At 42.1% G+C, this 72089-nt stretch overlaps 1 long non-coding RNA gene across 1 annotated transcript; it reads left to right on the top strand.

The window, feature by feature from the left end:
* The first annotated feature begins 11859 nt into the window (after window positions 1–11859).
* Window positions 11860–49241, top strand: LOC120097741 (uncharacterized). Its single transcript, XR_015641336.1, has 2 exons — window positions 11860–12021; window positions 47991–49241. It is a non-coding gene; the product is annotated as an uncharacterized LOC120097741 (long non-coding RNA).
* The last annotated feature ends 22848 nt before the right edge of the window (window positions 49242–72089 follow it).

Below are 72089 nucleotides of genomic sequence, written 5' to 3' on the forward strand. Positions count from 1 at the left end.
AGCTTCATGGCTGCTGCTGGGTCTTACCCCTCCCCTCCCCCTCATACTAATGTATATTCATTTCCTCATCACTAAGACTAAATACCACTGACAGAAACTACTTAGGAGAAAAGATTCACTTGGGAGTCACTGTTTCAGGGAATACAGTTCATCACAGAGGGGAAGGCAGGACAGCTACAGTGGCTTGGTTTGTAGGTGCAGAGGCTGATTCTGACTGCAGAAGACCAGGAAGAGGAGAGCTCAGATCAGCACCAGTATCAAGTGTAACCTTTAAGGCCCATCCCCAGTGACTTATGTTCCCCAGCTAGGCTACACATCCCAGACAGTTCCGACACTTGAGGTCAAGCATTCAAACATAGGAGCTTTATAGGAGCACTACAGCCACACACAGTTTCAAACCACAACACCAGGGATTCTCAGGTGAAGGTCTGCTCACATCCTGCTTCTCTACAGCTTCTTTCTAGGCTTGTGGAGGCTTTTCTTTCTCTCCCATCCAGGTATGAAGCATCACAAAATTCTCCTCTATCTCTTTTATAAAAACCTCTGCATTTTGTCACCTGAATTTTCTCCAAGACTTTGGTAGCTGTATTTTTAAAGCTAAATATCTCCCCCTCTCTGTCTTTCTTTCTCTCTGTCTCTCTGTCTCTGTCTCTCTGTCTGTCTGTCTCTGTCTCTGTGTGTGTGTGTCTGTCTGTCTCTCTAAATTTTAGGCACAGAGATTGTATGGCAGTATTTACTGAACACATACATCACAAAGAAAGTTTTAAACACCTCTTAATACCTGTCCGACTAAGTCACGTTTGCAGAGCCATGCTCTCGCCCCGCCCCTTCTGGTTCCCATTGGTCTCTCTCTTACCCCGAGTACACTACCCAGTCTCTAGTGCCGGGATACAGGAAGCTGATGTCATCCTCTATTTTTCAGTAACCAGCCTCACCGTCAGATTCCTCCTCACTTCCTTCAAACTCACACGTCTTGCCTTCCTCATGTACACTGTGGACACTTGTCCTGATGACTCTAATAAAATTCTATTTTTCCCCTTTTTATCTAAGGCAGAACTCTAATCTTCCAGTTGTTACTTTGATCCTGGATTCTCATGACGTAGAGACACATTTCTCAAGTGTAGTCTCTGCTGGCCCTAATATGTTAATGTTCTACTTAATTCAACTTCAAATGTCACTTTTTTAAGAGCCCGTATCACTTTGATCATGAATCGGAGCCTTACTAGCTCTGGACAATGATGACTTCCAGTCAGATTGCCTGTACTACCCTGCAGGCATCTGGCCGGCTGCCGGTTTACAAATCACTTTCTTCACATTGTTCTTATTTGTGACATTGGATTGATTCCAATTAAGAGTTTAATAATGAACTCACTAATGATTTAAACAAGTTTATAAGATTAATGTGGAACAAGTGAGTTAAAGGAAATCCCTCTGAATTATTAATCTATGCTATTTGTTACAGAGTGTATTAAAAAATAACATTGAAGGGCCAACAAGATGGCTTCACTGGGTAAAGATGCTCACTGCCCAGCCAGATGGTTTGAATTTCATCCCCAGAACACAGTGGAAGGAGAGATCAGACTCCCACGAGTTGTCCTCTGATCTCCACCTGCACACGTTGGCACAATAGCCGATCCTACATCAGGCACGGGCATCCAAACAAAGTCAATACATGTAAAAAACATAATCCAAGTAGGAGGATTATGAAAAGGATGGAAGTTAGAAGACCTAGAGTCAAGTCATGTCTCTATTTGTTCATTGACTGGACATTCCAGTCGTTTCGCATTCACCATGTGTCAACTGGAAACAGGAGAGCTCATTGAGACCTATGTAGTAATGTGGAAACAGGCTCACCAAATAGCTATAAATTTGAAGGGATGGAGAGATAGATAGCTCAACCATTTTGAGCACTGGCTGCTCTTGCAGAGGACCCAGGAACAATTCCCAGCACCACATGGTGGTTCACAACTGTAACTCCAGTTCTAGAGGATCTAATGTTTGGGCGTCCTCAGGCATGGGATACATTTGGTGTATAGATTACTGTATAGACATACATTCAGGTAAAACACCTATGCATAAAATGCTTTTTCAAAATGTCTAGATGTATTAGAGTTCTTAAGAGCTAAGTAGCTTTAATCCATTGCTATAGAAAGTTCATTGGGTCCAGGAATAGAGAGCTGTCTCCAAATCAAAAAGTCATTTCTTAAGCTAAACATACACAGCTGTAATCTCAGCACCAAGGAGACTGAAGCAGGAGGATGGCAGCCTGAAAAGCATCCTGACTTACTTAGTGACTTCAAAGCCATCTAGAGCTACCAAGTGAGACCCTGCTCCAAAGAAAAATGAACAAATGAAAAGTCAATTTTGTTTAATTTGAGGATATATTAACAGATTATTTTCTCCAAATTTAATTTGCCGTTCAAACCCTGGGTTCTTTGGGAAATTGTAAAATTAATTATTTTTCTGATGCACTGGTGACAGAATGGTAAAGCTGGAAGTTTTACTTGACTTCAAAAATTTATAACCTGCAAAAATGGAAAGATAGACAATTAATTATCGATGCTATGAGGTGATAGCAAATTTTCTAAAAGTCCGTGTGAATGCAGAAACAGATCTATGCTGTAGAAGGCACTTCATGTTTCTAAAGCAGAGAACTCTGATGCAACTAGGCAGTTTCAGAAAGTAGTTTGTGTGTAGGTGTTTTGCCTACATGTGTGTCTGTACACCAAATGGTGAATCATGGTGATACCTTGTTGTCAGGAAGAGAATGAGATTTGTCCTCAGCCTAGAAACATATTCTTTATTTCCTACCATGACATCTGCTCCATGGCTGACTAAACAAAGAATAAATCAGTCATGAAAGTGGGTTCACGTGTTGGGTATATAGTTAGAAGGCTCTTTATAACAAACTACCTTGTACATTTGGCCATTTTTGTTCACAGAAGCCTTCTAATATGAACAAAGACCAAAGTTCAGCTAAATCAAATTGGAATCTCTGCTGTGTTGACTATATCTGGTAATACCACTGGCTTTCATTTTATTTTTGCTGATTATTGACTTTTTTTTCTGATACCCACAGCCCAGCTGAAGTGTGTGTGCACACATGCATTTGCACTGTATATATGTGCTTCTCTGTGCTCTTGTGGAAGCAAGAGGACAACCCTAGGTGTCATTCCTCTTAAAGGACTACCCAGCTTGCTTTTGTTGTTGTTTGACACAGGTTTCCTTTGTGTAGCTTTGACTGTCCCAGAGCCTGCACTGTAGACCAGACTGGCCTCGAACTCAGAGGTCCACCTGCCTCTGTCTCCCCAGTGCTGGGATTAAATGAGTGTGCCACCATTCTCTGGCTTCATCTCGCTTATTGAGACAGGATCTATGGCGGTTTGAATGAGAAGGATCCATACAGACTCCTATGTTCGAATGCTTGGTGGAACCAATTGGAAAGGATTATGATGTGTGATCTTGTTGGAGAGGATGTGGCCTTATGGGGAGGTGTGTCACTGAGGATGGGCTTTAAGGTTTCAAAAGCCCACACCATTCTCTCATTCATTCTCCCCCCCCCTCTCTCTCTCTCTCTGTGTGTGTGTGTCTCTCTCTCTCTCTCTCCTTCCCTCCCTCTCTCTCTCTGCCTCCTACTTGTGGATCAGATACAAGCTCTTAGCTATTTCTCTAGCGACATGCCTGCCTGTTGTTGTGCTTTCTGCCTGGAATACGGTACCTTCTGAAATGACAAGCAAGCCCATACTTGTTTTTTTTTATAAGTTGCCTTGGTCATGGTGTTTCTTCAAGGCAATAGGAAAGTAATCAAGACATAGTCTCTCAGCCAGACTGAGTAACCACTGATACCTAGGGATTGCCCTGTCTACTCCTCCAAATTAGAAATTAGGACAGGTGTCACCTATTCTCATGTGGGTGTGGAGATTGAACTCATCTGCTCCTGTTTGTGCTATTGCAAGCATTTGCCAGTAAAGCCATCTCCCCGGCACCCAGCATCCAGCATTTAAGATGATCAGCTTGCCTTTTAACCAGGATGACACCAAATGCAAAGAAGGAACCCCCTGCCCCTCCCAAGTAAAGGCCTTGAAAGCCAAGAAAATGGCGCTGCAAAAGAATGGTTTTCGCCTCTGGCAGCCCAATACCCTCTCAAGAACACCCAGGAGAAGCCAGCTTAAACATCATCAAACTCCCCCTGACCACTGGGTCAGCCAGGAAGAAGACCAAAAGCAACACATCTCTATTTACTGTGGATGCCAAGGCCAAGAAGGCTCAGTTCAAAGAGGCTGTGAAGAAACTCTATGACATCTGTGGCATCATCGATATGGCGAAGTCAATACCCTGATAAGGCTTGAAGGAGAGAATAAGATGTATGTTTGACTGGCTTCTGATTAGGACGCTCTCTAGATGTTGCCAACAAAATTGGGATCATCTAAGCTGACTTCAGCTGGTGAGTTATAAATACATATTGCTTTCGCTGTAAAATGAAGTCAGTAACTGCATGGTTCTGGGGGTAGAGTTGATGATAAGATGCATAGCTTTCTACTTGTGGTCAAATGCCAATTCTACCCCAGCCACGGGCCAGGTTCTAAGAACCAGACTGAGAAGCAGCATTTGCTCCTATAACTGACAGTGGACATCGCTATGAAGGACTTAAGAGATTTCAACTGGATCAACTCTCTCCTTTTACCATCACGTGAGTGAAGAAGCCACAAGGAATGAGAGCACTCCAATTGAGCTACAGAATTTCCCTTGTTTCTACTACAAATAATAAAATTTATTTACATAACACTTTGCCTTTCATGTTTTCTGGAGAATAACACAGGAATAAAAGTTTCATTGTTGCTTGGCTGTTACCATATAATTCAAATGAATTACCCAAACTTCTGAAATTAGAACTTTAATTAATGTTAAAGGTAATATGAGATACCAAGAACTGGAACTTCCAGTGTGAGAAACATGACTATTCTCATAACTTATCACCCCTGAACCTGCAAACTATTATGATGTATGTCTTACAGATAATTACACTGAATGTCAGAGAGAGTAAAGCAAGATTTTACACCACTAAGCTAATCAGTGGGGGAACTGGTCATTATGTCAGGCCAATTTGATAATAAATCATGTGTTTTATGTTATGCTATAGGTATTGATTTTTAATAAAGTAATATGCTTATTCCACTTCTCATGAATTATCTCTTGATCATCATAAACTTAGTGCCATTTAAAGCAACAGCAATTACAGGCAAGGATACTGTGTCTCTAGGAGGAAGTCTTCGTTCAACCTGATTGTTCTAGGGAACATGTATAACCTATGGAGGGGCAAGAAGGCCAAGGCCACTTTGCAAACTGACAACCACACACATTAGAGAACCGTTTCCCTAGGTCATAGTCAACAAGTCTGCAGTAGCCTCTCAGTAGCATGATCCTAAAACTGCCAGGGAGAGCCTGGAGAAATGGGTTAACATGTAACAGCCCTTACTAGATAAGCATGAGGACCAGAGCTGAAGTCCCCAGGGGCCACATAAGAGTTGAGCGTATTGGTGTGCATGTAACCCCAGCACTAAGGAACGTTGACAAATGGATCATAAGAGTTCACTGACCAACCAGGTTAGCCAAGCTGGTGACTTTGAGTTCGGTGATAGACATAGTATTAAGGGAATAAGGCTGACAGCAGCAGAGGACGTCTAACAACCTTTTCTGGCCATTCACACATTCATATGCATACACTCAACTCACCCCCATAAGACCAAACACATCACACAAAACCAAACAAATAAAGCCGGAAATGAAAGGAAGGCAAGCCTGTGGATACTTGGACACTCAGATTTAATCTTTACCTGAAAGGAGCTTGAAGACTTGGAACAGCATCAGGGAAAATTTATGCAGAAATGAGGAGGAGTCAAGGGACAGGGAGAGAGCAGGAATCTGGAGTTCATGTGTATTTTGAGAAAAGTAAAGCCATTCCACCTGTCAGAGGGCAGGAAAACCCAGCTCCCTGATAGCAATGGAGCTGTTTGGTTGCGTGTTAAATAGAGGTATTTTTTTCCCTATAAATGTGTCATGATTTGGTTACTTCCTTTACAATTTAATTATTGAGACAGGGACTTGCTACATCACCAAACTACCCTCGAATTCACAATTTTCCTGCCTCTACCTCTGTTGTTTGGGCTACAGGCATGCAATACCTCGCTGTCACACACTGATATATTTTTCCATCCGGGAAGGATTCAGTGCAAAAGCCTTGGTAAGGATATGGCTAGAATATTCTACCCAAATGGTATTATACAAGGGCAAAAACTCATTCAGATTCATAATACTTAAAAGACAAATTCCTATGCCAATTAAAGGCAAGATTTCTATCAGCTTGTTCAGGTAGACACTGCCTGGTAAGCAGAGATTATGGACAAATGCACTGGAAAACTGTACGACACCATTTAAGTCATCTACTTTTGATCGTGCCTCCATGTTTTGCTCAGTAGAGAAGACCAGACAATCTAACTCAAGAAAATAAGAAGTGGTTGAAGTAAAAAACAGGACACAGATCGTTTTCCTCTACTTATGTGTTTCACAAGAAAACAGAGCTCAGAGAACAAGATTCATGCCTTTTACCCATTTTTAAGTTAGGATGACACTGGTCAGCCTCATACTATCAAGTCCTCCATTGCACTCAATACATACTTACCCAGGTAGCATCAGATCCTAGGGAAGGCAATATAGTCAGTCTCTAGCTAAAAAGGAAAAGGTCAAAAGGAACGTCTAAGTCTTTAGATGAATCAATTCTAGATATAAGTAAGAGAAATTAGAAATTTACCTTCACTAGCCAGGTAAGGTCATATTTCTTTAATTGAGAAGTTGAAATCACAAATAGATTAATAAGGTAACGCTACATAAAATGTATCCTTTATAAAAAGAAAACACACCACTCTCAGATGTAGAGAAGAATAGCTATCTATCAGGAAGATATACAACGCATGAGAAATTCACCAGCCTGGAGCCACAAATCATGGGCAGGGAACTTGCTGGAGGATAAATGGAGAATGAAACAGAATTGGAGTAGCTTTAGAACTGAAGTTATGGATGACGCTTGCTCAGGAAGCAGACCTAGCAACACAGACCTGACAGAGAAATAAATAAGATCGAGGGGTAGCAAGGCATTTCAACTCCTGACAGGCTAGAAGGTTCATTCTGCTGATAAACTCATGGCCTGTCCTATTGGCGCTCTAAAATCTCAGAATACTGAGGAAGCCATGAGGTAAAATTCAATTCTTGAATGAGTAGTAGAGATGTCGAAAGGTTTTAAAATTAAAAAAAAAATCTGTGTAGACAGCATATGTGTGTGCATATAAGTGATCAAAGTGAGCAAAGGGTGAACACACACCTGATTGTATGTGTCTTGAACATGTATGGGGGGGGGTGCGTGCACCAGGGGAGGCTGGAATTTAATGAAAAGTATCTTTATTGCTTTCCACCTTGTCATTTGAAATGGGGTCTCACAATGTCTTGTTTTTAAAAGTAGAGATTTTTTGCGGTGTAATCCACAGACCAGTGGGCATGCAGAGGGTTGAAATTTTTCTCTAAAATATTATGTTATTACTTAGCACCTTCCTCATACTAACACTGGGACCATTTGTGACAAAACAAGCATATAAAACGGAAGGCCCTAGCACAGACTCAAGAAGTGTCATAGACTCAGGAAGGTAATCAAACGCACGCTGAAAGTAAATGGGTGGCATTGTAGTTGTAGGCTGCCTTAATGAAGCAGAGCAATGATTGACGTTGTGATGTGAGCTTTGGTGGTATAACATTGGCTTTTAACCTCGAGGAATTTTCTTTATTTCACATGAAGTGAACATTCATTAGACACTTTGCTGATACTGCAAAAGAGAAGATTTGAAACTCTGCAAGGCAAATTAACCTCCTTGAGCCCATTGTCATTAGCAGTTCCTCCACAGACAGGTGAAGCTTCCAGCTGGTTAATTAAGACACATCTATGTTCCTAAAGAATTACCAAACCACCCTTAATGTAACTTTTACATGCACATATACATACCCCAACACACACACACACACACACACACACACACACACACACACACACACACACAGCTTGTAAATTAATGGTCATAAAGCAATGGGTTTATCAGTATTAAACTAAGAGAATCTAAGAGTGTAGACACAGTATCACCAGTTGACTGATAAAATCTTTTTAAAAAAATTTTTAAAAGTACTTTAAAATTTGTTTACATATATGCCTATGTGTCTTATCGTGTGTGGTGGGGGAGGTGCCTACACAGTCAAGAAGAGGGTGCTGAATTTCCTGAAGTTCCAGTTAGAGGAGGTTGTGAACCACCCAGTTTGGGTGCTGAGAACTGAAATTGAGTCCTCTGTAAGAGCAGCAATATTCTTTTTGTTTTGTTTTGTTTTGTTTTTTCTTGTGTTTTTTATTTTTTCTTTTATTTGATTTTTTAAATTTACATGTCAGATGTTAACCCCCTTTCCTGGTTTCTCTTCCAAAAACCCACTATCCCATCCCTCTTCCCCCTGCTTCTATGAAGGTGCTCCTTCACCCACCTACCCACTCCCTCACACTCCCCTGCCCTGTCATTCCCCTACACTGGGGCATTGAGCCTGCACAGGACCAAGGGCCTCTCCTTCCACTGATGCCCAACAAGGCCATCCTCCGCGACATATGTGGCTGGAATCATGGGCCCACCCCTGTGTACCCTTTGGTTGGTGGTTTAGGTCCTGGAGCTCTGGGGGCTGTGGTTGGTTGATGTTGTTGTTCTTCTTATGGGGTTGCAAACCCCTTCAGCTCCTTCAGTCCTTTCTCTAACTCCTCCATTGGGGACCCCATTCTCAGTTCAGTGGTTGGCGAGCAGCAATATTCTTAAATGCTGCCACCTCTCCAACTCCCGCATAACTCTCAATTTCAAAGGCTACAAAAGATACACAAAAGAATTAAAGCAATGCCATGCAGTTGAAATAAAAGACAGTCAGGAAGCAGTGCAATAGACATTTGGCCAATGGACTTTGGTGCTCAGTGAAGAAATGTTAGCCCTCTCAGTGAATGATGTCAGAATGGTTGTTTGCCCACATGAAGAAAGACAAAGGAAAAAGAGGGGGAAAAGATACTAAAATGTACCTCAGACAGTGTATTCATATGAACGTGAGATGAGTTGACTCCATCTAAAACACAGGTATATAAAGCCTTGGGAAGTAAATACTGAGACATTCATTGGCAAGTTTGTCTTGGGACATAGAAAAAAATTCAGAAAAGGAATAATAGATCTATTGGACTCCATAAAATAAACTCCTGCCCTTTGAGGTTTATTATTATTACAAGGGATATAAGCTACCACCTAGGAGAATATTTTTCTTCTTCTTGCAGAATTGTAATAGAAGCTTGCATCCAGAATATGACTATAAAGAAGTTGTCCGATGCAATAGAAAGGTAATGGTCTAGGTTTAAAATTGACCACAAAATTTACATAAACATTCCACTAAAGAAGATATATGAATGGCAAGAGAGATAATCAGTGCGGTTGTCAAGAAAATGGAAATTTAAATGACAATGACGTATAGCCATGTACTTATTAGAATTGCTCATGCTAAAAAGCCCCAGAGCGCAAACATTGAGGAGCTGTCGAGTCCAAACTTTTAGAGCCAAATTAATCCTGTTACCCAGCAACCCTATCCCTAGGTGTTTGTCCAAAATGAATGAAATCTGTGCTCAGATAAAGACCCATGTGAAGGTATTTGTGTCAGCTTTGATGACAGCCTGAAACAGAAAATGACCCAAAAGATCATCAGCAGATGAATAAATAGTCCCCAAACGGAGCGACACATAAGTGACCAATTGGTTTTGGGAAAGTGGTATCATTCAGTGGAGACAAGACAGCCCTCTTAACAAGTGACGCCAGGAAAACTAATCACCCGTATAATAGACAAATCAATTACAGTCCATCTACACAGTAAAGCACAATTAGCAGTCAAAAGGACTGAACCTTGTTACTTGCACATTGGACAAATCTCAAATGCACTTCGATGAACAGCTACATGAAAGAAGTCAGATTGAAAACCTGCCTGTGGCAACAGTGCCGTTGATAAGACATTTTTGAAAGGGGGGAAAGTTGTAGGGGACAAAAATGCTCACATCACTTCAGGAAGCTAGCAGTAGCCAAGGCTTGGGTAGTTACATCGAATGGGAAGAGGGATACTCTGGATCCATGGGAATACTCTTCTGTTAATGAATCAATAAGGATTCATTTATCAAAACTCCACAAGCTGTAGTATTTGAACTAAGTTTTATGCTTAAAATGAATGTATGTAAAATGTCCCTTCAGGAGCATAGTCTGGATATACTTAGACTGGAAGCACAAAAGTACCAGAATCAATGAGCTCTCACCACCCACAGCTGTTAGGAGAGTAGACCATAGTCGATGACCTTTATTTACCTAGTATGCTGGGTAAATCTTCCTGTCTTGTTCTCTCCCTACTCTCTCTACTATAATATAGTCAAGGACTTACCAGTGATCTGTCAATATTTCCAGAGTCTAAGAGATTTAATCGGTTCTAGCAGAAGAAAACTTAAAAATGTAATTTTAGGAGAAATTGGTTCATCAACCCAGATATGATTACCAAAAACATAAAATAAAAATATGCCCTCTGCATGTGTGGACAGCAGCTAAAAATTTAGAAATGAATAATTTGCTAGGTCCTTGAAGGAAATATTACTTGACTGTGATGTGGGTAAGCTCATCACGGGGAAGAAATCAGATATGGAGGCACATGTGGTGTCTGTAAAGACTGATGCTGGCTAGAAGAATTCTGCAAATCTGTGAACTTTCCCCATCATATGGAGAAGCTCAGGATCTAAAACTCAACACAACTTATTGTGTGGTGTGTGTGTGTGTGTGTGTGTGTGTGTGTGTGTGTGTGTGTATGCGCGCACATGCCATGGACGCACATGTATGTGAAGGCCAGAGATCAACATCAACTGTCTTCCTCAATTGCTTTTCACCTTGTTTTTTGAGACAGGGTCTCTCACTGAACCCAGAGCTTACTTATTCATCTATACCGTTTATCTGCCCCTCTGCCCCTCTGCCCCTCTGCCCCTCTGCCCCTCTGCCCCTCTGCCCCTCTGCCCCTCTGCCCCTCTGTCCTTCTACCCCTCTGACTCTGCCTCACCAGCATAGGGTTACAACCATACATGGCCATAACTGGTTATTTAAACATATCTTCTGGGGAGGCAACTAGGGTCCTCATATTTGACCCCAAAACACTTTATGGCAGTGTCGTCCCTCCAGACCCTTGGTACTTTACTTTCTACACATTCAAGAGTGTGATCTTCAAGACCATATTGGATAACGTTCGTCAAATATTAATTTGTCAAAATATTCATATTTGTCATTGTGCTTCCTGTTTCTCATCCCTTGTTCAAATAAAGAGCTATATTCCGATAGCCTTGGGCTCAATGCAGACTGGTAACTAACAATTGTAGAGCCTTCCTAAGATCTCGGGGCTCCATATGACCCCGCAATCAGCCCGTCGATATTCTCTGAGTGTGAAAAGATAAGGTGATTAGAGAACTTTGAGTATAACAAGAAGCCATTTATCCCATTTTCCCAGTGAGGAGGTGTCCCGCGCGCGACTTTTCGCCGGCAAGGAGCACGCGGACATAGAAATCCTTACTGTGACCACTTTATTAATCTTAGAAGAGGAAAAAGCCACGCCGCGCCAACATGGTGCGCTTATAAAACCCTAGTGCGGCGCACCCACACCTGATTGGTTGTTACCCATGATCTCATAAGGCACGCCCCGGAGTGGGCAAAGACCTGGCACGAAGGCACTCTTGCACATGCGCACAGTTAACTTCCTGAAAGGGGGGCCGGCTGGCGCGGCGAAGGTTGGCGCCATCTTGCAATGGCGGAGTCTATCCTGACCTACCACGTGGGGCGCAGTGGAAGACAGCGCCATCTAGTGGTGGCGAATGTATTGCGGCCCTCTACAAGGAGGTGGCTCAGAGTAAGCAATCTCATTGAAACTTTCATATGAAATATTATCTTCTACAGATCTGAAAATGTGGGCCAAAATTCCTAACGACTATGTCAGTATGTCACACTGCATTCTGATCTGTTTGGTCAAAACCATGTTAAGATAGAAAACCAAATTCTTGGGGTTCTGGGAATTATAATTCTCTTACTACCACTTCTACTTAAAAAACTAACAAACAAACAAACAAACCAACAGCCGCCACCAACATTTACATTATTTTGGGGGATGGGGATAAAAGTCTCATTTAGCTTTTGTTCATGATTCTTCTATAAAATACATAGGATGGGTTAGAAAAAATGATTTTTAAAGCCACCACTTACACAAAACAAAAGCCTGTGAGTTATGAAATGCCCAAAAGTAAGATAATGTGAATTACTTTTGAGAGAAAGTGAGAGTGAGAGCGAGAGCGAGAGCGAGAGCGAGAGCGAGAGCGAGAGAGAGAGAGAGAGAGAGAGAGAGGGAGGGAGGGAGAGGAGGGGGGAAAAGACGCAGAGGTAGAGACAGAGTCGCAGAGAGAGAGACAGGAAGGCACTACCTGAACCCTGAATCATACTCAGAAACATTCACACTAGGTGGTTATCACTCCAACACTTGAGGGCTAAAGGAAACATTCATGCCTCTCCCACTTGACCCTTCCATCATGCTCTTCTCGAGACAGAGACAGAAAATCCTAGCGAGCTGGTAAACATAAAGGGTCGCCTATGAGAGTTGTAAGAAGTAGAACAGTTCTGTTTGTCAAAATTTCTTTTAAAATAGAATTTTATTAACTCTTTGATAATTTCATACATGAATGCAATGTATTTTGATCATAATTCACCACCCATTTCTACTCCTATCAGATCTCCACTCCATTCCAAATCCTTCCCAACTTCCTGTCCTCTTTAGATATGTATGTGTATCTATCCATGAATGTGCATGTACGTGTGTTTGTGTATATGACATTTGTGTATGTGTATATGTACATATATGTATATATGTATGTGTGTATGTATATGAATATATGATCTACCAAGTTAAATTTGTGCTGCTCATATACTGATAGGTATAAAGCTGTCTACTGGTACCTGTTTAACCTATCAGAGGCCATAGCTTTAAGAGACAATAACTGACAATGACACTTCAGCTAGGGGTAGAGCTTGTGAACTCCTTCCCTTTTTGTGCTGGAAAATTGACTGGCTTGATTTTTCGCAAGTCTTAAGCAGGCATCCACAGCTGCTACAATTCATGAGTGAAGGTCCTTTCATGTATTAAAGACACTGACTCCAGTCCTCCCTTACCTCTGCCTCTTATGACCTTCCTGTCTCCTCTTCCATGGTGGCCCCTGAGTTTTGGGGGAGGGGGAGTTTTATAATGTCCTATCTATGGCTGAACACTCCATTGACACTTACCTTCTGCACGTTGACCAATAGTGAGTTCCACGTTAACTGTGGTTCTCTATACCAAGAAATTCTGCTGATGAGATCAGAGAGCTGCACTAACCTATGGGTATAAAAATATGAATTTAGAGGGCAGTTTGACCCTGTGCCCACTGAGCAGAAAGGAGTAGTGGGTTCACCCCTCAGGCCTGTGAATTCTTAACCCAAGAATGAGTTCTTGGCCAAATTCACAGTACTAAGTATAGATCCCTTCCTGTGGAGTGGGCCTTAAATCCAATCAGAAATCAGTTGGTGAACCTCATAACAATCATATCACTATTATAACCAAGGAAAAGTTTCTGGAAAAGAAAGCAAAGGAAAATGGGAGGTGGATCAACAGGCAGTCCACAGACCGGGATGAAACTATGTTTCTCCTTAGTCCTCCAATGGAAAGCAAGGGAAGCCTCTCCAATAGGCTAGATCTAGTTGCGGACACGTCATCAAAGCCATTTAATCCATTTGGTTGCTGAGTCTTTCCACTGAGATTTTTATTTTCTGTTGTTTTTGGCTGAGCTTTTAATTTCCAAAATTTCAGTTTTAAAAATAATGAATCTTTATTGAATTCTTTATTCATACCCTGGATTGACTTATTGTTCTGTTCAACCACTTCTTCCTCCTCTTTTTGAATTTATTGAGCAGTTTGCATCCTCTTAGACTCTGCTAGCTCTTATGATCATCCTTTTGGATTCTTTGTCAAGATTTTATCCAATCCATTTCCTTTCGAATTGACTGCTGTAGAACTAGAATTGGGGAAGTCCTATTGTTTGAAAATTTTCAGTTTCTGTTTTCAATTTCTGGGATGGGATTTGTGCATTTGGGATTAAGCTTTTTTTAATCATTGCCCATATTATTTTAATTAATGTATTTGCAATGTTCAAATACAATAAGGTTGAAGTATGGTGAATGTGTCACTTCTCTTCACTGGACTGGGGTATAGCTCAGTAACTAATTCCCCAGCTCCTGTGTTCAAACCAGTTATGATTTCCATGAATACCCCAGGAAAGGGTACCAAGCACAGAAGCCAGCACAATGGATGGTTAGGCCCCACACTAACCAGTTGGGGTGACAAAATACCTGTCAAAAAGTGACTTAAGGGACAAACGGTTTGTCTTGGCTTACAGTTCAATTTGCTACAGTCCATCATCACCAGGAAGATGTGGCAGCAGGGACTACAAGTGGCAAGTCGAATTTCATCCACAATCAGGAAGCAGAGGACGAACAGGAGGTAGAGTCAGGCTATGAAACCTCAAGGTCTGCTCCCAGTGGTTCACTTCCTCCATCAAGGTTCCGCCTCCTAAAGATTCTACAACCTTCTCAAATTGCACAGTTAGCTGAGGACCAAGGGTTCAAGACCCAAGTCCCTGGATATCATAACTAGAGGTGGCTTTCAGCCTCTAGGTGTGGAAAAGCTTGTTGTTGCATTCTCCCTGACGTACCTTAGACCCTAGTGGACTTCATCCTTGTATGTCCCCATAGGCTCATGCCAATGAGTCTTTGGTCCTCAGCTTGTGGTACAGCTTGGGAGGAAATGTTGTGAAAGCTTTAGGAGGTGGAGCCTTGCTGGATGCAGTGGACCACTGGGTACAGCAGTCCAGTTTGAAGTTTGATAGTGTGACCCCATAAATCAAGCTTTATGCAGACAGCAAAATTTTTATTACTAATCGCATTTTCTTTTCTTTTTTTTATTAATTGAGTATTTCTTATATACATTTCGAGTGTTATTCCCTTTCCCGGTTTCCGGGCAAACATCCCCCTCCCCCCTCCCCTTCCTTATGGGTGTTCCCCTCCCAACCCTCCCCCCATTGCCGCCCTCCCCCCATAGACTAGTTCACTGGGGGTTCAGTCTTAGCAGGACCCAGGGCTTCCCCTTCCACTGGTGCTCTTACTAGGATATTCATTGCTACCTATGGGGTCAGAGTCCAGGGTCAGTCCATGTATAGTCTTTAGGTAGTGGCTTAGTCCCTGGAAGCTCTGGTTGCTTGGTATTGTTGTACTTTTGGGGTCTCGAGCCCCTTCAAGCTCTTCCAGTTCATTCTCTGATTCCTTCAATAGAGGACCTATTCTCAGTTCAGTGGTTTGCTGCTGGCATTCGCCTCTGTATTTGCTGTATTCTGGCTGTGTCTCTCAGGAGCGATCTACATCCGGCTCCTGTCGGTCTGCACTTCTTTGCTTCATCCATCTTGTCCAATTGGGTGGCTGTATATGTATGGGCCACATGTGGGGCAGGCTCTGAATGGGTGTTCCTTAAGTCTCTGTTTTAATCTTTGCCTCTCCCTTCCCTGCCAAGGGTATTCTTTTTCCTCATTTAAAGAAGGAGTGAAGCATTCACATTTTGATCATCCGTCTTGAGTTTCGTTTGTTCTAGGGATCTAGGGTAATTCAAGCATTTGGGCTAATAGCCACTTATCAATGAGTGCATACCATGTATGTCTTTCTGTGATTGGGTTAGCTCACTCAGGATGATATTTTCCAGTTCCAACCATTTGCCTACGAATTTCATAAACTCGTTGTTTTTGATAGCTGAGTAATATTCCATTGTGTAGATGTACCACATTTTCTGTATCCATTCCTCTGTTGAAGGGCATCTGGGTTCTTTCCATTTTCTGGCTATTATAAATAAGGCTGCGATGAACATAGTGGAGCACGTGTCTCTTTTATATGTTGAGGCATCTTTTGGGTATATGCCCAAGAGAGGTATAGCTGGATCCTCAGGCAGTTCAATGTCCAATTTTCTGAGGAACCTCCAGACTGATTTCCAGAATGGTTTTACCAGTCTGCAATCCCACCAACAATGGAGGAGTGTTCCTCTTTCTCCACATCCTCGCCAGCATCTGTTGTCCCCTGAGTTTTTGATCTTAGCCATTCTCACTGGTGTGAGGTGAAATCTCAGGGTTGTTTTGATTTGCATTTCCCTTATGACTAAAGATGTTGAACATTTCTTTAGGTGTTTCTCAGCCATTCGGCATTCCTCAGCTGTGAATTCTTTGTTTAGCTCTGAACCCCATTTTTTAACAGGGTTATTTGTTTCCCTGCGGTCTAACTTCTTGAGTTCTTTGTATATTTTGGATATAAGGCCTCTATCTGTTGTAGGATTGGTAAAGATCTTTTCCCAATCTGTTGGTTGCCGTTTTGTCCTAACCACAGTGTCCTTTGCCTTACAGAAGCTTTGCAGTTTTATGAGATCCCATTTGTCGATTCTTGATCTTAGAGCGTAAGCCATTGGTGTTTTGTTTAGGAAATTTTTTCCAGTGCCCATGTGTTCCAGATGCTTCCCTAGTTTTTCTTCTATTAGTTTGAGTGTGTCTGGTTTGATGTGGAGGTCCTTGATCCACTTGGACTTAAGCTTTGTACAGGGTGATAAGCATGGATCGATCTGCATTCTTCTACATGTTGACCTCCAGTTGAACCAGCACCATTTGCTGAAAATGCTATCTTTCTTCCATTGGATGGTTTTGGCTCCTTTGTCAAAAATCAAGTGACCATAGGTGTGTGGGTTCATTTCTGGGTCTTCAATTCTATTCCATTGGTCTATCTGTCTGTCTCTGTACCAATACCATGCAGTTTTTATCACTATTGCTCTGTAATACTGCTTGAGTTCAGGGATAGTGATTCCCCCTGAAGTCCTTTTATTGTTGAGGATAGCTTTAGCTATCCTGGGTTTTTTGTTATTCCAGATGAATTTGCAAAATGTTCTGTCTAACTCTTTGAAGAATTGGATTGGTATTTTGATGGGGATTGCATTGAATCTGTAGATTGCTTTTGGTAAAATGGCCATTTTTACTATATTAATCCTGCCAATCCATGAGCATGGGAGATCTTTCCATCTTCTTAGGTCTTCTTCAATTTCTTTCCTCAGTGTCTTGAAGTTCTTATTGTACAGATCTTTTACTTGCTTGGTTAAAGTCACACTGAGGTACTTTATATTATTTGGGTCTATTATGAAGGGTGTCGTTTCCCTAATTTCTTTCTCGGCTTGTTTCTCTTTTGTATAGAGGAAGGCAACTGATTTATTTGAGTTAATTTTATACCCAACCACTTTGCTGAAGTTGTTTATCAGCTTTAGTAGTTCTCTGGTGGAACTTTTGGGATCACTTAAATATACTATCATGTCATCTGCAAATAGTGATATTTTGACCTCTTCTTTTCCGATCTGTATCCCTTTGATCTCCTTTTGTTGTCTGATTGCTCTGGCTAGAACTTCAAGAACTATATTGAATAAGTAGGGAGAGAGTGGGCAGCCTTGTTTAGTCCCTGATTTTAGTGGGATTGCTTCAAGTTTCTCTCCATTTATTTTAATGTTAGCAACTGGTTTGCTGTATATGGCTTTTACTATGTTTAGGTATAGGCCTTGAATTCCTATTCTTTCCAGGACTTTTATCATGAAGGGGTGTTGAATTTTGTCAAATGCTTTCTCAGCATCTAATGAAATGATCATGTGGTTCTGTTCTTTCAGTTTGTTTATATAATGGATCACATTGATGGTTTTCCGTATATTAAACCATCCCTGCATGCCTGGGATGAAGCCTACTTGATCATGGTGGATAATTGTTTTGATGTGCTCTTGAATTCGGTTTGCCAGAATTTTATTGAGTATTTTTGCGTCGATATTCATAAGGGAAATTGGTCTGAAGTTCTCTTTCCTTGTTGTGTCTTTGTGTGGTTTAGGTATAAGAGTAATTGTGGCTTCGTAGAAGGAATTCGGTAGGGCTCCATCTGTTTCAATTTTGTGGAATAGTTTGGATAATATTGGTATGAGGTCTTCTATGAAGGTTTGATAGAATTCTGCACTAAACCCGTCTGGACCTGGGCTCTTTTTGGTTGGGAGACCTTTAATGACTGCTTCTATTTCCTTAGGAGTTATGGGGTTGTTTAACTGGTTTATCTGTTCCTGATTTAACTTCGATACCTGGTATCTGTCTAGGAAATTGTCCATTTCCTGAAGATTTTCAAATTTTGTTGAATATAGGTTTTTATAGTAAGATCTGATGATTTTTTGAATTTCCTCTGAATCTGTAGTTATGTCTCCCTTTTCATTTCTGATTTTGTTAATTTGGATGCACTCTCTGTGTCCTCTCGTTAGTCTGGCTAAGGGTTTATCTATCTTGTTGATTTTCTCAAAGAACCAACTTTTGGTTCTGTTGATTCTTTCTATGGTCCTTTTTGTTTCTACTTGGTTGATTTCAGCTCTGAGTTTGATTATTTCCTGCCTTCTACTCCTCCTGGGTGTATTTGCTTCTTTTTGTTCTAGAGCTTTTAGGTGTGCTGTCAAGCTGCTGACATATGCTCTTTCCTGTTTCTTTCTGCAGGCACTCAGCGCTATGAGTTTTCCTCATAGCACAGCTTTCATTGTGTCCCATAAGTTTGAGTATGTTATATCTTCATTTTCATTAAATTCTAAAAAGTTTTTAATTTCTTTCTTTATTTCTTCCTTGACCAGGTTATCATTGAGTAGAGCATTGTTCAATTTCCACGTATATGTGGGCATTCTTCCCTTATTGTTATTGAAGACCAGTTTTAGGCCGTGGTGGTCCGATAGCACGCATGGGATTATCTCTATCTTTCTGTACCTGTTGAGGCCCGTTTTTTGACCAATTATATGGTCAATTTTGGAGAAAGTACCATGAGGAGCTGAGAAGAAGGTATATCCTTTTGCTTTAGGATAGAATGTTCTATAAATATCCGTTAAGTCCATTTGGCTCATGACTTCTCTTAGTCTGTCGACATCACTGTTTAATTTCTGTTTCCATGATCTGTCCATTGATGAGAGTGGGGTGTTGAAATCTCCCACTATTATTGTGTGAGGTGCAATGTGTGTTTTGAGCTTTAGTAAGGTTTCTTTTACGTATGTAGGTGCCCTTGTATTTGGGGCATAGATATTTAGGATTGATAGTTCATCTTGGTGGATTTTTCCTTTGATGAATATGAAGTGTCCTTCCTTATCTTTTTTGATGACTTTTAGTTGAAAATTGATTTTATTTGATATTAGAATGGCTACTCCAGCTTGCTTCTTCTGACCATTTGCTTGGAAAGTTGTTTTCCAGCCTTTCACTCTGAGGTAGTGTCTGTCTTTGTCTCTGAGGTGTGTTTCCTGTAGGCAGCAGAATGCAGGGTCCTCGTTGCGTATTCAGTTTGTTAATCTATGTCTTTTTATTGGGGAGTTGAGGCCATTGATATTGAGAGATATTAAGGAATAGTGATTATTGTTTCCCTTTATATTCATATTTGGATGTGAGGTTATGTTTGTGTGCTTTCATTCTCTTTGTTTTGTTGCCAAGACGATTAGTTTCTTGCTTCTTCTAGGGTATAGCTTGCCTCCTTATGTTGGGCTTTACCATTTATTATCCTTTGTAGTGCTGGATTTGTAGAAAGATATTGTGTAAATTTGGTTTTGTCATGGAATATCTTGGTTTCTCCATCAATGTTAATTGAGAGTTTTGCTGGATACAGTAACCTGGGCTGGCATTTGTGTTCTCTTAGGGTCTGTATGACATCAGTCCAGGATCTTCTGGCCTTCATAGTTTCTGGCAAGAAGTCTGGTGTGATTCTGATAGGTCTCCCTTTATATGTTACTTGACCTTTTTCCCTTACTGCTTTTAATATTCTTTCTTTATTTTGTGCGTTTGGTGTTTTGACAATTATGTGACGGGAGGTGTTTCTTTTCTGGTCCAATCTATTTGGAGTTCTGTAGGCTTCTTGTATGTCTATGGGTATCTCTTTTTTTAGGTTAGGGAAGTTTTCTTCTATGATTTTGTTGAAGATATTTACTGGTCCTTTGAGCTGGGAGTCTTCACTCTCTTCTATACCTATTATCCTTAGGTTTGATCTTCTCATTGAGTCCTGGATTTCCTGTATGTTTTGGACCAGTAGCTTTTTCCGCTTTACATTATCTTTGACAGTTGAGTCAATGATTTCTATGGAATCTTCTGCTCCTGAGATTCTCTCTTCCATCTCTTGTATTCTGTTGGTGAAGCTTGTATCTACAGCTCCTTGTCTCTTCTTTTGGTTTTCTATATCCAGGGTTGTTTCCATGTGTTCTTTCTTGATTGCTTCTATTTCCATTTTTAATTCCTTCAACTGTTTGATTGTGTTTTCCTGGAATTCTTTCAGGGATTTTTGCGATTCCTCTCTGTAGGCTTCTACTTGTTTATTAATGTTTTCCTGTGTTTCCCTAAGTGTGTTCATGTCTTTCTTGAAGTCCTCCAGCATCATGATCAAATATGATTTTGAAAGTAGATCTTGCTTTTCTGGTGTGTTTGGATATTCCATGTTTGTTTTGGTGGGAGAATTGGGCTCCGATGATGGCATGTAGTCTTGGTTTCTGTTGCTTGGGATCCTGCGCTTGCCTCTCGCCATCAGATTATCTCTAGTGTTACTTTGTTCTGCTATTTCTGACAGTGGCTAGACTGTCCTATAAGCCTGTGTGTCAGGAGTGCTGTAGACCTGTTTTCCTCTCTTTCAGTCAGTTATGGGGACAGAGTGTTCTGCTTTCGGGCGTGTAGTTTTTCCTCTCTACAGGTCTTCAGCTGTTCCTGTGGGCCTGTGTCTTGAGTTCACCAGGCAGCTTTCTTGCAGCAGAAAATTTGGTCTTACCTCTGGTCCCGAGGCTCAAGTTCGCTCGTGGGGTGCTGCCCAGGTGCTCTCTGCAGCGGCAGCAACCAGGAAGACCTGTGCCGCCCCTTCCGGGAGCTTCAGTGCACCAGGGTTCCAGATGGTCTTTGGCTTTTTCCTCTGGCGTCCGAGATGTGTGTGCAGGGAGCAGTCTCTTCTGGTTTCCCAGGCTTGTCTGCCTCTCTGAAGGTTTAGCTCTCCCTCCCACGGGATTTGGGTGCAGAGAACTGTTTATCCTGTCTGTTTCTTTCAGGTTCCGGCGGTGTCTCAGGCAGGTGTCCTGCCGCTCCTGGGCCCTCCCCCACGGGAGCCCAGAGGCCTTATACAGTTTCCTCTTGGGCCAGGGATGTGGGCAGGGGTGAGCAGTGTTGGTGGTCTCTTCCGCTCTGCAGCCTCAGGAGTGCCCACCTGACCAGGCGGTTGGGTCTCTCTCTCACCGGGTCTGGGAGCAGAGAGCTGCTGCAGGCCGGGATCTGCGGGTGTGGGACTTCCGGTAAACACAGAACGTGCCCGGTCCTAGAGAAATTCTGCTTCCGTGTGTCCCAAGCTCACCAGGCAGCTTTCTTGCAGCAGAAAATTTGGTCTTACCTGTGGTCCCGAGGCTCAGGTTCGCTCGTGGGGTGCTGCCCAGGGGCTCTCTGCAGCGGCAGCAACCAGGAAGACCTGTGCCGCCCCTTCCGGGAGCTTCAGTGCACCAGGGTTCCAGATGGTCTTTGGCTTTTTCCTCTGGCGTCCGAGATGTGTGTGCAGAGAGCAGTCTCTTCTGGTTTCCCAGGCTTGTCTCCTAATCGCATTTTCTTATTCCTGGTCTTCTCTCTTCAACCTCGCAGAAGCTAGATAATAGTTCCTATAGTTACCTGTAGGCCCCTGCCCCTGCCCATCTGTCCTCTGAAAAGCCACTCAGTTTCCCACCAGTGTGCTTCTCAGACCAGACCTGTAGCATGTGGAAAACAGCAACAATGACTCAAGCTTTCCCCTTCTAGCTACAGGTCCTCTGTGTGCCAAGGCTCGGAGAATAGCCCCTTGACACATTAGCTGGGCCCAGAGTAGGTCTCTAGAGCTGCTCTCCAGTGCTCAGCAGTGGTCTTTATAGTTTGGCTTCTTGCTGTTGCCCTAGTATGATGCTTAGAAGAGAGGTTTTGCCCAGCACCATGTGGTATGCAGATACCAAGACTCCAATCTGGCTACGGATTGGCCGGGTGAGGGATCTGGTGGTTGCACATTTTAAGTCTCTGGTTTAAGTCTTTGGTTTTTTATGTTATGATTGTTTCATTTTTATTTCAGTCTCTCTATGCGCTAATGTGCTAGCCTGGCACCCTTTTTCTCTGTCACTGAAGGTGGGGTGCAGATTTTCCGATTTTCCTTTCATGGTTCTGACCCTCCACAGTCACAATCACTGCATATCAAGAGCAGAGCGCTGAGCCGTACAGAACAAGCTGGGGCTCTCTTTCCTTCTCTTCCAGTTTCTAAAGTTTCCTTTATCATTCCTTGCTACAAAATCTAATGTCTCTCCGAAGCTGCTCACAGGATAGACACTCTCTACTCTCCCTCATTGTTTCCTGGGAGAGTCTATCAGTCAGTGCTCAAGCACTGTCCAGTGCCTTCTGTCAGAGGTGGTGGTGTTTATGCTTTGCCTTGGAAAAGAAAAGAATTTGTGTGGTTTACTACTACTACTATTACTACTACTACTACCACTACTACTACTACTACTACTACTACTACTACTACTACTACTGTTATTAAAGTGTGTGTGTGTGTGTGTGTGTGTGTGTGTGTGTGACTGTTTGTCGGTACGTATACCTGTGCCTGAGGGGTCTCATGGAGGCCAACAGAGGGTATGGATCCCTGGAACTGGAGTTGCAGGGAGTTGAGAGCTGGCAGGTGTGGGTGTGGACAGCTGAACCCTGGCCCTCTTCATGAGCAGGAAATGTTCTGCATCATTAAGGGATCTCTGTAGACTCCTCTATGGCTTCTAGGAACCACTTTTGGAGCAAAAGAGGGTGGGATACAGGACAGCAGTACAGGAGAAGGAGACAGACAGACCTTCGGAGATGCTTCCACTCCCTTGTGTTCAAAGTACTCAGGATGCCACGGAACCCTGCTGTGGTTTGCCCTGGAGTTATCTGTATTTCGATGCTAATTCTGCTGCCCCAAGGACGGCTGCCTAGTCACACACTCAGGACTCAGGCGACTTCACCAGAACCTTCTCCCCATTTAATGTGTAAAATACAGGTGAGGGCTGCTACAGAATAGAACGAGACCTGTCATTGGATGAGAAGGAAGGATGGGCGGGAGAAAAGTTTAAGGGAAGGGGAGGAGACTGGAACGGAAAGGAGGAAGAGACGGAAGAGACAGCAGAGTAGCCGCGGGACAACATGGAAGCTGGCGTTATGGTTCCACGCTGCACATTTACAGGTTGTTATGAATGTTCTTAAGGGATGGATGTGTGCAGGGCTTTGTATGTTTAAGTGGGCAATTATATCTTATCAATTGGATTTAAGATTATTGTGCTGTGTGATGTTTCATGTAGCGATTTAAGTGTAAGAAAGTGTGCGGCAGCTAGAGACGCTGGGCCACCACGGAGTTGGGATGTGTGTTTCTGGCATGGAAAGCTGCCTGGGGAACTAGATAGGTAGAGAGATTGCTGACGGCTCAGAGAGAGGCCTTCAGCAGTGTGATACGGGATGGAGCAGAGCGGGCGAGACGCTTTGCTGGCTGAGACTTAGGATGTCTAGCAGATATCTTGGGGCACTGCGGTGCCAGACCAAGTAGGGCTAAAAGACAGCCATTTTATTTTTTATATTTTTACAACAACAAAACCCCACTTGGGAATCATATTCTGAGCCCCAGTAATACTAATTAGTACTGATGGAGAAACCAACCAACTTAATGGGGGAAAAAAACATCAAAAACAAAGCAGGGACTGGTAAGATGGCTCAGGGGGCAAAGGCTGTAGGTGCCAAGTCCGAGGACCTGAGTTCTTTTCCTGGAACCCATGTGGAGAAAGGAGATAACTAGCTTCCCCCCAAGTTGTTCTCCCACCTCCACATGAGCACCATGTACTCTGCCTCCCTACATTCAAAACCAATGGATAAAAATGTGAAACTAGATCAACATATGGTATAAGAACCAGCAATATAGTTCTTCTGTGGTATCGTGTCTGCCTACCACACATGAGGCCTGGGTTCCATCCCTAGTATTACAAAAATTAAAAGAAAAATGAAAGTGAAGTATATTTAAAAAAAAAAACAAAAAACGTTTAGCTAAAACCCATTTGTGGCTTGCAAAGACCAACCTTACATAAAGAAGCTAAGTAAGTGTATAAACGCCCTTCTTAGATTATCTAGGAAGGTTTAGAATGAAGGCAAAGTCTAAAGAAAAATTATTTTGCATTTAAACAAAGAAACTAGTCAAAAAAAAACAAGCTTGGTGACATTTCCCACTGGTGACAGTGGGTCACCATGAATCAAGACATGATAGAGCCACGTGCCCAGAGATTTTCACATATGCACAAATGGTGGCCTGAGCACTCAGAGGCTCCAAGAGTATTATCCATGTGTTCTTTTCCTTTGGAAGGTACGCTGTAGAAGCGATGCTGTCACCAAACAAAAGAGCGGGTGACATTCAGAGCTTATGGACCAGCAATGGTGTATCACTGAAGAAGTGGCCACCATCAGGTGGTTCATTTAATCCAGGGATGGCAAAGATTATGGTTGACATATGAATAGTCTTCTAAAACCTGACATGTTATTTTCCTTGAGGAATGGTCTCTCTCTGTAGCCCGGGTTGATCTTGAACTTGTGAATCTCTGGTCCCTACTACCTGAGAGCTGGGATTAGAGGCTTACACCGTCACACTCACTTTACAGTCTAAGGTGACATTGAAAGCTGAAGCTGAGGGAGGGAGAAGAAATCCTCTGCTTCATTCAAATGCTGCTTTTCATCATGTTTGCCTTCACAATGTAAGAGTACTCAATAATTTAGTAAGTGTGTAGACATATCATTGCCAAAATTCAATGGACAAACAAGTACGTGGTGAGTAATACATGAAACTCCTCTCTCATTTCTCTTCACAATTGGACCTTCCTTTCCAAATCAATACTCTGTTTCTAAAGCCTTTAAATCATGTGTTTTCGCATGTAAATACATAAGTGTGCATGTACATATGTTATTAAAAAGGAAAACATATTTCGGGAGGCTTATATTTATATTCAAATATGAGAAAATTTGACCTTATAAAACAAAAGATGAAAGAGGAGAAGGAAATTAAGTTGATTAAGTCAGAATTTTTTTAAGGTGGAATTTTCATTTTAGAGGCTTATAGTAAAATACCTTTAGATGAAAGCAATTTTTTTAATTATCAAGACTAAAATACTAGAATATAATTAAAATATGCTATAATAGCTGTAAAGAAAAAAATCACAAACTTCTATCAATCTTAACAGCAAACGGTCAAGCAGCTCTCAAAAAAAATAATTAAGAAACAAAAGATATGACTTGAACACAATGTAGGGCAAAGCAGGCTCAGGATGAGGGCCAGGAGTGCAGAGACGGGGAATCTAAAACTGAGCCAAGTTGAATACACTTAAGGCACTCAATAAAATACTCAACATATGCCATAAACAGGGACTCCAAGCTCAGAAGCAACCAACCAACCTGAATGGGTGGCCTCTCTCTCTCCAAGCTCCAATAGAAGAACCCAGTGGAGCCTTTCCATCTCCCTCCCTCTTCTAGTGCCTGCTTCTAGAAACTATTATGACTTAGCCTTCTCCAGCCACTGGTCTCTTCCTCTTTCTGACCCACATGTTTTGCCTCCTCCCTCCCCAGCTCAGTCTTTGTCTGTCTATCTCTGTGTCTGTGTCTGTCTCTGACTGACTCTGTCTTCGTTTCTGTCTCAGTCAGTCAGTCTGTCTGTCTCTCTCTCTCTCTCTCTCTCTCTCTCTCTCACACACACACACACACACACACACACACACACACACACACACACACACACACACACACGGAACTCTCCTGGCCAACAAACAGATCCTTTTAAAAAACAGAACAGCTAATGACAGACTTTTTTTTCAATGGCTGAGAAGGGAGGGAAAAGCAGAGAGAATGAAATCCCCCAGGACTAACATATTAATTAGGTTTGTTCCTCTCAAACTTACCAATTCAATTGCACGATCTCGACTGCCAATTATGTCAGGTACAAATCACTAATTCGATTATTTCGACAGCAGTTTTTGGTGTGTGAGGTCTGTTGGGGACACAGCAGAGAGCAAACATGCAAGACCTATTGACCTCAAAGCACACACGAGTTCCCATCTGAGATGTAATTGCAGCTCGGCACAAGTGAGGGAGGCAGGTTAATTCTGCCTTGAAGAGCCCTCTGAATACCTCTCTTGGCAAGCCATTCATCTCTAAGTAGCTGCATGTATAGAATACCCTCATTCACTCCTCCTAGTGAAATCTAGAGAGACCCTTGAGCATAGGAAGGAGTAAGAAGGGACACAGTCCTTCATCAGATCTGCTGCTAGAGTTTAGCAGGTCATCTCCAAATGGGAAGCACCCCACCTTTGCGAACTCCATAAATTTAGATATTCAGCTGTGTAGTGTGGGAAGCTGGGGAGGTGTGTCCCCCAAACAACATGTGTTCTTGGGATTTAATATGTTTAGCATCTGGTGACACTTATCAGGAAAGAGAACAGAAATTATAGGCAAACTTGACAGAGCTTTTCTGGCCAGACAATGAATACTTTCTTTTGTGTGGCTTTCTAATACTTTAGTTTGAAATGGCTGTGTACACTCAGGAGGTTGCAAACAAGCACAGAAGGTCTGTCTGTCCTTCCCTGAACTTCGTTTACTGACGTTGATCTTATGGATCGATAGGAAGTTGTTGAAGCCAGAAAATAGACATTGGTATAATCTGTAGACCATGTGCAGATAGATTTCAGTAGGATTGCCTGTTTCATGTGTGAGCCTGAGTGTGAGTGTAGTGTATGTGAGTGTGAGTGTATGAGTGTACACACATATTTTGTTAGTACTAGATTTTCATTGTGCTATCATGGATAGTTCTCTTTCACCACCACCTCCATCATCATCACCACCACCACCACCACCTCCATCATCATCACCACCACCAACACCAACACCACCAACACCATCACCACCACCAACACCACCACCACCACCACAACCTCCACCACCACCACCACCTCCACCTCCACCACCACCACCACCTCCATCATCATCACCACCACCACCACCACCTCCATCATCATCACCACCACCACCAACACCAATACCATCATCACCACCACCACCTCCATCATCATCACCACCACCAACACCAACACCACCAACACCATCACCACCACCACCACCACCACCACAACCTCCACCACCACCACCACCTCCATCATCATCACCACCACCAACACCAACACAACACCACCAACACCATCATCACCACCACCACCACCTCCATCATCATCACCACCATCACCAACACCAACACCACCAACACCATCATCACCACCACCACCACCACCTCCATCATCATCACCACCATCACCAACACCAACACCACCAACACCATCATCACCACCACCACCACCACCACCAAACATTAGATATAAGACCATTCTAGAAACACAAAGAGCTTCTGATTCACACTATTCCTAATCACTAATGAATAATTCATTCTCTGTCTCTATAGTTTCCTCATTTGGAGAAATTGTATAGGTAGAAACACACAATGCATGAGCTTTGGTGATGGTTTTATTGGCTCATCATAATTCTCCTGAGACTTACTAATGTTATTGTGCCAAGTGATTTGTAAAACATATATAATATATTAAGTGCCAATGTAATATCATGTCAATCTCTATTGAAGACTTTGCTTCAAGTCAATATGATACTCTGGTCCACAGTTAATGGCTCTTAATCAATCTGGGTGATGGAAATTAATCAGTAACGAATGGCTTTTGTTTTGCCTTAACAAAGGCACTTCATCCAGGATCATTAAAGAGCAGTTGAATATGTGATTTCAAGTGCACATTGTCCTTTAAAATTTCCAGTTCAAAAAAAATATCTCTTACTGGCACCTCGTTGCTGAAGTGTGGATAGTCAACAAAATATAAACAGACTTCCAGTTCAGTGAAAAGCTTTTCATTAGACAAAACAAAACAAACAAGCAAACCAAGTTTATGGTAGAGAGGTCACATGCTCAGTCAAGTGCTCAGCTTATATGTATGAGAACACAGAATTGTCATTTAGAAACCAGCCAGGAGAACAGTTAATACATTCAGTGCCAAATGTTGGCCTATACATATGCCTACTCTAACAAGTGCATCTGCACACACAAATATGTACCCCACACACGCATACTCACACGTATGCATGCACACACAAAGATATATGAGACACAGACAGACATACACACAGAGATACAGAGACAGAAAAACCACACACAAACACACACACACACACAGAGAAAGAGAGAGAGAGAGAGAGAGAGAGAGAGAGAGAGAGAGAGACACAAAGGCAGAGAGACAGAGAGGAATAGATAGACAGACCCCACAGAGACTGAGGGACAGAGGTACAGAGACAGAGACACACAGAGATTATGCTAAGCAACAATCTTCCTTCCATGAAGCCATTGTCAGAGGATGCTGGGGCGGGCAGCATAAGATCACATAATTCAATGGCTCTTAGATTACACAACACTGTGTCACTTCTGTTTCTTAGCACGCGGCATATGGCAATCACGTTTTCAACTAAGAGAGAGTCTCAGCCTCTCACTACTGACATGAGAGCTACACCCAGATTGGCTGCTACTTAAATTTGTGTAAGCCATGGCTGATAAATGATATGTGGAGCCTTTTTATGAGACACTAGCTTCAGGCAGAGATTTCAAATGTAAATTGCTTGGTTTTTTTAAATTAATTTAGCACTCCCAGAAATGTTCACCTCAACCAAGATTCATAACCACCCAATCTTAGCTTTCATCTGACATCACTATTAGAAAATTTTATACACTCTTGCTCTTACTCCTTGCTCTCCTCTTCTCCACTCTCCTGCCCTCTTCCTTTTGTCCTTTCTCTCCCCGTTCTCCCCTCCTTCCCTCCACCTGCTCATGGCCGGCCTTTACTCATTCCCCCTTCTACTCTTCTTCTCTCATTAAACCTCTCCACGTGGGAAAGAAGAGAAAATATTATACAAACTACACTTATTTGTTATCCTTAAATAAAGTTCTTTTATTTTTCCCTTGAGAAACCATTCATACTCGCTATACATAAATTGGGAAGTACACCTAAGAAAAAGAGAAATATTTTTGATAGCTTCAGTCTCCAAGCATGGTTTATTTCCAGTCTGTCCTTCTTTGCTCCGTGAAATTCATTGTAGAACCTATGAAATAAACAATGTACAAAGTGTATGTTCTCTCTGGAAAAATAGGAGATTGCTATGTTACTTTATGTTCTTAATGTATCATTCATCAGGCCGCACTTTGTAAGAAACCCCTTTATTGTTCTATTTCACTCTTTGGTGAAGTTCAGAGAATTGTGTGTTCTGTTATAGTAATGCTCTGTTTCTCTGTTTGTTTGTCTTCCTCTCTTCCTGTGTGATCACCGGTCTCTCTTCTATCTTTATTTTGCCTACCCTGAGTATAAAATATATTTTAAAGAAAACTTTTATTTATTTACTTGAGGTAGAGTGATTGTGTGTGTGTGTGTGTGTGTGTGTGTGTGTGTGTGTGTGTGTACTCTTCTATTGGGGATAGAAGAGGGCATTGGACCCTGTAGAGGCTTGAATAAGATTAGCTTCCATAGAATTTTGTATTGGCCTGCTTACTCCCCAGATGATAGGCTGTCAAAGAAGGATTAGGAAGTTTGGCCTTGTTGGAGGACATGTGTCACTAGGGGTTAAAGTTCTCAGCACTTTCCCACCACCATGTCTACCCCTGTACTGTACACTCCCTTCCATGATGGTAATGGACTAACCCACTAAAGCTACAAACAAGCTTCCAATTAAACATTGCTTTTTATAAAACTGTCTTGCTCATAGTATCTCTTCACAGCAATAGGATGTTAAGACACACCCTTAGATTCAGAATTATAGCAGTTTTGAGTTGTCTAACATGATTGCTGGCATGAGAACCAAAGCACTCTTCTTAAAGAGCAAGAAACACTCTTAATTACTGAGTCATCTCTCAAGCCCCCTGAGTATAGAGGTGATAAAGTGAGGTCTGGTCACCTTGGAAGATAAAGTGAGTGGTCAGAGAAAGGATGATGTGAATATGATGTTTAAATGTGAAATTTTATTCATAGGTTCATATGTTTGAACATTTGGCCCCCATAGGCTCTTGTTTGAGAAGGTTATGGAACCCTTAGGATGTTGGTCCTTGTTGGAAGAATTGAGTCAATGGGCAAAGGCTTTGAGAATTATAGGTTGTGTGGTGGTTTAAATATACATGGCCATTGGACATTGCACTACTTGAGGACCCAGCTTTACCTCTCCTAGGCAAATACCCAAAAGATGCTCCAACATACAACAAAGACACATGCTCCACTATGTTCATAGCAGCCTTATTTATAACAGCCAGAAGCTGGAAAGAGCCCAGATGCCCTTCAACAGAGGAATGGATACAGAAAATGTGGTACATCTACACAATGGAGTACTACTCAGCTATCAAAAACAATGACTTCATGAAATTCATAGGAAAATGGATAGAACTAGAAAATACCATCCTGACTGAGCTAACCCAATTACAGAAAAACATACATTGTATGCACTCACTGATAAATGGCTATTAGTCTAAAAGCTCAAATTACTCAAGATACAATCCACAGACAACATGAAGCTCAAGAAGAAGGATGACTAAAGTGTGGATGCTTCAGTTCCTCTTAAAAGGGGGAACAAAAATATTCATAGGAATGGATATGGAGACAAAGTTTGAAGGAGAAACTGAAGGAACAGCCATTCAAAGCCTGCCCCACGTGGGTATACAGCTCACACATATACAGCCACCAAACCTAGACAATATTGATGAACCCAAGAAGTGCATGTAGACAGGAACCTGATACAGCTGTCTCCTGAGAGGCACAGCCAGAGCATGACAAATACAGAGGCAAATGTAGCAGCCAACCATTGAACTGAGAATAGGATCCCTGTTGGAGAAATTAGAGAAAGGATTGAAGGGGTTTGCAACCCCATAAGAACAACAATACCAACCAACCAGATCTCACAGGGACTGAACCACTACCCAAAGACTATACATGGACTGACCCATGGCTCCAGCTGCATATGTAAGAGAGGATGGCCTTGTTGGGCACCAATGGGAGGAGAAGCCCTTTGTCCTGCCAAGGCTGGAACGCCCAGTGTAGGGGAATGTTGTGGGGGGCAGGAAGGGGGAGTGGCTGGGGAGGGGGAACACCATTATAGAAGAAGGGGAGGGGGATGTAATAGGGGGCTTATGGCCAGGAAATGCAATAACATATGAAATGGAAATAAAAAATATCCAAATATAAATAAATAAATAGGTTCTTGTGCTTGAATGCTTGGCTCATAGGGAGTGGCATTTTAGGAGGTGTGGTCTTGATGGAGTTGGTGTGGCCTTTTTGGAGGAACTGTGTCACTGTAAAGACAGGCTGTAAGGTTATATATGCTCGGGTCAGCCACAGAGTCCTGTAAGCTTAGGTTTTTCAAAACCTCCTTTAATTATGACTCTTAAATACTTCAACCTTCCTTATAACACACCACACACCAGAAGTAGGGGAAAAAAAAGGTTAATGGGAAATGGGATTGTGGACCTGTTTAGGTATAGTTTTTAGAACGATTCCAATCTTCGTTGTTAGCAATCTAGTCCACTTGGCAAACACTAAACATGAATCAGTAGCAGTAGCTTGATCCAGAAGAAACTGCAAGGCTCTGCAGACAGGCATGAGTCCACTGAAGTGGCAAGGTGCAGCAGGAATACCACCAGAAGTTCTCTGATGTGTTTCTCTCCACAAAGTCAGGGCAAGCGATGATCAATAAAGAAAAAAAAGAAAGCAAGGCGAACCAACACAAGAGTGTCATCAGTAAAGAACAGCATCAGCAAAGGCCAACGAAAAGCAGCAAAGAGTTGGAAGGCGAACCAATACAAGAGCATCATCCACTGTCTGTTGGATTATACTTACAATCTTTCCAAATATCACGTGTCCCCTCAAAGTCTGCTCCAGCAAAATATCACATGCCCTTTTACCAGGCAGCACCCAGAAAAACACCGCATGTCTGTTTTCAGCAAAACATCCTCTCATAAGACAGTTTCCAGAAAAGCATCACATGACACAACTGAGTCTCCAACACAACCAGAAATTCCCACTTCACAGTCCCTTTCTGCTGCCTGCGGATCAAGATGTAGAACTCTTAGCTCCTTCTCTTGCACCATGTCTGCCGGGATGCTGCCAGACCTCCCACCATGATGATAATGGACTAAACACTTCTTGCTGACAATGATAATACCCCAATACCATCCCCCCCCCTCTCTCCTTCCTGAGTGTGGACTCAATATGATCAGCTAGCTTCCTGCTTCTTCTTGCCATACCTTTACCCTTCCCACAATGATAGACTCTATAGCTTTGCAATTGTAAACCATGATTAACCATTTCTCTCTTTAGCTAATTTTTGTCAATGTATTATTTACCACATCCACAGTGAGGTGGGGGCGAGCCCATATAGAAAGTTATAGATGATAAGGCCTGATGGAGGGAAAATTAAATAAGAAAAAGAAAAGTTTATGAGTTCAGAAAGAAGAGAGGGAAATAAGATTTAGTGTGAGACATGGAGTCTACAGGATCGTCTCATGTGCGGACATTTAGAGCAATGCTGGCTCAATGCTCTGGACCAAGAGGACACATTATAGAGCTCAGGACTGTGAAGGTAAAAGCTTCAGTGTGAATTTTGACACCAAATCTGGTGTAAAACATTGGAAGATCTGAGAAACTACAGGGAGTTGTTAATAACAGGAACAATATCTAATAGTAATAAAAGTGATAGTGTTTTATAGTCAGTCTGTTGATTGTGGGGCAGAAGTCTTCCTTCTCCATAGCAGGAGCTGGGTTTTGCCTCCCACTGCCTACCTTTGTAGGATGTCCTGGTTTAGAGCTAAGAGACCAGAAGGCTAAAGTACTATGGTAAAGAGTCCATGATGAAGAGCTTGACTGTCAGATGTACTTGGACTAACTCCGTAACTTCCCATTACCAGCTGAATGATCTCCCTGAGACATCTCCTCCCCTGGGAAAGCAGTGCAATGACTTTGTCTTCCTGGACTCACTTGTCTGAGGGGATAGATCTTCATGGCCAGGAGAAAAAACACCAATAAAAGAGGCTCAGCTAACGCCAGGAAGAGTATTCTTTAGAAAGGCAAAATTTGGAGGGTCCATGTCTTAACACTGTAGCTGTCATACAGATGAACCGAGTCTCCTAGCTCCAGAAAATATTACAGACACTTGAAAAGCTGTGTGAACATATGGTGACAGTGTGAGCCGTGGGTGGATTGTGCTTATTACAAGAGAAATCCGAGGCAGAAATAGATGGTAAAAACAAATAGATAACTCTCCAAGAAACCTTATGTCAGCCCTGCCTGGGGTCACATTTTACTCCAAACACTGAAGTCCAACAGAGTCCCATAATGGTTCAAATGTTGGCGATACCTCCCTGTCAGCAAAGGGAGGGAAAGATGGTTAAGGATTAGACATGGCAACAAAGGCTGAAGTGGTGCCTCAGCAGTTAAGAATGTGCATCGCTGTCATAGAGGACCCAGTTTCAGTTCTCAGTAATCCATGTTGGGAGGCTCGGAGGTTAACTGTAACTTCGGGATCCAACACCTCTGACCTCCACACACAGGTGCGCTTGCATTCATATACCCTCATGTATGTAACTTAAAAAAAAATAAAAGTAACTCTTTAGAAATCAGTAACAGCTGGAAATGCAGATCGGTGGTGGGGTGCTTACCTAGGATGTGTAAAGACCCTGGGTTCTGTCCCCTGAATTGAAAATGGAATCTGGTTGTGAAATAGAAGCATCTGGTAAGATACACAGAGGATATTGAATGAGGTATAATATACAATTTTGACAAAATTAGTGCCAATTAAACATGTCAGCTTTTAAAATTAAAGTTTTAATTCTCTCACTAGAGAATCTTCCTTTAACTTTTCTACACTCCTTTAAAAATTGTGTGTGTGTGTGTGTGTGTGTGTGTGTGTTGTAAAAATATAAAAAAAATTTAAAAGTGTGGTTGTCTTTTATTCCCACTAGGTCTGTCACTGCAGTGCCCCACAATATCTGCTGGATATCTTGCCAGAGGCACACATTCCAATTCCTTGGCTGCCCAGACCAACCTCCCCACACTCTATACACTTAAATCTACACATGAAAGAACATACAACACAATAACCTTTGACCCAATTGATAAGATATAATTGCCCACCTAAACATACAAAGCCCAATACACATCCATCCCTTAAGAACATTAATAACAACCTGTAATTACACAGAGCGGAATCTTAGCGTCACCTGCCAAGGCTTCTCTCCCTCTCCTTCTCCCTCCTGTCTCTCCTCCTTTCCGTTCCAGTCTCCTCCTCTTCCTTCAAACTTTTCTCCCGCCCATCCTTCCTTCTCGTCCAATGACAGGCCTCCTTCTATCTTGTACCTGCCTCACCTGTGACATCATCCCACATGTGTATACCACAATTATATATGAAATTCAGGGGGATTGGTTCTTTCCTTCTGCCTGGGGAACAAACTCGGGTTGTAAGATCTGTCACAGAGCAACTTTACCCACTGAACTATATCGCTGGTCTCCTAAATTTTCTATTCTTCAAATCAGTTCGGATCTTGGGTTTTTACAAAAATTTTTTTCCCCAGATTCCGTTAACGGTGCCTCTACTGTGGTTCCTTTTTTATCCAAGTTACATAGCCGAGGCTTCAGGCTTAATATAAGTGTGACATTTAACTAAGAAGTCGGGACCCAAGACGGGTACGGATTTTCATTATGTATAAAACAGAAACTCAGTCATTAAAATTAAAGGCCTTCCAGCAGTAGGGATGTCTATTTGTTTGAAGTTTTAATACAGTCGTATAACATCTCAAATAACTTGCTTACTTTAAACAACAAATATTTGAAAAGGGAAATAGGATTGAAAGTCTAAATCAAGGAACAGCTTGTTAAGAGAGCAATATGCAGGGCATAAATAACTTGTTAAAAACTAGCTATTTCATTACAGCTTGCTATTTAAGGAACTTGGATAGGTCCCTCTACAAAACAAATAAAAAGGCAGCTAATGAGCAAATTTCCTGACATACCCTTATTGCAACTTTGTGCATCAGTCTTTCTTGAAGGGTATGCCACTAGACACAGCATATGTGCTACATTATAAAAACCCTCAAACTTTTAAACTTGTTTTATTTGCCCTCTGTGGGGCAGAGTTTAGAGAAGCAGCTATCTTGGGTAGAGTCGAAGCATATGTGTAACTTTGAAAATGTGAAACTGTGAACGTGGCTAAGAGTCTTGCTTTTCTTTTCTTTTCCTTTTTTGTTTCTTATTTCTTTGACTTTTTCTTTATGAGTTTCACATCATGCACACCAATCCCTCTCATATCCCCATTCCTTAGTATCCACCCTCAGCCCCTGCAACCTCCCTCAAAAAACAAAAACAAAAACAAAACTATAAACGACAAAAAAAAATCTCGTTATGGAAGCTGTACTCTGTCACATGGTATCTCACAGTATACCCTTTTGTCCATACATCTTCACTTGCAAATATTCATTGCAATGAGTTATTGGTCTGATTCGAGGCCTCTGGCTTCTGCTACACTATTAATACTGCATCCTCACTGGGGCTCCTCTCAGATGTCCAGTTCTTGCACTGTGTCATAGAGATCCTGCAGCTTTGATTCAGTAGGACCAGCTCCTTCACACATCCTAAAAGTTCTTAGATAGGGTAGATCTTGGGGTGAGCCAACTCAAAGCCTGAATCTGGGCCTGTGTGGTAGCTGAATTGGTTAGGCTATCCAGGAGTTCTCCTCCACCGTGCCTCCAGCATTGCCCAGGCTAGCTCCACTTATAATCCACTTAGCATGAACTGCCGGATGGATGGTTTACTGAAGTCTGTACTTTAATTGAGACTTCTCGGGTCTTTCCAGTACTTTCTATTCCAAGGTCACCATGAGATGCTGCTGATCTCAAGTCCTCTGGTCAGAACCTCATTGTCAGAGTTCTCTGCTTCTGATTACCTTGATGGGTTTTGGACATTATTCTCCTATTGTTTTGTAGAATATTTTGAGCTTGGCTTACTCCGGCATTTTTTTTCTTGGTTTTAACAGCAATGGAATATAGGGTTAGGGGATAGACACCATAAAGTAGGTCCTCATTGCTTCCTGTCAGGGTTAGGTGCCCTTTAAATGATTCATCCCCAATGACCAAAATTTGAAAACGGTTGCTGTGAAAGCATCAAGTGACTCAGAGACTTGCTTAATGATTTAATTGTCATGGAGACAGGCCACTAGACTATTCCTTGTTTGAAAATGTTCATGGGGTTGGGGATTTAGCTCAGTGGTAGAGCACTTGCCTAGCAAGCACAAGGCCCTGGGTTCGGTCCCCAGCTCCGAAAAGAAAAAAGAAATGAAAATGTTCATAACCAACTTCCCTCCTGACAATCAAACTAAGAGTTTATGATTCTCTTGCCCCACTGCTGAGGTGGCTGTGGTTTGGATATAAATTGTGGTGATGGGGGTAACAGAGAACTGGGAGGAATTTTTAGGTTGAATTTTTTGGTGAGGGCTGTAGGGGCTGTTTTCTAGGAATGGAGAGGAGCTCAGTTCTCAGAACACCTTGGGTGTTTCATAACCATGTATAACACTAACTCTATGTGAACTGACACTCTCTTCTGGCTTCCATGGGCATTACATGCATGTACACATATGCACACATAGACATACCCAAAATTAAAATAAATCTTTAGAAACATATATGTAATATATTACACATACATATACATCATATTCACAGATGTGGGTTGTGTACATGTGTGTTGGGGAGCATGTGCACATGCCCATGGATGTGCATGGATGTGGATGCCAGGGTCAGTGCCTTCCTTAATCATTCTTCATCCATTTTCTGAGACAGGTCCTCTCACTGCATCTGGAGCACACCAAGAGTCTAGGCTGGCTAGCCAATGAAGTCAACGGATCCCAACCTCTGCCTCCCCAGCTCTGGTATTATAGGCATGTGATGCCATACCCAGCTTTTAATGTGGGTGCTAGAAAGAAAAACTTAGGTCATGCTCAGTAAGCACTTTACCCACTGAACCATCTCTCTGCCTCACAATGAGATTGTTCCTAACCAATCACCTTCCTAGGTAGGTCACTTTCACCGCGTGAACCTATGGTAGAGAAAACAAGATGTACAAAGAAACGAATTTCTTTAACAACGACCTGTGGAGCTGCTACGGTTCGGCTGCATCTTTCTGGACCAATGTGCTAGCTACAAGGTCTTACCTGTAACAACGGGAACACAGATTAGGTGATTGGGAAGGTGTTTCTATGCAGAACATTCTGTTATTCCATCACTGCATTTAAGCAAATGACAGTTTGGGTCAGACTCTGTATTTGAGCACTGAGAGTGAATGCACAATAAAAGCATAAAAACTTTCAGCCTGTTTTAATGAGTATTTTAATCACAGCAACACTAGAGAGGGTGACAGTTGTCAGAGAAATGGAGTTCCGTACAGCAGCTTACAACATCAGCTCTCACTAATTCACCCGATTCCTCCAGGACATCTTTCACTCACAGCATCATTTATATTACAATACCATTTAAACTCATCTGCCCAGTTTCATTTTCATATTTCATTTTGGTTTTATGAATGGATGTGAGTGGATATGTTGTGTGTGTGCACACACGTGCACACACACATGCTATGTCCACATAGGCGTCCATGGAGGCCATGTCAGATCCCTTAGAGATCGAGTTACAGGGTTCTGTATAGAAGAACAGCTGGACCCTTCTGAAATTGCCCAGAAATTGAAGAGAGGTCTTCAAGCACTCATTTACCCATTTGAACATTTGCATGGATGAGGCAAGACAATCTACTCCAGAAATTATATGGAAGAATAATTTCCCACAAGTAGAAGTATATTTCCCACTCTTAGGGACCTAACCAGTCTCTTGCCATTTTCTGACCTAAAATACTTTCATATCACTTGGAAGAATTTATAAAAGTTGGGAGAAGGGGGATGAGCTGTAAGAGTCTAGAGCAATTTATTAACATATGCTCTAACTAGAAATGTCATTTCTAGAAGACTGGATAAGAAAATGAGTAAACACGAACTAGTAAACTCTGTGTCCGCAGTCAAGACTTTAATGATCGTCACTTAAAACAGTTTGCTTGTGCACCCTAGGCAAGGGCTCTATCACTTAGTTATGTTCCCAGCCCTTGTAAAATGTTACTGAGTTAGGATTTCACTGTCTCCTGAGTTAACCTACATTTTGTTCAGTAGTCCAGGAAATTTTCAAGCTTAAAATCTTCCTGTCTCCTGGGATTATAGACAATCACTGTACCCAGCAATTTGGGAAAGTTTGGTATGAATTCTAAACGAATTTATCATATGGCGTTCCCATGCAACACTTGCTCTGTATGTCTGGAGAACAATCTAAGACAGCTACACTTTTGGTTTAGAACGAGTGAGTTTTTTAAATACATATCAAGTCAAAGCAAGAGGGTAAACGCCAAGTAGTGGATAAACAGGAGAACATCTTCAAATCAGACATAGAAAAACATCCAGCAGAGACAGTTTGGGGAACTCCAACTGAGACAGCAAAGAAAGGGTGATATCATCAAACTGGGTGCTTGCAAACATCCTACAGAAACCTACTGGGGAAGTTGAGGCAGCTAGTTGGAGTTCCCAGTGGTGAACTCCACCCAGGCAGAGAAGAGTGTCCCCTTAGGTAAGGTTTCCAAGTGAAAGAGAAAACAGCAGCAGAAACATGTGAAGCTGGGCATATCCAACAGAAGCCTTGAAAGCTGCACTGAGATTCCCAGTTGGGAGGTCTAGGCAGAGCAGGGCCTGCATTCCCACAGAGGGCACCTTTACGACACTGGATGAACAAGAGTGACCTCCTTTGGAAACTGTTGACCTTCTAGTTGTTATCAAGGGCACAGTGTTTTTATTCTTAGCTTGTCTTATTCTCCTCTCATCCTTCAAGGACCCAGGAGCACCAGCCTGGTCCTACACAAGGGGTCTTGGAGGACACCTGCGACAAACCCACTAGCGCCCTCTTCAGGCCTCAAGTTTAGTCTCAACAACCCCAAACATTATTATGGGAGAGTTTGCCAACATAATGTAAGGTGGTGAAGCCCATGTTCTCTCAGTAGAAATTCATTCAGTATCAGAGACTTCTTACAGTGAAGTCGAAGTTACTTTCCATGGCTGGGGATTGAACCCAGGACCTCACACATACCACCCAGCTGCTCTCTGCCACTGAGCCTGTCCCCAGCTCTCAATGCTTCCTTTGTATTCGCTGGAAAGTGAAAGCAGATCCTGAAAATTACTCACTCCATTTTAAGTGGAGCAATCCGAATACTCTCTGCCTGAGGATTGAAGTAAATGTGTGCACGAAAGCATTTGGTAAACGATGAAAAATGACACAGACATTGAAGATTTCTAGGCACCTTTTGTTTCAGGCTAGACATTCAAGGCATAGAAGGTGATCGCTCATAAAACAGGCATCCTTCTCTGGCACTCCAAAAAAATCTATGTAGATTAAAGGCATTAGAAATCGCTGCAGTGAATAAAACAAAGCAGGGATTTATAAAGAAACCATTGATTCTTCCTACTAGAACTCCTTCTCCAGAGTAACATGCTTATACTATGACTTATGGACAGCCATAAGCTTCTCTGTGCTGTGCAAACAAGTGACTAATTCCTCCTTTCTGCACTCCCTCCACCCTTCCTTCTCTTCCTCCCTCCCTCCCTCCCTCCCTCCCTTTTTTCCCTCTCTCCATGCCTCCCTCTCCTCCTCTTGCCCTCCTCCTTCCTCCCACCTCCCTCTTATTCTGTACTTCCTTCCTTTTTTCTTTTTTTGGAGCTGGGGACCGAACCCACTTCCTTCCTTTTTGTCTTCCTTTAGCCTTCTTTCTCTTTCCTTTCTCCACTCCCCTTTCTCCTTCAGTTTTCAACATAAATGGAATACATTACACCACAGAGACTACAGTTGTCTAATTTTTCATGTAACACTATAGTAAGCATCTTTAAAAAGGGGTATGGCTTATTCATTTAAAGTCCATTATTTTCCATGGGTGCCCTAGTTAATTTTTATCACTGTGACCAAATATCAGAGAAATCCATGATGCAAGGGAGGAAAGATTTATTCTGTCTCATGGTTTCAGAGTGCTTGGTCCACGACGGCAGGCAGGTATGGAGGGGCTGAATAACATGTATAACGGCAATTAACAGAAGTGTGTTTTCTGAAGCTTTCTCCTTAGCCCCTTTTAAATGTTTACTGGGTTTCTAGCCAATGAGATGTGCCCCCGACATTCATAGGGTCTTTCCCTATTAGCTAATTAGGTAACTCATTTCACTGAAGATTCCTCGAAGACACATGCAAAGGCACAGGTTGCCAATTCCCTAGGTCTAACAAGCCAATCAGTTTGACAATTTAGATTAAGCATGGGGGCCTGTGTGAGGATAGCTCAGCAGGTGAGGGCACTTTGCTGCCAAGCCTGACGACCTGAGTTCAATCCTTCAGACCCCATATCGTGGAAGGAGACTGCTGATTCATGCAGATATCCCTGTAACTTCCAGTGCATTCCGTGGTGTGTGCAGCTCATGTGCACACTTGCCTGCGCACACACCCCACAAAAACATATACCCCCAAAAGTTGAAAAATAGTGTCATTGTGAGCATATTGTAGACTAAAGGACAAATGTATCGCCATGATTTAACCTGTTGATGAATATTTGAGTTTACTTCTCTTCCTCTGTCCCTCCCTCCCTCTCTCCCTCCCTCCTTTCCTCCCTCCATTTCTTTCCTCTTTCTCCCTCTTCCTCTCTTTTCTCCCTCCTTCCTTCCTTTCCTCCCTCCTCCTACCTTCCCCCTCCCTCTCTCCCTCCTTCCCTCCCTCCTCTCTTCCCTCCTTCCCCTCCCTCCTCTTCTCCCTCCTTTCCTTCCCTCCTCTTCTCCCTCCTTTCCCTCCCTCCTCTTCTCCCTCCTTTCCCTCCCTCCTCTTCTCTCTCCTTCCCTCCCTCCTCTTCTCCCTCCTCCCCTCCCTTCCCTCCATTCCTTTCCTCCCTCTTTCTTCTCCCTCCCTCCCTCCTTCCCTTCCTCCCCCTCCCTTCCCTCCCTCTCTCCTTCCTCCCCTCCCTTCCCTCCCTTCCCTCCCTTTACTCCATTCCTCTCCCTTCCTCTCCCTCCCTCCCCTCCCCCTCCCTACTTTCCTCCTCTTCTTCCTTTTTTCAAGGGAGAGGTAATCCCACTATTTTACTGCAGTAGATCCTCTTGTATCTATAATAAGATGAGGTTTTAATTATTATTTTGCAAGCTAGAAAGTGGTAGGACTCATATCCAGCACCCTCCTTCCCATTAGACTGCACCATCTATACTAGAGACTGTGGATGGCTGTGTATTAATATGCATATGTCAGCCATTATCTGAGCAGCGGGATATCCACTCTTCGGTATAATGAGATCCTTCAAGACAGGATTTTACTGTTAGCATAATTATTACTTGCCTCTTCAAATTGAACTTATATTTTAAATTTCAGTGTAAATGTGAGGTGGGCAGTGATAAAATTAATTTAGTAATAGCTGTAATTATTAATGGTAGCTATTATGCATTGTTAATTATAATCATTTGCAATTTTATCATTCAGATAAATCTACTGTCTATCAGATTTTACTGCTATCTGAGTAAAGGTTTAAAGTCAGCTCCATTAACTTCCAGGTAGCTCAGAATCCTGCCTTCTGAATTGTCACTAAACTTGGACACATGGTCAATTTCATGGTGACAATTTGCTCCAAGTCACATCTAGAAATAGGAGTTACACATTTATTAAAAATGGGTCTACTCTTAAATCATGTTTTGAGCTTAGTGTTTATCACTTTTCCAGTGTGTTTATCCTGTGAGTTTGTGTGTGTGTGTGTGTGTGTGTGTGTGTGTCTCGAGCGCAGGCAGGCGCACACAAGCATATGGGTATGAGTACATGTGCTGGGGTTTTGCTCACATAAGGATCAGAGTTCAGTATCTGATGTCTTTATCCCTCTCCAGGTTGTTTGTTTATTTAAAACTCAGAGCTTAAAAATTTGATTCAATTGGGTGGCCAGTGAGCCCCAGGCATCCCGTCTGATTCTTTCTCTCTAGTGTGGGATTACAAGTGCATGCTGGAACATAGGCTTCTTACAGAGGTGCTTGGGATTGAACTCAGGTCCTCTTGCTTGCACGGCAAGCATTTTGCGGGCAGAGCCCTCTCCTCAACCTCTTCTTGTGTATTTCCTTGACTCTAGGGCTCCTCTGATCTTTAAGTCCTCACATGAGTCAAACAATGAACTGAGTTCTAACTCAGCTCTTGGTGAAATAAAGGAGCCAAGGTCACTCGCTCTCTTACAGGCATACAGAGATGCTGAAGGCTGGGACTGCCCTTCCTCTCTTCTGCTCTGACTCTCACAGGAATTGCAAATAACTGGATTTTGGTTGGGCTGCGTGTGTGCTGAGATAATGAAAATCCCTGCCTTTCAAACATGGCATGAGCAAAATTTGTGTTTTCCTGTGTTCCTACTCCTACGGACAGACCAACCCAAGTGATTTGGTTCACAATTGTCAGCGTTGACTTTTCCCGATGGCCATTACCACAACATCTCTGTGATTTGCACCCTTTGCCCTCTGCTGCTTATGACATTCCCTTTACCATGCAAAACTCGGCTCAAACATCACCTCACTTATGTTGATCCACATACTCATGGGCTAGCACTGGGTGGCTACAGTGTCCTACCAATGGGCACCAGACTTTGAAGCCAAACAAATACCATCCTTTCCCTCATGTTTAAACATTCAGATGGATGTCGCATCTATCCAAAGATGCCAAGTGCAAATTTGTTTTCGTTCTAATTGCTTTTGACAAAGTTAAATAGCTGGCCTCGGGCCTCCATTTCTTTCCTTTCTCCCTCTTCCTCTCTTTTCTCCCTCCTTCCTTCCTTCCCTCCCTCCTCCTCTTCCTCCTTCTCCCTTTCCCCCTCCCTCTCTCCCTCCTTCCTTCCCTCCTCTCTTCCCTCCCTCTTTCCCTTCCTCCTTCTCCCTACGACGGAGGCTCACCACGACAGTCTCTTCTGAGAGCTCACAGTGACATTGCCAGTGGAGTCCAGATCAAGCTTGGGATTTGCAGCTCTGGATAACCCTAGTCTACTCTCACTGGTTAACATAAAGACCCCTCTCAGAGAACCTGCTAATCCATTTTGGAATGTATTTCTAAATTAAAACATACGTCTTAATTATTTTATGGGTAATTCTCTGCAGTCTCCTGAGGGGGTCCCTAGGCAACGGCATCATTTTCAGGTTAAACAAAAAATATTTTTAGTTAAAATAAGATTAGAAAGAAAAAGAGGACGGTCTCAACAGATCTATGCTCACAGAAAAAGTCCGGGGTATATTGAGATAAGAAGCCAAAATTGGTGGTTGGAGAGATGACTCAGAGCTATAAAGTGCTGCTAGCAGACATTCATTCAATGTTAGCTGAATTAATTAATTGATTGATTGATTAATTAATTAATTGATCTAGGAAAACTTGGCATCTTCACTTTTTTTTTTTTAAAGATCTTGAGAAATCAGTGAAAGAGACTTGCTAACCTAACTTTGTTTTCATGCTGTGTTCTCCATAGGAGACATTTGGGAAACCTTCAAAAGAGATCTTCTTGTCCAACTTCCAAACAAGAAGGCTAAAGAGTGGTTGTGTGTGCCATTGTACGTACCCAGGCACATGGAGGAGAGTTTGGTCTTATTCTGTGAGAGAGAGTCACTCTCTTAGTCCTCAGCTATTGGCTAGGCTGACTGGCAGTGAGTTCCAGGGATAAACCTGTCTATCCCTGCCTGCTGAGTGGGTGGGGTTATAGACTGAGGCCATTGCCCTCAGCTTCTTACGAGATTGCTGGAGAGCTGAACTCAGACCCTATTGTTTGTACAGCAGGAGCTTTACTAACTGAGACACCTCCCCAGGTTCCAAGAGGGCCGCTCTTCTTAACTGAAATGATGGAGGGGGGAAAATGGCCTCTAGAGTCTGGATAGTGGGTTTTGCAAGGCTGAGAAAACTTCCTGCTGGAGAGATGTTGACAAGCACGGGGCGGTGTATGAAGAGGCACTCGGGGATTCTTCCTGGACAATGAGCGGCGCTTAGAAAACAACGATGTGGTGAACTCAGTCCAAATCATTCGCAAACATATGGATCCAATCTCCCTTAAAACACACATGGCTTCAACAATTAAACACCAAAGCAATTTGCAGGGAAGAGGATACACAAGAGGGATTTGATGGGGTCCATTTGAAAACTGTCTGAGGCCTTCCCTGAGCCCCGCATGGAGTCACTCCCAGGGAACACTTGGAGTGTGAGTCGGCCAGCTGTGGGGAAACACAAAGCCCCCTTCGAATGGCAAGTTGTCAGAACCATTCCTGGTGACATTCGCTCAGGCCCGCGTGGGAGAAATGGCTTTGATCTTAAGAATGATGGGAGGAGTAGAATTACACATTTTTTTTGACTTAACACTTTCCCTCTTTGTTAGACTGGCAGTGTACAAAGAGAACTGAAGTGTGTCTATGTGTGTGTGCATATGTGTTATGATAACGCTCTCCAAGAACATTCCCATCTCCAGAAAAATCCCCATTCTCCTTTACCGTGTATGCCCAAGAGAAATCTGTGCTCACTCCACTTCCATGACTAGGGAACAAGGCAAAGTACAGATAGAGAAAGGGTCCTACCCGAATCACACAGCTGCCCATGAATAGCCGGAAGCCATTCCTCCAGCCTGCTGATTTCTGCTTCCAGACCCATCGTGCCTCTAGATTAATAAAGCTGTGTAGAGCATTACCATATATTAACTTGAAACTTGCTCTCCTAGGGGGGATGCTGTCTTTCTTTCTTTCTTTCTTTCTTTCTTTCTTTCTTTCTTTCTTTCTTTCTTTCTTTCTTTCTTTCTTTCTTTCTCTTTTTCCAATGAAGCTGTAGCACTTGGCAACTGGTGACCAAGATACAATTAATTTTTTTCCCTTCTGAGCCAAATCATTGTACAAACTACCTCTGTCATCTCCAGAGCCTGATACAAGACACTGAGTTATACGTCACTCAAGTTTACCCTATCATCAAAAGACTTCACACCCAGGCGAAAACATGAACCCTGTATTCTCCTGTGCCACCATCACACTTAACCTGAACTCATGTGGCTGGCACTTTCCTGAGCAGCACATATATGAGGAAGATATGACCCTCCCACTTCATTTTGAGAGTACAATAAGCACGTGCCTTTTCAACCAACAGGTAGTAGTTCATAGGATCTAGTTTTCTGGAATTTTCTATAATTGCTTTATGATCCTCAATGCCCCCCCTCACAGAATGGTTCCTTAAAAGATTATTTAGTATAATAAGTCAAACTACATGGGACATTCACTCCAATAGATCTCAAGCTTGGCCGAGCATTAACTCTTGTTGGGGGGAGGGGATTTATTTAATTGATGTTTATTTGCTCTTTTAATCTTGTCTGTTGGTTTACAAAAACGTGAGTTTCATTTTGGCTTCTCATACATACGTACCATTGTTTCATGTCCTTAATTGGTGTAAGAGTGGCCTTTAAAGACACAGCACACCGTAACAGCTGACACGCCTGCTCTGAGCAGAACTCTGCAATGGCCATTGGTTAGTGATTGCATATCAAACGTTCACTCACAGACTGCTCTTATTAACTCTGGGAATTCACTAACCCTGGGAGGCACAGTTCACCAGAGTCAAAGAGCATAAAATGTAGACTTTTTTTTTTTTAATTTCACAATGCCACCTGTCAGAGTGCTAAATGAAGATCATGATTAATAAAACAATAATGGGAAGATTTTGCGTAGACCTTTCAATTAATGGGTGACATCTGAAGTAGACATCTCCTTCTTCCTAGAGGAGTAAGCCATTACAGCAATCGAGGCTGGTGAACGAAGAGACTATGTTTCCTTACAGCAAGTGGGAGTTTAAACCAGACCTGAACTCTAACTCTTCTCTGCCCATGATGAGAGCAGGCTATGACAGCCTCATGCTCTCCCTCTGGTGACTACAGTACGCAGCAACCATAGCTTGCTTGTAATGCCTGGCAGTTTGTCTCTCACAGTGTGCCAGGCGAAGCTGGCATTTGCAATGATGAGATAGAAATGGGGGCCGTGTACTCACTTGTCTTCTGAGCATCATACAGGGTCTGGCCACTTGGGTGTATTTCTCTCTCTCTCTCTCTCTCTCTCTCTCTCTCTCTCTCCCTCTCTCTCCCTCCCTCCATCCCTCCCTCCCTCCCTTACTTTTCTTCTTTCTTTCTCTTTATCTTTCTGTCTTTCTTTTTTTCTTCTATCTTCCTTCCTTCCCCCCTTCCTTTTTTCTGTGTCATGTGTGTATGGCTTCCTGTGAGTAGTAGATGTATGTTGGAGGGTGTGCATATATGTGCATGGATGTGGAAGGCAGCTATCAATCTTGGTTCTTGTTTCTCATCTATCTGATTTTGGTTTGTTTGTTTTTCAAACATGGTCTATCAGTGGCCGAAAGATTTCCAGTATAACTAGACTGGCCAGCCACTGAGCCTTAATGGGTCACCTGTCTCTGCCTCTCCAGTGATTACAGTCACATGGCATCACGCCCAGATTTGTGTGTGTGTGTATGTGTGGCAGTATGTGTGTGTGAATGTGTGTGTATGTGTGTAAGCGTGTGTGTATGTGTGTAAGCATGTGTGTATGTGTGTGAGTGTGTATGTGTGTGTATGTGTGTGTAAGTGTGTGTGAGTGTGTGTAAGTGTGTGTGAGTGTGTGTACATGTGTGAGGTGTGTGTGTATGTGTGTATGTGTGTATGTGTGTAAGTGTGTGTGAGTGTGTGTACGTGTGTGAGTGTGTGTGTATGTGTTTGACTGTGTGTATGTGTGTGAGTGTGTATGTGTATGAGTGTGTGTGTATGTGTTTGACTGTGTGTATGTGTGTGAGTGTGTATGTGTATGAGTGTGTGTATATGTGTGAGTGTTTATGTGTGTGTGAGTATGTGTGTGTATATGTGTGTGAATGTGTGTATATGTGTGTGTATGTGTGTGTGTGTGTGTGTGTGTGTGTGTGTATTCTAGGGCTCAAACTCTGATCCTCATACTTGTAAAGCAAATAGTTCATGGGCTGAGCCATCTTCCTAACTCCCTGGTTTTTCCTAAAGAATGTGATTGGAAAGAGTGTGTGTATGTGTGTGTGTGTGTGTGTGTGTGTGTGTGTGTGTGTACGTGTATGAGTGTGTGAGGTGTGTGTATGTGTATGAGTGTGTGTATATGTGTGAGTGTTTATGTGTGTGTATGTGTGTGTGAGTATGTGTGTGTATATGTGTGTGAATGTGTGTGTATGTGTGTGTGTGTGTGTGTGTGTGTGTGTGTGTATTCTAGGACTCAACGCTGATCCTCATGCTTGTAAAGCAAATAGTTCATGGACTGAGCCATCTTCCTAACTCCCTGGTTTTTTCCTAAAGTATGTGATTGGAAAGGGTGTGTGTGTGTGTGTGTGTGTGTGTGTGTGTGTGTGTGTGTGCACTGCATACACAGGTAAACACTGAAGGGCAATGGATCAGTCATGGGAAAGATCATGATGAACATTTTGATGAAGTATCTGATGAATGACTCTGGAACCTTCCACTCACAGATGAACTGCAAACCACAGTGACTTTAATGAAGTATGTGTGCATCCATGAGAAGAAAATGAACTTGGCGCTCCGGGTCCTTCCTTCCAGTCCTTGCCTGGCTATGAGCACATCAAACAAACATTCAGGCAGAGGACCTTTAATCAGCTTCTCAAGGACAGCGAATCGAGCCAGAAAAGTAATTCAATCCTCATGCCCAAGTTACAAGGAAGGTAAGAAAAGCTGTCCTTTAGACTCCATCAATCCCATAGAACTACTTGTCTGTTTCTTCCCAGTTGGAATCAGCCTCACGAGAACCACTTGTCAGAATGAACACCCAGTGGGAGATCAAGTGGGCACACTTTTGGCTCTGCCAGCCTCTAGCACCATCGGACTGTACCATGGCAGGCAGATCACTCGAGCTTCTAGGCTCTTCTGTGCCCTCTGTTCATCCCAGAATACCCACTGTCATGGACTCCACTCTGCCTGGTATCATCACTTAAATGTGAGGTCCCTCAGAGGTGGCTGCTGTGAGATTCATCTGTGGCTTTTTACTAAGGAAATGAATAACAGATCCCCCAAATCCCATGGGAACATGGCCTCTTCTTTCATCATCTGAAACACGTAGATGACTAATGCTTCTTGTGCGTTTGTGTTTGTGTGTACCTGCTTGTCTGTGACCACATGTGTGCACACAAATGTCGAAGCCAGAAGTCAATGACAGGTATGTTCCTCAACTGTCTGTCGTGTTATTATTTGAGTCTCATTGAACCTGGTGCTTATGTATTCGTCTAGACGGACACTCAGCAAGTCCTAGAGGACCACAGTCTTAGTCTTCCCTGGTGATTAAAAGATGGGACATATTGCCATACATGGCTTCTTTTGCTGCTGTTTTTAATATCGGACTCTGGGGGACTAAAAGCAGGTCTTCATGCTTGCGCACCCAGCACTTTGACATCTTCCCACCCCGGCCAATGTGTCTTCAAGCACCAGCTTCAAAACTGTGGGTTGGTTGAACACTTGATTCCTTCCCAACAGGGCCCTCAGAAACAGGAAGGGACACTCGGAAAACAGCAGTGGTTTGAAAATAAGGAACTTTAGAGTCGTAAAGTAAATAGGGAAAAGGCCCACTAGTGGTGTGAAAACTTCTCCCACCTGATGCCGATGGTAAGACTCAGTCCCTGTTCCTACCCCAGTAACCTTTGTCCTTCTATATAAAAAGAGTGCATATGACTGTATACCCGTGTTTTACCAAATAGAGATTTTGAACGTTATATATTTTGTGAGCCTTACCAGTCCACAACAATCTGTACTTGAGTGTCTAATTGCCCGAGTGCTAAACAATACTGAGTGTTTTATTATAAAATCTTTTCCCCAAAGAAAAGACTCTTCTGATGACTTGTTAGTGCTTACTGCTTCCTTTCTGCTGATAAAAGGTTTTCATCGTGTGTGGTGTCCTGCTGTTGCTACTAGACCTTCCAACTGAACCAACCCAGAGAAACTTTAGCGATAAACACCAGGATTCGTCTAGTTCCCCTTGTCCCCCGAGATAAGGGAATAGCATGTTTTAAAGACACCTTAGGGGAAATCCCTTTTTCCTTACAGCAGAATGAAAAGCTCTCTCTTTAGCTACCTACAGAGTTTTAAGAATTTTGCTGAGTTGCCTTTTTTACAAATACATTTCCACTTAGAAAGAGCAGGGTGGTGATACAGCCCTGAGAAATCTACCCAGCTTGGAAAACTTACATGATGGTGGATGCTTCCTTTATTCCTAGGGAGGGTCACATCCAGGATACATCCTCACCCTCCTTTCTCTACAAGACACCTTGACTCCCTGAACACACGTACCAATGTGTTGACTCCTCAGTAATGCAGTGACCAATTCTAACAAGTTTATGTTTTTATCACATACAAGCAGAAAGAGTTTGCTAAATGTATGTGTACATCAGTCAGACAAAAATGACTTGTGGCTTTGGGGTCTCCCTTACAGTCATTACTTGGCACCTAGGACAACGAAATTTAGACACCTCTATTCCTTTGAGCCTTTTTGATAAATAAAACATTTCTTCCTATCATTGTGTGGGGAGTATTGCTTATGAGCCAAACTACGGAATGTTGGCTTTTCCTAGAGACACTGAGGCTCAGGTGGTTTGAATTTAATGTCTCCTACAAACTTTGGACATTCAAATATTGGTTTCCAGTTGGTGGCTCTTTGAGGAGGACAAGTAGGTGTGGCCTTGCTGGAAGCAGGCTTTGACATTGCAAAAGACTCAGGCCATTTGAAGTTAAATCTCTCTACTTCCAATTTGTATAAAGAGATGTGAGATCTCAGATGCTGCTCCAATGTCATGCCTACCTGCCTGCCATCATGCTTCTGTCTGTAATGACTGTGGACTCCTATACCCCGAGAGTCATAGAATCTTTCTCCTATAATTGCCTTGGCCATGGTGTTTTATTACAGCAATAGGAAAGTAATATAGCTAAATAAAGAAAAAATACCCATGAAATTCAAGTTACTTTCATTCATTAACTGGTACCCCTTAGTCACTCTTCCTCAACTGAATGTTCATGGAAAACCCCTCTCTTTCCTCTTTCTACTAAATATTAAAACATACAATGGATCCTGCAGGCCCACAAAACGTAGACATCAGTCATGGATGTCTTCCTGCTTCTGGGAACTATAAACCATCATGTGGACTTCACTTGTCCTGTGTGTTAGCTAGGTTGACAAGACGCAAGACAGGAACACTGTAAAGGAGATGGGTGTGTTTTTGGATCATGGTTTTGTCAGGTGCAGACCAGGCTGTCACAGCCTCTGCTCCTGTGCAAATGCAGCATGGCAGTAAGGATGTGTGGCATAGAACTGTTTATCTCATCGCTGAAAGAAAGCAGAAAATGAGACTGAGAGGGGCTAGGGACAGGGATGTCCCCAAGGATACATCCACAGTGACCTAATCCCCTCACCTATTCCAATCTCCTAAGGTTTGGAGAACTGCAAATAATATCAGTAGTTGAGTACTGAGTACTGTATTAGGCTGTGGTTCCATTCATCCAACAGTGTCTGCATCCCAACAGGAAGTACAAGAATCTAGTAGTTGTTCTGCCCGGAAGGCTGTAATACAAGTGAAGGAGTGAACTTGCCTGGGAGAGTGAGGACAAGCAGGTAAAAGGCAAGCTCTTCCTTCTTCTGTGTCCTTTACATGCGCTGGCTGCCACCAGAAGGTATAGCCTATTTTAAAGGTGAATCACCTTACTTAAAAAAAAATCTTAATTCAGGGTGGGCGGTCCCACTTAAATAATTCAGTGAAGACAAATCCCTCAGAGGTATATCTAGCCACTTGGGTTTTAGTTCATTCCAAATGGAGTGACATTGACAACCGGGAATAACCTAACAGGAGAGACAGCTTCAGATATAGGAACAGAAGAGATGTAAAGATCTGGCCGTTGATCTACGTCCTTACCTCCCAACCGTGCATGATAACTGGTTGATGGAAGCCGGGGAGCTCTCAGATACAGAGGGAGAAGATGGAGTTTTTATTGATTCCTGGCTTGTACCAGAATCTGAGAAATGAGTCAGAGATGAGAGCAAAGAAACTGAAGAATTAAGGAACTGAGATAAAGTTTGTTGTAGGGCAAAGGTACCTACCCAGTGCGTGAGTGTGGGCTGCAAAAGACAGAGCCATCACTGGACTGCGGATGGCTCCTTTGATGAGATATATTTTAAGGAGGTGTGTGGTTTGAACAAGAACAGGCCACATAGACTCATGTTTTTGAATGCTTGGCCGATGGTGAGTTGCACTATCAGGAAGTGGGTCCTTGTTTAAGGAAGTGTGTCACTCAGTTGTGTTGGGGGATGGGGGGCTTTATATCCAAACCATCTAGAATTCTCATCAGACAAACCCACACTCCAGGAAGCTACAATGAAGTGGCTAATTGTTTCTTAGTCAAGACAATACAAAGCAAACAGACTTCCTATTCTCAAGATTGCTGTACCAGTATTAAACAACCAAACACATTTCCTGTTTGTTTGAACATTTGTGGGTTTACTATTATATTTTAAAATAAATATTTTATTATTGATTTGTTTGTGTATGTGTTTGTGTGTGGGCACACCACATGACCAAAGACAATTTGCAGGAGTCATTTCTTTCTTTCTGTCACAGGATACTAGGGGACTGAGCACAGGTTGTCAGGCTTGGAAGTACTGTTACCCACCAAACCATTCTACCTGCCCTCTGCCATTTGTATTTTAACACCTTGTTTTAGAACACATCGAGCCACTAGTGTGTGTATATTGTCAGGTAGTAGAGTGACAGGTTGATGTTAATTTCAGGAGCCTTTTGAAAAGTCCCCTAAATCACTTAGTGTGTTTTTTTGCTTCATAAATGCATGAATGCTTGGGACATATCCTATTACGTTACCAGACCTAAATTTTACTGAATACAAACACTCCTTAATTTAGTTAGGCCATGGACATTATAGATTTAAAACTCATAATCATTTTTCTAGTGATTACAACCAAAGAAAAATTTCCTACAAACCATTTGCATTTTTAATAGACTAGGAAGAAATGACAAAGAAATGTGAAAAATCCTTCAGTAGAGTTGAGAAGAGACAGAGATACAGTAGGTGGAGGAGGCTCCCTGGTTGGGCAGGAACCACAAGTCTGTAAAGCTCTTTTTCAACTGGGCTCCACTGACTCTCTTGTCACCTAGCCCATCATGAGGTTAGTAGAGGGTTCACCTAACCTTACTATAACTATTGGGATTACCATTGGAATAAGAGTCTCTTGCTGTCCTATTTTCATCTCTGTTGCTATGATAAAATACTCTGGACAAAAGCAACTGAGAAGAGGCAAGCATTAATCTGCCTTACTCATTCAGGTTACAGTACATCATTTAAGGAAATCATTAAAGGAACCGGAGGCAGGAACACGCAAACAAGCAAACCTGCTACCTCGTGAAGCAATACCTCTAACTGGAAAACTGACTCTCAAGAGTCCAGTAGAAACCATGGAAGAATACTTCTCGATGGCTCACTCACAAGTTCATGAATAGCTAGTATCAGTACAGCCCACTATCACCTGCCCAGGGAATGGTGCTGCCTACAGTGGGCTGTGTACTGCTACTTCAATTCACAGTCAAGGCCATTGCTACAGATATGCTTACAAGCCAATCTGACCTGGGTAATCCCCCCGCTTGAGTTTCCCTTCTCAGATGACTCTAGGTTGTTTAAGCTGACAGTTAAGACTAACTAGGATTCTTGCTCTCTTGTAAAATTGTAGGTTCCTACCTTATATCCTTCTCTCCTGCCCCTCCTCCTCCTCCTCTGCTTTGACCGCCACTTCCTTTGATTCTGATTCTTCCTTCTCCTCCTCTTCTTCCCTCCTTCCTTCCTCTTTCTTTATCCCTTCTTCACTTTCCCTTTTTCTTTTTAAAATGATTAATTCTTTGAGAATTATGTTCAATGTAGTTTAATCATATTTATATGCATTCCCCAACTCCTCACAGATCCAGTTTTGTTCCCCACTGATCCAACTTTGCGTCATCTTCTTTCTTCTTTTTTAAAAACCCATCAGACCCAGTTTGTACTGCCTATATATTCTCAGGCATGGGGCCATCTATTGGACCGTGATTTGCCTACCAAGAACCATGTCCTTAAAGAAAACTGATTCTCCCTCTCAGAAACTGTCAATTGCCAGCTACTAATGAGGCTTGATGCTCAATTCTCTTCTCTATGCTGGGATCGTATCTGGTTTGAACTTGTGTGGGTCATAAGCATACCATCCTAACCGCTGTGAGTTCATTTCTGCACTGCCCTGCTGTACATAGAGAACACTGTTTTCTGGCACTCCTCTACTTCTGGAATTTATAACCTTCTGTCCCTTCTTCCTTTGGTGATACCGAACACTGTGAAATAGGTGGCCAATTTAGGGCTCCCATTCACACCTTGACCTATTGTGGGCCTCTGCAACCTACCGAACAAAGACGCTTCTGTGAAGAGGGCTGAGAAATAGCTTAATCTAGGGGTATAGCAATAAAACATTAGGAGTCTGTTTAATGCTGCATCCATTTAACAGTTTGTTCAACTGTCACTGAGCACATAATTCACGGCAGACACTGAGCTTGGCTGCAGGGACATACTGCCAGGAATTCAGATCTTCACTCCGAACTGCCGGATGTTTCACCTGTAGAACGATAACAGAAGAAATAAATATCCCAGAATGACATATGAAAACTAGTCTCTTTTTTTTTCTCTCTTCTGAGAGGTGGGACGGAGAGCCACATGTGGTTAAAATATGCAGCACTCAACACTCCAACTCAGGAATAACTTAAAACATCAAATTGGAGATTGATGCATTGGGGGCAGAAGTTATTACATTTCTTTGTTCAGAGGAAGCACAATTAGCATGTTCAGTTTGGAAATTAGTCATACCAAATTCACTTTCTAGTCTTAAAATAATGTTGTGCAAATTTTTGGCAAGTTGTTTCATGTTCGTGTTTAATGAAAGCAAAAGAAAATCTTTCCCTTGTACTTAAATGCCTGTTTAGCTTCGTTTGGGCCATTCCTTTTGAACTGAATGCAAATGAGGGAGGGATGTAGCTATTTCATAATCTTTCTTTAATCAAGATCACTACAAAGCACTGGCTGCTTGGGCAGTGGGCGACATAAATCATATTAACTTAATTCCGTGTGTTTCACTAAAGGACCTAGTGTTTTTATGAACCAGGTATCTGCATCAATGCTATAGGAGCTTCAGTCAAAGTGCAAATTCTACAGAGTCAAGGATGTGTTTGCTTTTCGCTGAGGTGAAGATGAAGTGCTCTCTCCCACCTCACGTTGGCCTCATTTAAACATGGCTGCCTTTCAAGAATCCCTGGGCTTGGGAGAGGCAGCTGAGAACAGCCTCCCAAGTATGAAATGGAAACCCAGGCTCATATGATGTATCAAGAAACAAGTATAACTGTGTCTGCATTGTTTCTATTGGCACATAGCCACTGATCATAGAACTAAGGTCACATAAGGACATGTCCACGCAAGTATACAATGGACTTTGAGCATTTCCCCCTTTGTATTAACCTATTCTTTCTCTCCTCTTCCTCCTACTAACTTCCTGTATTTGAAAGTCTCACTTCTAAATTCACTTCTACATAATATGTATACATACACATGCACACATATGTCATATATATCACACACATATATAATCATATATATCACACACACATACACATGCTCACATATACACACATATATGGTCTAAGATACACAACTGAGAGAAAAGACATTGCACTTGACCTTCTGAGTTTTACTTTATTTAATATGACAATGTCTAGCTGCATCCATTTCTATGTAAATAATGTAATTTTGTTCTTTGCTAACTGATTAAAATTTCGTTTCAATAAATACAACATATAGTCAAACACACATATATAGACACATGTATGCACACACACATAAGCACATACACATAAGCATATGCATACACACAAATACACACCTATACAGGTATACATACACACATGTGCACAAGCATACATATATGTACACACAGATGCATATATACACACATGCATGCATATATACATGCATATTCCTACACACATATCTGTACACACACACACACACACACACACACACACACGGGTTTTATTTTTTTTTCTTTTTTCGCTTACACTCCAAATGCTTCAAAATCTCCATAATCCTGGTTTTTCAATTACACAAATAGAGTTGGCAGTCTACAATCCACTGAAAAATATTGTTCAAATATCTCTTTCTATGTAATGCAATTTATCATAAGAAATTTTTGTTTCATTTTATTTCTGTAACACTACAACCCAAATCTGATAAAATCAGTATTTCTCTTCCCCTAAACCCCTGTACAATATTCGAATATTTCCATCTCTTTTTTTATGGCAAGCCCAGGAATATTTCTGTAATATTCATGAAGACAACAAAATTTTCAAGAGAAGTATCTTGCTTGTTGAAGAAAATCATGATTTCTTTTTAAAATCTGAGAGAAAAGATTAAGGCTCAAACTTGCAAAGGTTTCAGATATCTAGGCAAGGGCAGGAGGTGTGGCTTGATATGGTATGAATGCTTGGCCTACATGAGTTCAGCCTGGGTTCAGTCTCGGACATAAACACCCCGTCAACGATTGTATTGATAATATGATAACACATTTTGACTGGATTGTCTCCAATATTCTGCAGTTTATTCTTGTTGTACAATGTTAGAAGGGCCTCATGAGCTAGGGGCTGTGGGGACATGGAGGACAGTCCTCATTATTACGCCTGTGTCAACTGGGCCACTCAGGCCTTACTGAGTCCACCATCTCCCTTTGCTATTGTATTAAAGTGTCTTGATCTATGCTAAACGGGAAGTAAGGACAAGACCGACAGCCTTCTTTTCTTTTGTTTCATTTAATGTTTCTAAATCTCAAATGGAGTTTTCTTCTTCCCTTCCTCATCTCCTCCCTCCCTCGCATTCTTCTTTCCCCCCTCCCCCTCCCTCTCTCTTTCCAGCAGGGTCTCATGGAGCCCAAGTTGGCTTTAAATGCACTATATAGCCGAGTATGGCATCAAGCTTCTCATCCTCTTGCCTCTACCCATCCAGTGCAGACTGTATGCATATACCACCGTACCCAGAATTTGCCTTACTGGGAATCAAATCCGGGGCTCCCTGTCTGCTAGGTGAGCCCTCTCCAAATTGAGCTCTACCTCAGACCCTATTGTAAACTGTGATGAGATCCTTACCTTGCAGGCAGCTTGTGGGTTTTCTCTTTTTCTTTCTCTTGTGTCCTACGGGAGCCCAAGTATCATCCGGTCCGGACCAGATGTTTCCCAACCATGCCGAAAGGCAAATGTGTTCATTCTCACTTGTTTTAACTAGAAAAAAGAAGGAGTGTGTGTGCACACATGTGTACACATCACATACATGCACATATGTGTGGACTGTATACAATGTTCTTATTGTTTAACTTCAAAATATCATTAAATCTTTAAGTGGATGTGGAGCCCACCTTTAAACCCAGCACTTGAGAGGCAGAGGCAGAGGCAGGCAGATTTCTATGAGTTCAAGGCCAGTTGATCTGCAGACCTAGTTCTAGGGCAGCCAAGGCTACACAAAGAAACCCTGTCTGTCTATCAAAGAATCATAATAGAGCTGGAGATGTCTCAGTGGTTAAGAGCACTTGTTCTTGCTAAAAACCCGGCTCGATTCCCCAGCATGCATATGATGTATCACACTCTCCATAACTTCAGTTCTAGGGGATCTTGATGCCTTTTTCCGACTGTCAGAGGTATTGGGTGCACGCACAGTACACAGACATTAATGTGAACAAGACATACAGTGAACAAATCTAAAGATATTTTTAAAAATAATCATAGTAACTACATGTAAAATATATATGTATATAACATTTATATACATGTATATGATATTTATATAGTATATGGCTTATATGACTCATAGCTGGTCCTTGTTAAATCAAGGCATTCCAGTCTGATATCTAGAGTAGTAAAATTCTTAATAAATACCCAGCTAAATGGTTAATACTTCAGATTCCAAATTTCAAAGTTAAGTCTTTTATTAAAGCTCTAACTTTACTTTCATTTGAACACAGAGATGTACTGACTGGGCAGGCTGGCCTTAAACTCACTCTGCAGTACAAATAGGTCTAGAACCTGTCATCCTTCTCCCTCAATCACGTAAGTAGCCAGAAGTACAGCCGTGTGCTTCCGGCCTTAGTACCCGTTGTCAGTTCCAATGACTTAGGTCTGTGATCCAGACAGGGAAATATGAGTGCAGCACCTCAGTTCCTTCAACAGCTCAATAACAAATGACATCAGTAGTGACTCAAGGTTTTAATATTCTCACTGTAACTTTGTATATTTTATAGACTGATTGTTTCCTACTATACAATCAGGGACCTACAGGGACCTCATCCCCAAATATGCCACAATAAACTCTCAAGCAGCAATGCCAAGATAACCAAGGATCTAGTCAAGTTATATACTATGAGTTAAAGCCTTCAGATCATGTTTTCCTATATGTGTGTATGCATGTTTACATGTGTATGCATGCAACACACACACGCACACACACACACACACACACACACACACACACACACACACACACACACACATATATATATATATATATATATATGTAGAGGCCAGATGTTGATATTTCCCACTCAGTTTTTATGTTATTTATTGAAGAGGATTCTCTCACTGGAAGAGAGAACTTGCCAATATGACTGGTGTAGCCCGTCAGTCAACCTGCTGTGGGGATCTCTGATCTCTACCCTATACATGCTGGGATTACAAATAGGCCACCTCATTCCGCTGGCCTTTGTGTGGGTGCTGAAGGTTTGATCTCCAGCCTTCATGTTGCCCAGGGAATGTTTTACTCACTGACTAATCTCTCCAGCCCTCATTTTCTTTTTTTGACACACAATGGCTTGTATCTCTGATGTGAAGAAAACTGTGCCGCTATAAAGGTAAAGGAGACAAGATATCAACAGTGGCCTTGAGATAAATAGGATCGTAATTGTTAGTCTAGCAGAACCTCACAGGGAGGAGACAGACTCTGCCCCAGCCTCATCCTGGCAAAAAAAAAAAAAAAAAAAAAAAAAAACAGTGCAGTTTCTCAACCACAAATGATAAACGGTGAGATAGGAGGAATGGAAGTCTGACCTGAAAAGAGAATCAACCTAGAAATCCAGCATCGGAGAAGCCCCAGAGAGGGATTAAGTCTGCTGCCAAATCTCTTCTTAATTTTGTTAATCAGACATTTGTCAGCACAGGGCACTTTTCGAAAGTGTTGAGAAAATCAAAGCACAGGAAGGGGGCTGGGGACATGTGTTATTACATTCCTCATCACTGGGGAGCATTTCTCAAGTTGACTTCCTAAAAGGCATTTGGGTTTCTATCTCATGTCTGAAGATAATTATTTCTGTCATAATGAATAATTTAACCCAACTCCCACCCTCAGACCACTCGTAGCTTTCAATAAAAGAAGATGCACGGTCAGGTGACAAGTCAGACTCACAATTTTGTGAACATGGAAGTAAAACGATGAAAGCAAAGTGTTCTAGGTCATTCCATGTAGAAGCTCTTGGCTTACTGGCCTTTGTTTTCTCCAAAGAAAAATCCCGGAACATTAGCAGTGGGTGTTTCTTTAAATAGTTATAGATGGGAAAGATAGAGCTGGGGTTAATCCCATGCCACAGTCAGGGCGTGCAACTACTGAATACAGTGGCATGTTAGACCTAGACTCGTTTGTCTCTTGATGAAAGCATTCATGTTCACTCTCAGCCTTCCAGTACTGTGACAATGTAATGTATTAGAAGTCAATAAATTAAGCACTGCAGTGGCTTGATGCTGTCACACACCAGCTTGGCAATTCAAGCATCTCAGAACTCTGTTCATGTGCAAAAGGAATCTGATAATTTAATTTCTTCCCCTTTATTTTGTAGCAATCTCACATTTACAGGAAAGTTGCTATACTCTATTACCGAGAGCATTTTGTTTCAGAACCACATAAGTGAATTTCACATCTGAAGCCAGAATAGTGTTCTCGTTTGGTTTAATTTCCTCTTTCTATGATAAAATACCCTAATGAAAGCAACTTAAAAGAGAAACGGTTTATTTGGTTTACATATCCAGGGTACAGTCTGTCATAACAGGGAAATAAAGGTGGTGGGAACTTGATGCAGTTAGCATATTACATATACAGTTAAGAGTAATGAATTAATGTATGCTTATTTATGCTCAGCCCTAACTGCGTCCTTACAGAGTACAGGACCCAAACCTAGGGAGTAGTGCTGCCCACAGTGGGCCCCTTCTCACCTTAATCAATACCATTAAGACAATTCCCCCTCAGGAGGCTTCTCAAGTTCACCTGTCTAGACAATACCTGGCTGAGAGTGCTTTCCCTGGTGAGTCTAGATTGCGTCATGTTGACAATTAAAACTAACCATCATATGCTGTCAGTTACCACGCTGTTTTTGTGGTAAAGTGCCATGACCAAAAACAATGAATGAAAGGGTTTGTCTTGCTTATGGTTCCAGAACAAGAGAGTCTATCATAGGAGGGAAGGTGAAGCAACAGCATGGTAGCAGGCAGATACGGTAGCAAGAACATAAAGGCAGTTGACCACATTCTTATCCACACACAGGTATCTGACAGAAATAACAGGTAGTGAGGTAAGGCTATAAATTCTTACTGCCCGTCCCAAGTGACACACCTCCTCCAGTAAGGCTCCACTTCCTAAAATTTCTATAACCTCCAAGAACAGCTCCGTCAACCAGGGAGCAAATGTTCAGCGTGGAACTCCTGTAATGGTTTAAACGAGAATGACCCCCTTAAGCTCATATGCTTGAGCAGTCAAACCCTTTTGGGAGCATTAGGATGTTGTGGCTTTCCTGGAGGAGGCGCATCACTAGAGATGGGCTTTGAAATTTCAAAAGTCCACACCATTGTCAGATAGAGTTCTCTGCCTGTTTCTTACTTGTGGATAAGAATTAGAAGCTTTCAGCTACTGCCCTGGAACCATGACTGCCTGCCTATCTACTAACATGATCCTTGCCATGATCATCATGAACTCATCTTCAGAAGCTATACATCCTAATCAACCCTTTCTTCCATAAGTTGCCTTGGTCGTGGTGTCTTATCCCAGCAATAAAGTGTAACTAAGGCAACATCAATTTTCCAAAATACCTTACTGTCTATTTACTCCAAGCAGGGATCAAATCTTCAGTACAACCTTCAAAATTAGGGAATTTACAGGGGTCTATCCTCATCTCCCTAGACTTTTCATGCAGGCTTTTTCTTTTATTCAAAAGTAACTTATTGCCAATTATGTGTTGCATTTACCTGCCTTGTATTTCGAAGGCTCATATAAACATTTCCATCATTTTGAAATAAGTCACCAGGACTTTCCTTGAAATATATGACCTTCCCTCATTCCTTTGCAGATAATAGCCAATTATTTTATAGAATCACCCTCAGGTAGTGTTTCCCTGGGCATTAGCACATTGTTACAGAAGCATCACCACACAAGGGTGGCATGGTGAGTGGTGTGTAGTTGAACTGCCCCTTTACTGATGCTTTCAATTTTTGTCACATGGTTAAGACGGTTTCTTCATATTCTACCCTGGTGACACTCTCTACACAATTGTTAGGTACTCATCAACAATATTTTAATTAACTTTTTAATTAAATAATTATATTTAATTATTTAAATCATATGGATATTTATTTTACTCAATGGGCTATCATTATTTCCAATCATCAAAGATTTTGATATTTTCCTTTTCTTAGATTTAGTCGTACGAGAGACCTTTAACTGGCTACTGAATCCTTTTCAAGTGATCTCATCTTACTAGAAATTCTTCTTTGTCTTTGGGTGCTATGATACCTGTTCCTGGAAATATTGGGAGTCAGTCCTTGTGCCAAAGAATTTTGGAGCTTATTAGCAGATTATTTAGAAATATTTGGGAATAATATTTGATCACTGGGTGGACTCATTATACATCCAACCTCATATTCACATGCATATATCTATTACTATAGGTATCGCTGACAAGAGCAAACAAACAAAAAACCTGGGCTGGAGAAATGGCTAAGTCAACAGAATGCTCGTCCTCACAAACATGAGTCTCCAACTTCGTTACTCTGACCCATGGGAAAGAAAGCAGTCATGGTGTCATACACTGGTAGAGAGAAAGGTAGAACCCTGGGGCTCGCTTGCTAGACAGTCCACCTAGTCTGTGAAGAGTTCCTGGCCAGTGAGAGCTCCTGACTCAAAAACCAAAGTGGAAAGCTCACAAGTCAGGATCCCCAAGATAGACCTCTGATTAGTAACCACATATGCATAGAGACTTGTATATACATACAAATACCTGCACTTATATCGACAAACATACTTAAGGACAGAGCTCAAACAAACACACACATATGTTTAAAAGTCCTACATTTACAGCAATGTCTCCACATTCACTCTACACTGGAGTACTTATTCTAATTTGCTTCTTTGCTTGTTTTTGTTTCTGTTTCTTTCTCTTCTCCCATATTTGTAGATTGTTTCTCCGATAAGAGCAAACCTGGCTTCTGTGAATGTGCTTTCTAAATCGATCAGCACCCCCTGTGCTCTGTAGATCTCCCTTGCTACTGACCTTCTGCCGAGATAGGTTTCCATCCTGCTTGCCATCCACACCCAAAGATGCTTGGGCATTTTTCTTAGTTGTATTTCCCCTTTCATTCCAGCTCTGATATTTGCAAACACCGTCTGCCCTCTGCTTGGATGCAGAATATATAACACATACATGTACTATATAATACACTCTATGGACTACATGATTTGGATTCCCTCCTCACCCTGCTAGGCTTCCAAACTACGAAACATGCATATCTCTCTGTCCCTACACAGGATCCTTGATTGCCTGGTGGAGGGTACTTCAACTGAATTTGCCTGATAAATTTTTGGTCTTGCCTCATTACCGGAGTCTATAAATTTTTTGATGAAACCAAGGATGTCAGTGAAGATTTTACAAACCATGTAGATTTTCCCCTGAGTTTAGACTCTTGACTGCACCAGGATTTCTGTTTTAAAATGGAATGCCAGCCATAATCTCTGGGTATGGCCTCACAGTACACACTTGTCTCATCCATTCACCACCTTGGTCCATTCACAGAGCCACTCTCCTACTCATGTCGCTGCAATCACTCACCCTTAAGTCTCACTCCCAGACTCTGCCACACACCTCATTTGGCCATTCCCCTTCTGCATAACCCTGATAAGACTTGCATTGGCTTCTTGGACAATGGTGTGACCTATACCAGTGTAGGATATTGACAGCGTCACGATGACAATTGTGAGGTGGCCACAACAAGTTTCCACAAACTAGATGACTTAATCAATAGACATCAATTGTCTCATGGTCCTGAAGACAGTTAGATCCAAGGGTTGCTTCCTTCTGGGGTTGAAATGAAGGAACTGAGGCATAGCTCAGCAGGACAGCAGTTATATAAAGTTAGAACTAGTGAACACTAAAGATCTCATATCAAGTTGATTGCCTCTGTCATAACTCTATTACCAATTGGGGTCACACTGGGACGCACCAAAATGAGGACTTTAACATATGAGTCTAAGAAAAACAAAATGTAATCCATAGTATCAGTTCTCCTGAAAAGGTCAAGTCGGAGGCCCGTATGCCTTCCACCTTGTGACTCCCTCATATTCAACCTAGTCTTTTAAGCCTTCGATTTTTGTGCCAACTTACTAGAAGAAAAATGTATGGAGAATACCAAATAGTGGCAGGTGTCATGGGTCCAGCCAGGAAATAGCATGTTACTCATTCTATGTCGACCAGGACTCAGTTTCATGGTGAGGGATTTGGGATGGAATTTATAAACTAAAGGATTGTTCTAGGAAGAAAAAAGTTGGTTCCCATGATCATCTAGCTAGTGTCTCCATAGTTTGTGTGTGGGAAAACGGGCTTCTACATATGTGCAAATCACTGGAAAACGTCGGGTGCCCTGATATGTCACTTTCTACCTTATTCCTTTGAGACAGGGTCTCTCCCTGAACCAGGAGCTAGGCTGGCAGGCAGGCACCACACCGCCTTCCCATGCCACATTCCTGACTCCATCAACATCTAGGCAGTCTTCATCCTGCTCTACTTCCTTATCAGTGCCATGTCTCAATCCGCAATGTACTCTCTGCTGAGAGAAATATTATTTAAAACACGAGGTTGTGGTTTATACAGTGGAATACTTTGGAGAGTCTAGTCTGGTTCACACCCTCGCATATTCCAATTGGATTTCCTGCTGTTTGCCCCTATGGGTTATTCAGACATGGATTAGAAACTAGCACTCTGGACCAGCCAGACTGGTCAGAAATTCTGAGTACTTCCTTGGCACACAAGCCCATCACCATGAGTTCCATAGGTAAAGGGAAGGGGAAGACCAACTCCACAAAGTTGTCCTATGCCCCCCCCACTACCCCTTCCATAATAATACTACATACATTTTTAAATGTTTAAAAGAACTCCACTATTCTCCCGAGAGGTCATTCTTTCCTTAGGGCTCTGGTTAGCTCTATTTTATACTAATGATAACTACAGCTTCCAGCCTGGCAGGGCTAAATAAAGAACATTATCTTACAAAACTGAAACCCGCTGCTGGGATTTTTTTTCTCTCTCTCTCAAACACCATTCTGCATAGCAATATTTTTAATGGGGTGATTTCCTACCAACTGGCTCACAAAACTCCCGTCATTTTTTTTTAAAGCAGAATTAAATAATACTGGGCAGCAGAGTGTGTCAGGCATAGATTACAGATGGCAGGAGGGCAGAGACATTGCGTGGTTGAATAAATTACAGCCTTCAATTATAAAAGCTAGGATTCGGAGTAGGGGAAGGAAGGCTGAGGCTGCAAGAGAGGGTAGCATCAGACGACATTGAAATTGGGTCCTTGAGAGCTTACAGTGCACCTGAGAGACAGCTGCACTGCTGACAATGATTTTCCTGACCACAAAACATTATATAGGGGCTAAGGAGATGGCTCAGTGGGTAATGATACTTGCTGTGCAAGCACAAAGGACCTGAATTTGAATTCTCAGCACATACATACAAAGCAAGGCAGGGTTCCATGCTTGTCTGCAAGCCCAGCATCGCTCAGAGACAGGAGGATGGCTCGAACTTGCTGACTGCCTGGCTCACTTCAGGTTCCTGGAGAGACTTTGCCTCAAAGAATAAGCCAAGTGAGAGTGAGCAGGACTTTGGGGTTTTACTGGGATTTAGGTAGATAGCTCAAGGGTACTTGCCGCTTAAGCCTCACAACCTGAGGTAGATTCCCAGATCTTAAAGTGGAAGACAATGGCCAGTTTACAGAGATGGTCCTCTGATCTCAATATGCATACCATGGCAGGGGCGTGCCTACACTCATACAAACAATAAAAAGAATATTTCGAAAATAGAAAAAGAATATTATCGATAGATACTTATAAACATTCAACCTGCAAAAAGCTTTTAGGATATTTCTGTCCCAATGGGGATACAATAAAGGGATAGTTTCATATGTAGTTAGTGTTAAAAAAAAAAAGAAAGAAAAGGGAAAGAAACTGAAGAATAAGACCTTCTAAGACGGTCTATTGTAAACCTTAGAGCTTGGTAAACTTGGTTAAGCCCATTGTATCATAAAACGTTGCTAGTTCATCGAGATTACAGGAAATTGTATCTGCTGGTTTGAAATACATTCACAAAATTTTGCTACATTTAATAATGCACATATAAGCATGTATAACATGATCCCAGTTTTTAAATTAATACTCAGAATAAAAGCATAGCGGACACAGCTACAGACCGCACAAAGCTGCCTGGATTGTGGGACCCAGCGATGGTTTTTCTTCTGTTCTTTGGTTTATCTGCAATTCCCATTTCTTTCAAGTATGCATGCAGCTTAGCATAATGATGAAATAGTTGTTGCTATTGTGTGTATGTGTGAGTGTGTGTGTGTGTGTGTATGTGTGTGTACAGGTACACATGTGTGTACAGGTTCATGTTTGTATAGGTACACATATGTGTGTATGCATGTGCACCTGTGTATGTATAACTGCACATGTGTGTGTAGGTGCACATGCTTGTGTGTGTATGCATGTGCACCTGTATATATGTGTGTGCATGTGTAGAGCCTAGAGGATGATCTTTGTCTTTGCTGTCAGTCTTTTTTTTTTTTTTTTTTGAATGTTCTTGGTTAGTTTTATTGCTTAGGTGAAATTATCAGAAAATATTGATGCAGCATAACAAAATAATAGAAGTTTTAAATATACTTACATAATTAATTTTGTTAATTGTAAACTTGTAACAATTAATGGATGTAACCATAGTGACTATTCATAATACGCATGAGATAAATAAATTAAAATTGAAAAACTTCCACTCTTTTTTAAAATTATGAGCTAACTCAAATAAATATTCCAACTCTTCTAGAAACAAACTCACTGAAAGAAAGATCATATTTTATTCCAGTTAAATATCAGTTCTCTCCCCTGTCCTCTATGTGCGCATGCGTGCGTGCGTGCGTGCGTGCGTCTGTATCATTTCAATTCTTTTTTTAAAAATTTTTTATTAGATACATTTCTTTACTTACATTTCAAACGTTATTCCCCTTCCTGGTTTCCTGTCCGTAAGCCCCCATTCCCTCCCCTCAATACGGGTATTCCTCCTATATATCCCCCTTATTGCCCACCCATATTCCCCTGCACTGGGGGTCTACCCTTGGCGGGACCAACGGCTTCCCCTGGTCCCCAACAAGGCTATTCTCTGCTATATATGCAGTTGGAGCCCTGGGTCAGTCCATGTATAGTCTTCCGGTAGTGGTTTAGTCCCTGGAAGCTCTGGTTGGTTGGCATTGTTGTTTTTATGGGGTTGCAAGTTCCTTCAACTCTTACAATACTTCCTCTAATTCCCCCAAAGGGGGTCCTATTCTCAGTTTGGTGGTTTGCTGCTAGCATTGACCTCTGTATTGGACAAGCTCTGAATGTGTTACTCAGGAGAAATCTATATCCAGTCCCTTTCAGCATGCATTTTTTAGCTTCATCAATTTTAACTAGTTTTTGTGGCTGTGGCTGTATGTGTGTGTGTGTGTGTGTGTGTGTGTGTGTGTGTGTGTGTGTGTGTGTGTGTGTGTGTGTGTGTGTGTATGGGCCATATGTGGGGCAGGCTCCGAATGGCCATTCCTTGAGTTGCTGCTCTAAACATTGTTTCCATATCCCCTCCTAGGGATATTTTTCCCCCTTTCAAGAAGGAATGGGAGCATCCGCATTTTGGTCATCCTTCTTGAGCTTCCTGTGGTCTGTGGATTGCATCTTGGGTAATTTGAGCTTTTTGGCTAATATCCACTTATCAATGAGTGCATACCAAGTATGTTTTCTGTGATTGGGTTACCTCACGCAGGATGTTATTTTCTAGTTCATTCCATTCACCTATGAATTTCATGAAGTCATTGTTTTTGATAGCTGAGTAGTACTCCATTGTGTAGATGTACCACATTTTCTGTATCCATTCCTCTGTTGAAGGGCATCTGGGTTCTTTCCAGTTTCTGGCTATTATAAATAAGGCTGCTATGAACATAGTGGAGCATGTGTCTTTGTTGTATGTTGGAGCATCTTTTTGGTATATGCCCAAGAGAGGTATAGCTGGGTCCTCAGGTAGTACAATGTCCAATTTTCTGAGGAACCTCCAGACTGATTTCCAGAATGGTTTTACCAGTCTGCAATCCCACCAACAATGGAGGAGTGTTCCTCTTCCTCCACATCCTCTCCAGCATCTGTTGTCACCTGAGTTTTTTTATCTTAGCCATTCTGGCTGGTGTGAGGTGGAATCTCAGGGTTGTTTTGATTTGCATTTCCCTGATGACTAAGAATGTTGAACATTTCCTTAGGTACTTTTTGGTCATTCGGCATTCCTCAGCTGCGAACATTTTGTTTAGCTCTGAACCCCATTTTTAATAGGGTTATTTGGCTCTCTGGAGCCTAACTTCTTGAGTTCTTTGTACATTTTGGATATTAGCCCTTTATCAGATGTAGAATTGGTAAAGATCCTTTCCCAATCTATTGGTTGCCATTTTGTCCTAATGACAGTCTCTTTTGCTTTACAAAAGCTTTGCAGCTTTATGAGGTACCACTTGTCGATTCTTTTTTTTTTCTTCCATCTTTATTAACTTGAGTATTTCTTATTTACATTTCAATTGTTATTCCCCTTCCCGGTTTCCAGGCCAACATCCCCCTAACCCCTCTCCCTCCCCTTCTATATGGGTGTTCCCCTCCCCATCCTCCCCCCATTGCCGCCCTCCCCCCATAGACTAGTTCACTGTCTTGGCAGGACCCAGGGCTTCCCCTTCCACTGGTGCTCTTACTAGGATATTCATTGCTACCTATGAGGTCAGAGTCCAGGGTCAGTCCATGTATAGTCTTTAGGTAGTGGCTTAGTCCCTGGAAGCTCTGGTTGCTTGGCATTGTTGTTCATATGGGGTCTCAAGCCCCTTCAAGCTCTTCCAGTTCTTTCTAAGATTCCTTCAATGGGGGTCCTATTCTCAGTTCAGTGGTTTGCTGCTGGCATTCGCCTCTGTATTTGCTGTATTCTGGCTGTGTCTCTCAGGAGAGATCTACATCCGGCTCCTGTCGGTCTGCACTTCTTTGCTTCATCCATCTCATCTAGTTTGGTGGCTGTATGTGTATGGGCCACATGTGGGGCAGGCTCTGAATGGGTGTTCCTTCTGTCTCTGTTCTAAACTTTGCCTCCCTATTCCCTCCCAAGGGTATTCTTGTTCCCCTTTTAAAGAAGGTGTGAAGCATTCGCATTTTGGTCATCCTTCTTGAGTTTCATGTGTTCTGTGCATCTAGGGTAAATCAAGCATTTGGGCTAATATCCACTTATCAATGAGTGCATACCATGTGTGTTTTTCTGTGATTGGGTTACCTCACTCAGGATGATATTTTCGATTCTTGATCTTAGAGCATGAGCCATTGGTGTTTTGTTCAGGAAAATTTCCCCAGTGCTCATGTGTTTGAGACTCTTCCCCACTTTTTCTTCTATTAGTTTGAGTATATCTGGTTTGATGTGAAGGTCCTTGATCCACTTGGATTTAAGCTTTGTACATGGTGATAAGAATGGATCAATTTGCATTCTTCTACATGCTGACCTCTTGTTGAACCAGCACCATTTTTTGAAAATGCTATCTTTCTTCCACTGGGTGGTTTTAGCTCCTCTGTCAAATATCAAGTGACTGTAGGTGTATGGGTTCATTTCTGGGTCTTCAATTCTGTTCCACTGATCCATCTGCCTATCTCTGTATCAATACAATACAGTTTTTATGACTATTGTTCTGTAATACTGCTTGAAGTCAGGGATGGTGACTCCCCCAGAATTTCTTTTATTGTTGAGTATAGTTTTTGCTATCCTGGGTTTTTTGTTTTTCCAAATGAATTTGCAAATTGCTCTTTCTATCTCTATAAAGAATTGGGTAAGAATTTTGATGGGAATTGCATTGAATCTGTAGATTGCTTTTGGCAAAATGGCCATCTTTACTATATTAATCCTGCCAATTCCATGAGCATGGGAGATCTTTCCATCTTCTGAGATCTTCCTCAATTTCTTTCTTCAGAGACTTGAAGTTCTTGTCATACAGATCTTTTACTTGTTTGGTTAAAGTCACACCAAGATATTTTATATTATTTGGGACTATTGTGAAGGGTGTCATTTCCTTAATTTCTTTCTCAGCCTGTTTATTCTTTGAGTAGAGGAAGACTACTGATTTGTTTGAGTTAATTTTATACCCCAACACTTTGGTGAAGTTGTTTATCAGGTTAAGTAGTTCTCTGGTGGAACTTTTGGGGTCACTTAAGTACACTATCATATCATCTGCAAATAGTGATATTTTGATTACTTCCCTTCCAATTTGTATCCCTTTGACCTCCTTTCGCTGTCTGATTGCTCTGGCTAGGATTTCGAGTACTAAATTGAATAAGAAGGGAGAAAGTGGGCAGCCTTGTCTAGTCCCTGATTTTAATGGGATTGCTTCAAGTTTCTCTCTATTTAGTTTGATGTTAGCTACTGGTTTGCTGTATATGGCTTTTACTATGTTTAGATATGGACCTTGAATTCCTGATCTTTCCAGGGCTTTTATCATGAAGGGGTGTTGATGAAATGATCATGTGGTTCTTAATCTTTGAGTTTGTTTATATAGTGGATTACATTGATGGATTTTTGTATATTAAACCATCCCTGCATCCCTGGGATGAAGCCTACTTGATCATGATGGATGATCATTTTGATGTGTTCTTGGACTCAGTTTGCAATTATTGAGCATTTTTGTGTCAATATTCATAAGGGAAATTGGTCTGAAGTTCTCTTTGTTGGGTCTTTGTGTGGTTTAGGTATAAGAGTAATTGTGGCTTCATAGAAGGAATTTGGCATTGCTCTGTCTGTTTCAATTTTGTGGAATAGTTTGGATGGTATTGGTATGAGGTCCTCTATGAAGGTCTGATAGAATTCTGCACTAAGCCCATCTGGACCTGGGCTCTTTTTGGTTAGGAGACTTTTAATAACTGCCTCTATTTCTTTAGGAGTTATGGGGCTGTTTAGATGCTTTATTTGTTCCTGATTTAACTTTGGTACCTGGTATCTGTCTAGAAAATTGTCCATTTCCTCCAGATTTTCCAGTTTTGTTGAATATAGGCTTTTTTGCTGTCGTTCTTGAGCCCCCATCCACTTTATTCATTTCTTTGCTTTTGCCATAGTGGGCTGAAAGTGACAGCCAGCCCCAAGGATCCACCTTTCTCCACCTCTCAGGGAGCTCTGGAGATTGAACTCACATTCCAGCTCTTGAAAGCATTTATTACCTGAGCCTTCACTCTAGCTTGTCTGTGGTGCTGGGTTTTTTTTCCCCACTTTTATTAAATTGGATATTTCTTACTTACATTTCAAATGTTATTCCCTTTCCATCAGCCCCCTAACCCCTCACCCTCCCCTTTTTTATGGGTGTTCCACTCTCCATCCACCTCCCAATACTGCTCCCCCCATATTCCCCTACACTGGGGGTCCAACCTTGCAGGACCAAGGGCTTCCCCTTTCTCTGGTGCCCAACAAAACTGTTCTCTGTTACCTATGTGGTTGGAACCCTGGGTCAGTCCATGTCTAGTCTTTGGGTGGTGACTTGGTCCCTGGAAGCTCTGGTTGGTTGGCATTGTTGTCTTGATGGGGTCTCGAGACCCTTCAGTGTGCTGTTCTTACCGTACAGAATAAAGACCAGTGTGGAGACCTGAGGCTGTGTGTCTCACCAGGATGGTATGAAAACATCCCACTTCCTCACTCTACGTCTGTGGACCAAGAGCAAACCAATGTAGGCTCTCCTATCACCCTCTGACCTCTTCCTGCCTCAAAGTCCTCTGATGTGAATCTTTGTCAGTTTCCTCATCTTTGATGAGACCTGCACTGGGCAGTGACCATCCTCACCTCTGGCAGCTGAGGTAATGGAGGCTGAGTTCTGTGGAACACTGTCTCTCTCACAAGGTTAAGAACCTGACCCCTTCACCAGGTCCCAGCCTGTGCCTGTTTGATCTTGACATCTGCCAGCAGCAGGATTTTATAATCTTCACTGTAGAATATCCTTATTAAAATGCTCTCTGGCCCTCCAAATGCCTCATGGCTACATACATATCAATATTCTTAAAATCATTTAACAATATACCTGAGGATTTCCTGTATAAATCCTTCCAGACTGCAAACTACTCCATGCGGGCTTAGAAAGAAAGGTTAAATTAAAAGAATTGGGCTAATTAGCTTAGCAAGAAGGAAATTGAAGAGGACTTTAATATCTATCTTTAGGAATCTAGAAGATCATGTAAATAAATTTTTATTGCTCTTCTCAACATTCATAGAGAGCAAATTTTTTGATGCAGCAAGAAGGAATTAAATAAGATATAGGGTAGAACTTTCATATTCAGCATTGAATTAGGCTACCAAGAAAAGGTTACTGGAAATCTTTCAGAACATCACAGACAAGCCTTACTCAATTACCTGGCCTAGTCCTGGATCAAAGGATTAAGCAAATGCCCGCTTGTCTTCCTCTCAGACTTAAGCACATGTAATTCTAGCTTAACTCCCAATTCAAGCTCTCAAAGACTACCAAAGACACACATCAAAATAGCCAGTAAATGTTCAGTGTTAATTTTTCTAAATGCCACATGTCCTGAGACAATGTGCCTTGCATTTACAGACTGTTATAGATTCTGGAAATTCCATAAACGTTACATTCAAAGCACTTCTAACTGCAATGACATTTAAAACAAACAGATGTAGCACCCGGGAGAAAAGTTTTGAAGCCTTTTACAATTTACCACTGATCATGCAAATACCTAAACTTTTGTCTTAGGTCAGGCAAGGAATCCTAAACTGGACGCTCACTCTGTGCAGTCCTTCGCAGTCCTGTACACAATTAAAATATGAAAGGAATTCATTTCTTTTCCCCAAACCATGTGAAAATGTCATTCTTTGTTTAATGCTGTTTGGAGACCTAAGATGTAATTGGGCCCCAGTAGTCAAAATGTTA

The sequence above is a fragment of the Rattus norvegicus genome, chromosome 17 (genome assembly GCF_021556685.1).
Source record: "Rattus norvegicus strain SHRSP/BbbUtx chromosome 17, alternate assembly SHRSP_T2T, whole genome shotgun sequence".
NCBI classification, from domain to species: Eukaryota; Metazoa; Chordata; class Mammalia; order Rodentia; family Muridae; genus Rattus; species Rattus norvegicus.